The 72089-nt window shown below is 35.8% G+C and overlaps 1 pseudogene; it reads left to right on the top strand.

The window, feature by feature from the left end:
• Positions 1-41686: 41686 nt before the first annotated feature.
• Positions 41687-45022, top strand: LOC132301704 (putative wall-associated receptor kinase-like 16; annotated as a pseudogene).
• The last annotated feature ends 27067 nt before the right edge of the window (positions 45023-72089 follow it).

Raw genomic sequence — 72089 nt, 5'->3', positions numbered from 1 at the left:
GACTTGTTTGATCAGTTAAGGGGAGCCACATACTTCCCCAAGATTGATCTGCATTCTGGATATCATAAGTTAAGGGTTAGGGAGCAAGATGTTCCTAAGACCGCATTTCTTATAAGATATAAATCTTATGAGTTTCGTGTCATACCGTTTGGGACGACTAATGCACCCGCAGTGTTCATGGACCTGATGAACGGAGTCTTCAGGGCTTACTTGGATCAATTTTTCATTGTCTTCATAGATGACATTTTGATTTACTCAGGATCAGAGGATGATCATGTTAGACATCTTCGGATAGTCTTGTAGATGCTTCGTGAGCACCAACTGTATGCCAAATTCGAGAAGTGTGAATCTTGGCAGCGGGAATTGAAGTTTCTTGGTTACGCGGTGTCAGAAAAGGGGATAGCAGTAGATCCAGCCAAGGTTTCGGCCGTGGTTGAGCGGGGACAGCCTATTTCACCTACCGGGATTCGGAGTTTCCTCGGTTTGGTGGGATATTATCAGAGGTTCATCCAGGGGTTTCTCTAAGATAGCTGGACCACTCACGTACCTAACTAAAAAGGGTGTACCGTTCGTGTAGGATGAACACTATTAGTAAGCTTTTGATGAGCTGAAGACTAAGTTGACTTCTGCACCGGTTCTGGCTACTACATAGAGTGGGATAGAGTATCTAGTCTATACAGATGCTTCTTTGTAGGGACTTGGATGTGTTTTGATGCAGGAGGAGCGACCAATTTTATACAGATCCAAGAAGCTTAAGCCTCATGAGCTTAATTATCTAACACATGATTTTGAATTGGTAGCTGTGGTCTTTGCCTTGCGCATATGGAGGCATTATTTGTTGGGTGAGTTATTTAGATTATTCAGTGATCGTCAGAGGCCTCCAGGAGCTTTACAGCCACTACCGATACCGGAGTGGAGATAAGAGAGCCTTTCTATGGATTTTGTGGAAGGATTGCCAAATTCCTTCAAGGATCACAATTCCATTTTGGTTATCATGGACAGATTGACGAAATCAGCTCATATCTTGCCTTTTCGCACTGATTACACTTCGGAGCAGTTAATGAGTTGCGTGGTATTCCTTTGTTTATTATATCGGACTAGGATTTGAGCTTTGTGTTAGGGTTCTGGAAGAGTTTTCAGCAGGCTTTGGGAACAGAATTACACCATAGTACTGCTTATCATCCTCAGACTGATGGACAGACTGAGCGGGTGATTCAGATCATGGAGGACATGCCTCAGTCGTGTGTTCTTGATTTCAAGGGCTACTGGGAGGATTACTTACCGCTTGTAGAGTTACTTATAACGAGAGTTTCTAGAAGACTATTGGAATGGCACCATTTGTGGCTTTTTACGGCCGACCGTGTCGATCGTCTATTTGTTGGATGGAGGTTGGTGCGAGAAGATTCTTGGGTCTAGAGTTCATCAAGGATACTTCTGAGAAGATCACTCTTATTAGGGATCGCATGCGTACTGCCTAGAGTAGGTAACAGACTTATGCGGATCGTCGCACTCGTGCTTTGGGGTTTCAGGTTAGGGATCAAGTTATACTAAAAGTGTCTCCTATGAGGGTAGTAATGCGTTTTTGGAAGGAAGTGAAGTTATCTCCGTGATTTATCGGTCCATTCATGATTCCGGATCGAGTTGGAGTTGATGCTAATCGGTTGGCACTTTCAGATAATTTAGATCGTGTGCACAACGTGTTCCATGTTTCCATGTTGTGGAAATTCCTGCGAGATACAGATCGGTATCAGTATATCGATGTTGGGGAGATTGAGTTGCAGCCGGATGTAACTTATTTGGAGCTACTGTGTCGTATCGTCGATTGTCAGGATTAAATCTTTCATAATAAGGTTGTTCTTTTAGTTCTTGTCCAGTGGAGTCATCAAAATGAGGCTGAGTCTACCTGGGAACAAAGGGACGTCATTCGCTCGCAGTTTCCTGAATTTTTGGAAGAAAATAAGAGTGAATTCCGAGGACGGAATTCCTTTTGTTAGGGGGGAAGAATGTAATACCCCTAATTTTTAGAAGGATAGTTTTGGAATTTATTTAATTGCATTTTTAAGTTTAATTGATTTACTTTATTTAATTAGGGATTTACTTTAAGTTAATTGTTTTATTTTCTCTAATGGTTTTAACTTACTTCTTTGCTTATGATAATTTGACTTAATTTACTTCTTTGTTTATGTTACTTTGAATTTATGAAATTTAATATAAATGAGGAATTAATGTGGTGTAATTAAATTGTTTTAAGTTAAATTAAATTTAAATTGGTTTTCACGTGAATATAGTTTCACGGGGTTTATAGTTTGCATTGACAGCCGACAGTGTATAACCTAGGTTTGCTTATGGGCTGTATTATACATGGATTAGGGTTTAAAATTTAAGTTTATAAATAGGCTCATTACGGTGGTTTAGGGTTTAGAGAAACAATTAAACAAAAACGTAAGGAGGCATAGAGGGAACAGAGAAAGAAAGAGCAAACAGAGTTACCGGAGAACTTGTGAAGAACCGTCGGTGTAAGGCAAGTTCTATAACTAACTCTATCTCTTTGACCTGTGTTCTTTGCATCCCTAATACAGTCTCAGGATGAAATAAAGATTAAATTAAATTGCTTTACATGTAAATTGTTTCATAACAGTATGTTTTCCTGTATGTGTGTTTTGTTCGTTTTTAAACTGTTTGTGTTTAATTCTTATTTCAAATTGAATTTAATTAATGAATAATGAATTGAAATTACTTGGGAGCATCTTGGGTTTTAGTTTTAAACTGGAAAGAAAGTGGGTTTGAAAGATTAAACAAATTTGAACAGTATGTGTTCTTGTAGGGGTTTTAATCCACTTAGAAACGGTTTTGCGAAATTCTTGTTTCATATGGTTTTGAGTAATAAGTAATGAACTTAAACAACTTTAGAGCCCTTTGAGACTTAGTTTTAATCCATAGGAAACGTGGGTTGGAGGAACAAAGTTGCCGGAGTTGGAGAAGAAGTTGAACAGTATGTTTTCTTTTACGTACATGTTAAGCGTTTTTAAATTATTCTGTTTAATTCTTGTTTCCACTAAATGTGATTATTAATCAAGGAAGTTAATTAACTTTTGAACACCCAAGGACTTAATTTTAATCAGCAAGAAATCTGGTTTGGAGGATCAACACAGCCGGACACCGCCGGGATAGGAAAAACGACGCACAGGGGAAGGAGCCTGCTTTATTTCAAGTAGAGCAGGCTCAATTAAAAAGTGGAGCAGGCTCTACTTAGTAGTGGAGGCGGCTCCACTTTGTGTGGAGCCGGCTCCTTCAACGGGTTGATTTTTCGCCTTTTCAGTGATGGTTTTGGCTACGGGTTTCAGAATTTGGTGTTTTCAGATGCTATTAAGAGCTATGCAGGGATGTTTCAGTATCATCTAAGTCCTATTAGAAATTCTGAAGGTGTGATGATACATAATAAATTACAAAGAAATCGGTAGGTTTAAACCGTTACAGTTTCAGGTGAACTTGTGGACTGTTCTTGGAGGCAGAGGATTTTAAGTGTATAACCCTATGAGTTGCAATTTATCTGGGAATGGTAATATTGTTAAATCATCTTTTTGTAATTTAAGTTAAGTTTATTAGATTACAGAATGATTATATATATTCATAAGTGACAGTAAGACACTTTTAAGGAAGTTTACATGGTTGAAATTTTGTAGATGATTCAAGTTGATTAATTTTAAATTAGCAACTGAATTAGGAGTTTGATATGTAAATCATATATCAGTGGTATGGGGATTAAGCCTATTAACTAATATAAATTTAGTTAATACTTAATATGAAACCAGTTGATGTTACCAAGAATTTATTTATGTCAACTTGTAGGATGTTGTGGAATAATTACAAGTAAGCATGTATATACTATTGTTATTATTATTATGCTTATTGTGAGTTACAGGATGGTTATATTTCTTCTCTGTATTTAAAATTTTGTCAGAGAATCAGGTACTAGATGTATGGAACAAGCATGCTAATTAAACATTCTTGTTATGCTTATGATTGGATATGTTGATATTGATATGTTATGCTATCATATATATATTATCAATACTGGATGGATGGTTTGTATGCACCGGTATGGGACGGTATCATACTAGGGGGATTAGCTCAAAAAAAATGCTAAGTCCTACCTACTCTGGATTAAGGGATGGATTAACTACAAAAGTTAAGTCCTACCTGTCTTCTGTGTCAAATCAATAAATGATTGAGTGACACTTTGGTTTGGAATGGAATTTAAATATATTTTTATGATGCCACGATATGAGCCTGAGACTCAGAGTCGTTGGTTAGGGTGTATATGCATTGGGATGCATAGCTGGCTATGATGGTTGGATGTGTACCCTGTTAGGTCTAGGTAGTCATGCCCACCTCAGGTGCGTTTTCGCATGGTGCCTACTAGTCAGGTTGAGACAGGCCTGTAGTCCAGTGAGAGTCCTGTAGTGTGATTAGATATATATATTTATCTACGGACTATTAGATATTGTTGGATTAGTTAGGATGTACATGCGTATCGGGTCCCTGCTTGTGTAGTAGTAGTATAGAACTTGCATGTGGGCCTGACCCACTCATCATTTTTCAGGTATCGGACATTTCCAGTCTTGAGCTTGTTCGTGCTGAGCAGAGACGATCTTCCATTCTACCGACGATGCAGGAATTCTTTCCAAATATTAGATTTGGATTTTATTTTCAGTTTTTACTTTCATTTAGTTTGGGATTTTTATTAGGGGTCCACTAGAGATGGATTCCCGAGTTGTTAAACTGATGGAGTTTTGGATTATCAGATTCTAAGTATTTAATTATAAAGGATTTTACTTTTAGTTTCTTCCAGCTTAAACTTTATTTATTAAATTCATTTTATTATCTGTGTTCGATTAAATATTAATTGTTTGATATCCTTCGGATCTGTGCTCGGACTTGATCACCCGTGGCTCTAGAATCGAGGGGTATCACAGTTCCCATGCTCAAATAGTAACCACAGTTCGTAAAAAAAAAATATAGCAGAATGTTCAATTTGAAGAGAGCCTACACCAAAAACTTTTGGAGCAGGCTTAAAGTGTTTGGAGCCACCTCCAAATTACTTTGGAGCCACCTCCAAAAAGGGGGGAGCCGCCTCCAAACTTCTGGAGCCGGCTCTCTCCTTCTTTAAGCCCACTGTTCTGCTTCCTTCTTCGTTTCCGATGATCTGCTTTGACCCCGGCCACTTCCACTCCTTCTGTTTGTTTTTAAAACTCTTCCTAAGATTCCTAAGTATGTCCAGAATCATCCCACCCCTTACTTAAGTCAGGTTTTTTTTTTAAAAAAAAACCCTAGAACTTTTACCGATTAACCATGCTTAGGAAGAACAAACACTGTAACCAAACCATACTTGCATGCACTATAACTATAACAAAGTTAATTCACACATACAAAATAATTGATTTAACATATAATAAACATGTAAGGTTCAAATTTAGAAATCAATTTAGCAACCCTAGAGATTATCTAAGGATGCACAGAACACAGGCCAACGGGAAAGAGAGAGAACAAAACTTGCCTGTGATTTCAATTATGAAATCTCGGCGTCCTGTCCATTGTTCCGGTAACACGAACCACTGTAAAGCCTCCTAGTGCTCTGGAATAATCCACCAAAATCCCACCTTAGTCCCCTCTGTTCTTCTCTTTGCCAACCCTTACGGTGTTTTGTTCCTTCTACCCTCTGTTTTTACAGAATTAACTTCACGTTTTTGTGCTATGAGTTATAAGCGTAAACCCTAGGCTACAACATAATGGTTGTATTTATAGACTTAATACAAAAACCCTAATCCTTGTAATATTAGAGACAGAGCCTTACCCAAGTTGGCCCATAAAGCAACCAAGATTTATCCATGTTGGTTAAACACACTGTGTTCCTAGAGACCCTAGTAAACTAACGTAATAACCAAAACCTCATTTAACTTATTGATACTAAAATTAATAATTACCAAATTAATCCATTTAAACATACAAGCCAATTAAATAACAATTTATCAATTAATTCAATTAAAAATACAAGTAAAAATAATCTATTTAAATCAACCAATAAAATAAAAACAAACAATTAATTAGAATACAATCAAACAATTAATTAAAATAAACCACTACTCAAATAACCAATTTGACACATAAGCACCTAGCCACAAAATCAAATTAAAATTTCACACAAAAATAAAATTCAAATTCCAATTTTATGCTTTGGAAAACTAGGGGTATTACATTCTTCCCTCCTAATAAAAGGAATTCCGTCCTCAGAATTCATGAAACTCTGAATTAGTTTTGTTAAAATTCTTTCCCATTCCATTGTGGACGCTGCCATTATGCATGAGCTCCACTGATTTCCAAACCCTCCAAGAAAACGTATGAGTCCGATATCAAGGGAACATAAGAGTTATTCAACATGCAAGTTATATTTAGAAACTACTTACCCTTACCCAAATTGTTTAGACAGGGTAAAGATCCATATTCCTCCAAGTTCCATAGCATAAATGTGTAAAACTTCTATGTGACGGCCCAAGTTTTTCAACCTGGTGCGTTAGTGATGAACCGAAAGATGACCCGATAACGGATCTGAAATGTGGAAGCAAAAGATAAAACAACAGTCTCTAGAGACACATCGTGGCTCTAAGACACCATTATGACCCTCAACGAGTTCACGGAACCCAAAGGAATTAAATGGGGAAGCAACGTTTCAAATACGAACAAGATTGAACCTAGGGGCAAAATTGTCATTTCTAGCTTAAAAGTGGGTGCGACCGAGCACACCATTGGAAAGACAATAAAAAAATTAATGAATTTAGACTCAAGAATCACTTGATTCGGAGTTCGGATGAAGAAGATATGGCTTACGGAAGAAGAAGGGGCAAAATGGTCAAAAAGTGCAAACCCTAGATCATCTAACCGGTTACCAAGCCTTCCTAATTGGTTAAGAGACAAAAAAATTTGACCAAAACACTGCCCAAGCACATGTAACCGGTTACCAAACTTCTCGTAACCGTTTACATGTGAAGGAGGCAAAATGGGCAGCAAGAAATTCTGGCAGCAGGGGTTTTTCCGGAAAAAAAGGAAATTTGAGGACCTAGATGACATTTTCTGGAAAAACTCAAAGAAGAAACCCCCCTCAAAATCGAGTTTTCTACATGACTCTCTAGGAAAATTGAAAAATACACAATGTGAAATACCCAAAATGCCCCTCCATGAAAACTGGTCCAGAGGGTCCAAAAAGCTGCTAAATTTAAAAACTAAGAGCTGAACTTTGGATGCGATTTTCGATGCCAAGATGACATTTTCTAGAAAAACACGAAGAATAAACCCCCCCTAAAATCACATTTTCTAAGTGATCATGTGAAGAACAGAATTTATTTCCCAAAGAAAATTCCCAAAATACCCTTAGGTCAGAATATGCAACAAAAGTGTAAAATGAGTCCGTTAGAGGCTCATTTCACCAAAAAAGAAGCTTTGCCCGGAAACGACCATGCACGCAAATGTAACTTACCTAGTAAGATGTGCTATAGTGGTCCATGGCCCAAAAATATGGCCGATACAAAATATGACCCCCCAACGGCCAAAATGACAAAATGAAGTTTGGAATGAAAACTTGAACCTAAAATCATGAAATGATTTCGAAATGCCGTTTGGCCCTTGGCCACACTTCATGCATGTTAAATGAATGCTAATGGAAGAAGTTCATACACAATGCATGCTCCGGTGCAAAATAACTTACTAAAACGTATGGTTTTCCATATGTTCTCATTGAAGGCAAAAATGAACATCCTTGACATAAATGTAATTTCAAAAGGAGTTTAGCCATTGGCCTCATGTCATATACATAAAATGAGAATCAAAAAGTGTGCTAAGGCACACATTACAAGTCTAGAAGCAAATATACACATTTGACATATAAGGTTACAAATGGCTTTTCAAGCCAACCTTCACAAGAATTGAACCCTTCAAGTTCCCAAATCATCCAAGCATGTTGAGAATCTCTAACCTTAAATCCTGTACCTGAAATATGCCCCAGTATAGTAGGGGTGAGTAACATAAAGCTACTCGTAGGATATGAGCATGCATCGACCTACGTTTTATAAGTTTGTATGATTAATTATTGTGGTTCATTCCACCTAACGTCTATGTCAAATGTGAGACTCAAGGAGCATCCTAGCTACCTAAGATCATTTCTAGCATCAATCACCTCATTCATAAAATTTTAGCAACATAGGGTCATGCTAACACAAAGCAACAACATAGGAGCATGCTTACACAAGCAACAAACATAGATTCTTAAAGTCATCAATTTGAAATCTAAAGAACGAAAACGACATAAGTGATCATACCACCTAACGTCTATGTTCCAAATGAATCTATAGGATCATTCCTACTTTACATTTGAACAGCACAACATAAATATACTTGACAACATCAAAAGCTTATAATGATTCATTAAAATCATAAAACAAGAATGTACTTAACAACATTAAAAGCTCACAATGATTTATTAAAAATCATAAACATGAATGTACTTAACAACATTAAAATGATTTATATAAAATCATAAAACATGAATGTACTTAACAACATCAAAATCATCGATAAGCAAAACCACAAGTCACAATATAAACATGATTGCTAACTTGGAATTGAATGCGAAAATAAATAATGGAAGACTTGGACATCTAGACTTGGAATTCTGCCGAGATCAATGGTTATTCCGGGCACTAACCCGCAGGGAAAACCACCCTAAGTGCGCACTATCTTAATTGGGGAGAACTCATACTTCCCACACTAAAGCTAAACTTTAGCCATATCATAGTAACCATGTCCCAAGTGACTTCAAAATAAATAAGTTAACAACTTATATATATACGAAACCACATCCCATGCACAAGTAGTTCGTGACCACACAATACATGCTCTAAATCTACAACTACTATAGGATGACAAATGTCAAATCTTCAAAGCGCGATTCGTTACGTGCTATAATAAATCACATGTCGAATCTTCAGTGTGCGACTCGTTACACGCTATAATAAGATAATCCAATATTGAAACGTAATCTCATAAATTCATTACAAGTCTAAAATCATGCTTTAGATATACAATCAACGTCAAACACATGATTTAAATCCATAATGCAATAGAAACGGAATTTAATCAAGTAAACTAATTAATTCCTTTAAGTTGCAATTCTCAACCAAATGGCATCAAATTACACATGTTAAACAACATAGCATAGTCATTGCATATACCAATTCCAAAACTTGATTAGGCCAATTGAATAACAAAATGGAATTTAATTAAATCATGATAATCAAATCCCTAAATTTTAAAACAACATAAAATGGTCCCATATTAACATATACAAGTCCTAGTCATCTCAAATATCAAGTCAAAACTTAATTAAGCTAAAGGAACCATTAAATAGATTTTAATTAATCATTTTAATTAAAGTCTCTAGATTTTCATACTTATCTAAATGCTCTCAAATTTAAGTATGTTAAACAACATGCCTAGACTTAATTTAAAAGCATGTTATAAGTCAATTTCAAGCAAGGTACGGCCATGTGATTTAATCTTTCACAAAAGATAAATATTAAATAAAAAGTGCAATTCTTATTCAATTAATCCCAATTTAATATATGTCAACAAACATAATAAAACTAGATTTTTTAGCATGCCACAATTCAAATCAAAGTTATATATCATCATGAATTTTAAATCTTATACAAAGAAATAAAAATTAATAACTTTCAAGATTTGATATAAGGCATATATATAAGTTGTATAATCATGCTAAACACTCAATACAACACACACAAAAGCCTAAAACATTCCCTACCTCAATTTGAGATGAAAATCTCAAAAGCCATCAAAATGTAACAGCTCCGAATCCAACGAAACTACTAGGTTTTGTCAGGGACTACACCGTGCACATAACCCCCATGAAAGCCCCATCAAAATCACAACTTGACCTCAAAACCAAACTCAAAATTTGGCTAGAAATGGGTTCCAATAAGGGTGAAAGATAGAGCACGGCGAGGGGAACAACAAACGTTAAGGCCAAAGACTTTCCATCAAGGAAAAGTGAACCAAAAGAGGAGAGAGAAGATGGCAGCACCCCTTGGGCTGCCATGGGAGCTCCAGGTCGTGCTTGAAGAGGGGAGAAGATGAAAAATGAAATATCTCACCCCCCTTTTATAGAAATCTCAAAAAGTGCCTCGAACGGGCCCCGCTTGGTCCGAAAAAGTAAAATTTGAGCAAACGCACTCAAATGGAAAAACTTTGTGAATAAAAAAGATTCAAAATGAGAAAATATGAACAACGGAAAAAACGGTGTCAAAAACAGAGTCCCGAGCAGAAAGTTATGCCCAAAACAAGTTTGGCACAAACAGGGGCCAAAAACCCTGAAACTGGAGAAAAATGACCAGAAAGAAATTCTAAGAGTCCATGACTTGACGAAATATGAAAATGAATCCCGTACGAGCATCCAGGCTTAAAACAAGGCATTGAGCAATAACTTTCATTAATTGCACAATGGCCCCTCCAAAAAGTTAAAACTGCGAAACTGCCCCAGAATGAAAATATCTTTAGATACCCCTGAAATAAAATATCTTCAAAAGATATTTACGAAAAACACCCCAAGAAAGGGAAATGTTACCAAAGAACTTTGCACTTATGCCCCTATGGGCATCGGGAGCAATCAGAGTACTTTTTTGCGAAAGTAAAGATACGTATTTCGAGGAAACCACCCAAGATGAAGACACGTGAAGTCAAAAACTAAATCCGAGCACGAAAAGTGAAGTTTTGCCAAACAACTAACAAACGGGGAAAAGACAGAATAGGGAAAAAGATGAAACAAGGAAAAGGATGAAAGGCGCATAGTGTTCGAAAAGTGAAAATGCAGAATTGACTCGATCCTCAAAGGAAGTTGTCAATCCACGGAAAAGAGTCTCGGAAACCATTTCTGAGCACTCGAGATGACACTAAGCGACAAGAAACCAAACTCAGAAGGGAAAAGACAACGGAAAAAATTTATCCGAAAAATCCGGGTTATTACATTCTATGCATCGCATCCTAACGTTTTAAACACACAACTCGATAGGCGACTGCCTAAATGGATGCACAACCTCTATGAAAGTCAATGTCATATATAAAAACTGACCTTCCTCAATAACGCACCTTTCAACAGTTTTTGTGCTATGAGTTATGAGCGTAAACCCTAGGCTACAGCATAATGGTTGTATTTATAGACTTAATACAAAAACCCTAATCCTTGTAATATTAGAGACAGAGCCCTACCCAAGTTGGCCCATAAAGCAACCAAGATTTATCCATGTTGGTTAAACACACTGTCTTCCTAGAGGCCCTAGTAAACTAACGTAATAACCAAAACCTCATTTAACTTATTGATACTAAAATTAATAATTACCAAATTAATCCATTTAAACATACATGCCAATTAAATAACAATTTATCAATTAATTCAAGTAAAAATACAAGTAAAAACAATCTATTTAAATTAACCAATAAAATAAAAACAAATAATTAATTAGATTATAATCAAACAATTAATTAAAATAAACCACTACTCAAATAACCAATTTGACACATAAGCACCAAGCCACAAAATCAAATTAAAATTTCACACAAAAATAAAATTCAAATTCCAATTTTATCCTTTGGAAAACTAGGAGTATTACACTCTTTTCCCCTAACAAAAGGAATTCCGTCCTCGGAATTCATGAAACTGTGAATTAGTTTTGTTAAAATTCTTTCCTATTTCGTTGTGGACGTTGCCGCTATACAGGAGCTCTACTGATTTCCAAACCCTCCAAAAAAACATATGAGTCCGATATCAAGGCAACATAAGAGTTATTCAACACGCAAGTTGTATTTAGAAACTACTTACCCTTACCCAAATTGTTTAGACAGGGTAAAGATCCATATTCCTCCAAGTTCCATAGCATAAATGTGTAAAACTTCTATGTATCACATCCTAACGTTTTAAACACACAACTTGATAGGCGACCGCCTAAATGGAGGCACAACTTCTATGAAAGTCAATGTCATATATAAAAACTGACCTTCCTCAATAACGCACCTTTCTTGCGATATAGAAGACATCCCCAAATCAACTATTTTCCACTCCCATTTTGATTTAGGCAGTGGCAAAAATCTCCAATGATCTTCGGTTAACCATTGTCCACCTTTCAAACAAGTGTTACTCGTATAGACAATTATATACATGTCTCTTCCCAAACTTGATCCCTAGAACTGACAGTTGATGTCTTGATATTCCTAATAACCATCCGAATGCATTGAGAAGAAGTGTCGATTATGAAATCGCATTCATTCTGACAGCACTAACAAAACTACAAATCGCCTGTCAGTACCTTAAGCTCTAACTGAGTAAAGTACTCCTCCACAAAGATCAACCCCAATAAGTGCAGTTGAATTCCTTATTTCCTATGATAATAGCCCTTGTCGCTGTTATACAAACGAAACTGCCACTGTGAACTCAACAATGAATCGCAAGATATGAATACCCGATCGGTTGTTGAGAGCATCCACCTCCCTATTCCTTTCCCCCAGACAGAACTTAATACAAAATGTGAATCACCATATTGAGGCATCTAAGTCGTCCTGTAATCCCCTCTATTCATACAAACTGATGACCCACCAGTTCGCAATAAACCAGAATTTAACTGATTTAATAAAGAAACGAACCAACATCCCAACCAAATCCTGACCCTTTGTAAAAGTTAGCAACCCCTCATCCAAATCCGTGAAAAAGGTCTATCATTTGAACATAGAAAATGTCTACAAGGGTCTCGTAATCTCGAATGGTCCATCTCGATCATATTAGAAATTGTATCCAAATCACCACGTCCCTCTGCTTGCCGATCCTTCAAACAACTACTTCATACTATGAAGCATTTTATGTTGCACCGGGATGAATAAAGAACTATGAGATGTGAATCTCAGTCCCTATATCTTTCTTCCATTTGTTTGTAGAAAGTATCAACTAGTCTGCTGCCACCAGCTTCCGTCTGCACCATTGCTTACATCGAAACATTGTTAAAAGCTAACCCTGTAACTGTATCTAGGCATCACCAGTTAGTGATAAACTTACCAATAATAAAATTAACCGGTAATTCCATTCATTGAAGGTCAACTTATTCTAACTTTTCCACACACACTGTGCACCACTTCCTAATATAGGTGTTCGGTCTCACCTTCCTGTCCTTAACACACCCTACTTCTCTATTATAGGTAATTGTCAAGTTAACTCCTTGTCTCATTTCAATTGATATGAAACTATTCCCATCCTCCATATAGTCATCATTGTCAAAGCAACAGCTAATTGTTGCGAAACATAACCCTTAAAAAAAATTTCCACATTGTATACAGTGTAGAAACTTTGGTTCCTCCTTCAAGTGCACACCAGCCATTCCTCCAAATGACACCTTCATAAATAGTATCTTAATCACGAATAGACTAATAAAGCTTGCATCATTCCACTATCCTCCTTCGGCATCATTTTAATAAGTACCTACCAGCACAAAATCCTCCATCCGAACCATAATGGCATTACAGTGATCTTTACTTACCACATCCTCATGAATCCCCAAGGCATTAACAATCACCATTATTATAGCGTTGTAAAAATGAATTCCTACCTAGTATATAGCATATCAAACTATTCCTTTTAGATTATTTGCCTCGTGTTGATAGTTTAACTATCCCATCCTAAATAGCATACCATATTGATGCATATCCAGGTCCAATATATTGGCTAGAAGTTTGTATTTCTACCCAATCCTATGACCATATATTCACAAATCCTAGCGTACATAGCGCTATTACCCATGTCATTAAAATAATAGTTGGTTGATCACATACTTGTGTCCCCAACCCATCCATACTCCCAATCTGGACTAATTAACAAAAATGAAACACGTAATAACAAAAACGAAACACATAACAATCAAAGATGAAATACGTAAATACACACAATACACAAAACAACCAAAATATAATTCTATTGAAGACATCCTCCATTCCAGAGAAGAAACATCCCTTTAACTCAAGTTGCCAAATTATTTCACAAAAGTTCATTCATAGTTTCGTTGGTAATTGTCCAACCTTGAAACCTATCCATTAACCATAGCGTAACAGCACCATCATTTGCCTAAGCAAATATCCAAAGTCTTAATCATCATACTCCTTATATGTGGAATGCAAACCATCTAACGTGGCTTACAACGCAACGTAGAATGTCACAACCAAATCCTCATACTCTTCGGAGTATGATATAAAATCACATCTTTGTTCTGGTAAGAACTCCATCCTATTCCCAAACTCCTAAAGAGTACTTCTCACATAACTCCCGGAGAAATGATACGAAACTTTAACTATATGTAGATTGGTTCACACCAACTCCATTAGTACCATTCACTATACTGCTGGTGATTGAGAGCACACTTGTGCAATCCTTCATCCTGAAACTTCAATATCCCTTTTCTTGGATACGCTAATATCTCCTCCCTTAGGATCATTTTAAGAATCCTACTCCTCACTTGTCTCCTTTTTTAGAACAACTGAAATTGTGTTGGCCCCGACATGCGGCAACCTAACACCTACACCTGATCCGTTCTTGGTGTATACTTTCTAAGTAATGCCAACCTTGGAACAAAACCTCCGATCCTAAGTTCTGCTTCTGGCAAAGAACTCGACAACCTATTCCGTTACTCCTCTACTCCGTTGGGTCCATATCACTTTCGTCGTGCACCCCATCTTCCTCCTAGCGTCAACCATTCTGTATCTACAGAATTCAATTGACATTAACTCCTCCTAACGAACCGTACATAGAGTACAACGATTCCTAATATGGCTCTAAGTTTTTAAGAGACGCAACGCGAAAGTCTTATAACGAAAACACTCCTAAGGACACTAGAACCTGGAGTGCTCTGATACCAACTGTGATACCCCCGGATTTCCAGATGCGGGTTGGCTAGGCCCACGCCCGATTACCTGGGGATATCAAACCAATTAGCAATAAATGAACACAGAATATAATTAAGATAAATAGGAATAAAATAAAAACTGCTGGAAAGAAACTAGAATGATAATCCAAAACTGAAAACCTCATAATAAAATTTAATAAATAAAGAATTATTCTGATACATCCAACTTCTCCAAATCTAATACAACTCGGGAATCCATCGGGTGGACCCATAATAAAACCAACAACGAGAAATGAACCACCGAAAAGGAAATCCAACGCTAACCATACAGGAACCACCTACGTCATCGATAGAGTGAGTAGTCGTCTCTGCTCAGCATAAACAAGCTCTAAGACCTGATACCGTCTGTTACCTGAAAAATAATAGTGGGTCAGGCCCACGAATAAGTTCTATCCTAACTACAATTCAAACAGAGATCCGATACGCAGATACATCCTAGATGTCTCAATCATATCTATATAGTCCGTAAATAGATATATACATATAACCACACTACAGGACTCTCACTAGGCTATGCTGAGGGTCTCAACCTGAATAGAAGGCAACATGCAAAAACGCACCTGAGTGGGCATGACTACCTAAGCCTAACAGGGTATACCTCAACCAGCATAGCTAGCTACGCATCCTACTGCATATACGCTCCCTAACCGTCGACTATGAGACTCAAGCTCAGACCCCGGTACCATAGTTTATATATATAAATTCCATCCAAACCAAGGTAGTGCCGCTCAACAGTTCGTTGCCATGACACAACATAAAATTAGGATTTAGGTGTTTTAACTAAATCCCTATCCATTTTACTAACAGAAAATATAAACAACCATCCGTTATGTCGTTCAAATGTTTTAGTTGATAGGACATGCATCCATGTAGAAGTTAACTGTTTTAGTTAATCCATTCCGTATGTATGAAGGGGTAGGACTTAGCTTTCTGATCTAATCCATCCCTAATATGTCACCGTCCCATACCGGTACATATAATGCAAATGATCCACAAATGATGCAACATTTTATACAGTACATCAAACACATCCATATAATCCAAATAGACGATAAACAGAATCTAAACAGTTCATCATCTATAAACCAAAATCCATCCACGTAACTGACAAGACAAAGTTTAATAGTTCACCAAGTTAATTATCCAGCATCCATCCAAGTAATTGACATAAAATATATATAATTAATTCTTCAATTAATTCTAGGCCAACACCCAATTAGATTGACATAACCTAACTACTAGTTCAGCAATCTAAGTCCAAACCGTAATCCCAATTATTGCAGTGTAGTGCTTAATATTTCAGCAATTAAAATCCCAAACGTAATTCCACGTATCGCAGTACAGAATCAATATTTCCAACAATTGACATCCAAGGTATGCATAGATCAAAGATGATATATAATGACCCTAGTATGAAACCAAAAATAAGATTTATGAATATATATATAATCCGTTAAATTGCTAAAATTAAATTAGGCAATTAAACTCCTTCCATCCGTTAACAGCCGACATTGTTGTATACTTTGCTACTGCTAAATCCAAGAGTGCAAGACATTAATTTATTTAATGAGGCTCTAGTATAGCCTAATATGATGTTTAAAGTCCATGCTTCAATCCGTAAAATTTTTAAAACAAGATTTAGCAATTTAGTCTTTCCTATCCGTTAGCATCTTAGAAAGTTCAATACTTTTATACTGTTTGTTCCATTAATTTAGAGGTCAACTTTAATCAATTTAAGATCTTAATAACACCCAAAATCAACTTCCTAATTCCTCTGTGAAATCCCAAAACCATTAGAACAGTTCCCATGCTCAAACAATAACCACAGTTCGTAAAAAAAAATAGCAGAATGTTCAATTTGAAGAGAGCCTGCTCCAAAAACTTTTGGAGTAGGCTGAAAGTGTTTGGAGCCACCTCCAAAAAGGGGGGAGCTGCCTCCAAACTTCTGGAGCCGGCTCTCTCTTCCTTTGAGCCCACTATTCCGCTTTTTTCTTCGTTTCCAATGATCTGCTTCGACCCCGGCCACTTCCACTCCTTCTGTTTGTTTTTAAAACTCTTCCTAAGAGTCCTAAGTATGTCTAGAATCATCCCACCCCTTACTTAAGTTAGTGTTTTTTATAAAAAAAAATCTAGAACTTTTACCGATTAACCATGCTTAGGAAGAACCAACACTGTAACCAAACCATACTTTCATGTATTATAACAAAATTAATTCACGCATACAAAATAATTGATTTAACATATAATAAGCATGTAAGGTTCAATTTAAAAATCAATTTAGAAACCCTAGAGATTATCTAAGGATGCACAGAACATAGGCCAACGGGAGAGAGAGATAACAAAACTTGCCTGTGATTTCAATTATGAAATCTCGGCGTCGTGTCCACTATTCCGGCAACACGAACCACTGTAAAGCCTCCTAGTGCTCTGGAATAATCCACCAAAATCCCACCTTGGTCCCCTCTGTTCTTCTCTTTGCCAACCCTTACGGTGTTTTGTTCCTTCTACCCTCTATTTTTACAGAATTAACTTCACGTTTTTGTGCTATGAGTTATGAGCGTAAACCCTAGGCTACAGCATAATGGTTATATTTATAGACTTAATACAAAAACCCTAATCCTTGTAATATTAGAGATAGAGCCCTAACCAAGTTGGCCCATAAAGCAACCAAGATTTATCCATGTTGGTTAAACACACTGTCTTCCTAGAGACCCTAGTAAACTAACGTAATAACCCAAACCTCATTTAACTTATTGATACTAAAATTAATAATTACCAAATTAATCCATTTAAACATACAAGCCAATTAAATTAAGATCCATATGAAATCGATCGCTCCTCCTGCATCAAAACACATCCAAGACCGTGCAATGAAACATCCGTGTAAACCAGATACTCTATCCCGCTCTGTGGGGTAGACAAAACCGGTGCAGAAGTCAACTTTGACTTCAGCTCCCAGAAGCTCTCTGACGATGTTCATCCCACACGAACCGTACACCCATTTTAGTCAAATGGATGAGTGGTCTTGCTATCTTTGGGAATCCCTAGATGAACCTCCTGTAATTTCCTGCTAGACTGAGGAAACTCCGAACCTCGATGGGTGAAGTAGTCTGTCCCCACTCAACCACGGCTGAAACCTTGGCTGGATCTACTGCTATCCCCCTTTCAGACACTACGTGACCCAAAAACTTCACTTCCCACTGCCAAAATTCACACTTCTCGAACTTTGCAAATAACTGGTGTTCACGAAGTGTCTGCAAGACTAGCCGAAAATGTCTAGCATGATCGTCCTCTGACTTTGAATAAATCAAAATGTCATCTATAAAGACAATGACAAACTGATCTAAATAAAACCTGAACACTTTGTTCATTAAGTCTATGAAAACTGCTGGTGCGTTCGTCAACCCGAACGGCATTACACGAAACTCATAAGATCTGTATCTAGTGAGGAACACTGTCCTCGGAACATCTTGCTCCCTAACCCGAAGTTGATGATATCCAGAACGTAGATCAATCTTAGAAGAGTAGGTAACTCCCTTCAATTGATCAAAAAGATCATCAATCCTTGGCAAAGGTTACTTGTTACGAATAGTAACCTTGTTCAACTCCCTGTAATCTATACACAGGCAGAGTAAACCATCCTTCGTCTTCACAAACAATACTGGTGCTCCCTAGGGTGAAGTACTCCTACGAATAAAACCCTGGTGGAGTAATTGTTGAATCTGATCCCTCAGCCCTCACATCTCTACTAGTGCCATCCAGTACAGTGCTCTAGAAATAGGCATAGTGCCTGGAGCTAAGTCACTCACGAAGTCAATTTCTCGCCTAAGTGGAAATCCTGGAATCTCCTGAAAAACATCTGGAAAATCCTGTACAATTGGTATGCGTTCCAATAACACAGTAACCTCCTCCTCTGTTTCATCCTTCACATGTAACAAGTAAGTGCTAACTACCCCATTAGAACGTGGCATAGCTGCGACGTACATGTCCTGACCAGGTATGGTAAAAACCATAGACCTATAATAATAATTAACTTGGGCATGGTAGTGCGATAACCAACCCATCCTAAGTAACACAAGATAAGTGTGTATATCCAGGACCGATAGATTGGCTAGAAATCTGAGTCTACCCATATCTAGTGTCTCAGGCCCATCACTCTCATGTAGTATGGCAATACCGCCAATCAGTGCAGAAATACCCTGTGATTGATCACACACTTATGTCACCAACTAAACTATAAACCAAAATGTATGAATACTCCGTAGAGCAAAATACAACATACATATAAACAAATATTTGTTTGATTGTCCAAAACCAATCACTCTACTGTGATAATCCTTTATCATCGCAACAAACACATAAAATAATAAAAAAATAGTTTAATAAACCATTTATGGAAGAAAACTCAAAATACATTAAACCATAAACCGTTAAAAGAATAATAGTAAAATATTCTTTAACATACTACTAGTGTATGTGACTAAATCTGTATCACACTTTACTAATACCTCCACTACTACCAGTAATTTAAATTACTCCTAAAAGAGCCATCCTTCTTGTGATTCGGTACCCTCCTGCTTGGACGGCTCAGTATATCCTTGTTTAGGACACTGCCTAAAAGTGTGACCAATCTCCCAACAAGTATAGCAAGTACCCCTAAAAGTACCAAACGGTCTCCTCTGCTGGTTTGCCTCTGACTGATCCCATCCTGCTTGTGGTCCCCCATTACGCTGTCTTTGAGTGAACCTAGGACATTGTCTGGCTGTATACCCATAATCTCCCCAGGCAAAACAATGTCCTTTAAACACATTCTGCACCACTGGTCCCGCTTCTAGTGTTTGCTGAACGTGTAGCTGATTCTGAAGTGCAGTTGTTATGCCCGCTACTATAGCTTGAACAACGGTGTAAACTAACTGAGGAGTATACTCTGCTTGAGTCAGTTGTACGTCCTCCTGCTCGATATGAAACTGACCACCTTCCTCCTGCTCCTCCTCCTGAAACTTAGGCAGTTGATGCCCTTTCTCCATTTGTTGGCGCTGTAGGAGATCTTGCTTCCTACGTGCCACTTCCCTTCGTTGCCTACAGTTCCATCTGGTTCTAGTGTTAACCATTCTGTTAACACAGAAGACAAACATCAGTACGATTTTAAACGGACCGTAATAGAATACAATGAATCCTAAACTTAAGCTCTAAACAATAGAGAAAATGCTATGCGGAAGTCTTAATACAAAACATCCTAGAGACACTTGAACCTGGAGTGCTCTGATACCAATTGTGATACCCCTCGGATCCGAGACACGGGTTGATCAGGCCCAGGCCCAAACTCAAGGGATATCAAACAATTAATATGTTAAAATGAACACGGAATACAAAGTGATTAAAGAAATAATATAATGAGCTGAAAGAAACTAAAATATAAAATCCTTTAATATTAAATATACTTAAATCCCAATAATCCAAAACCTCCATAAGTTAAACAACTCGGGAATCCATCTCTAGTGGACCCCTAATAAAAATCCCAAACTAAATAAAAGTAAAACTGAAGATATAATCCAAATCCATTATCTGGAAGGAAGTCCTACATCGTCGGTAGAATGGAAGATCGTCTCTGCTCAGCACGAACAAGCTCAAGCCTGGAACTGACATATACCTGAAAAATAGGAGTGGGTCAGGCCTACGAACAAGTTCTAACCTATTACAATTCACGCAGAGACTCGATACGCATATACACTCTAACCAACTCAACAATAACTATATAAGTTATGTATATATATATATCCACACTAGGGACTCTCACTGGACTATGATATAGGTCTCAACCTGAGTAGAAGGCAACATGCAAAACGCACCTGAGTGGGCATGACTACCTAAGCCTAACAGGGTACACCACAACCAGCATAGCCAGCTACGCGTCCTACTGCATATATGTTCCCTAACCGTCGACTCTGAGACTCAAGCTCATGTTATGGTACCATAAAAATATATTTAAAATCCGTTTATAACCATCCATAATAAATCTAGTAAGTCGTTTAGCTTATTCAACTGCACGGACTTAACATAGATAACAAGTAATCTCGCTAAGCATTCAGCTTGTGCAGCTTCTTTGACTTAGCATAAATATAAGTAGGAATTAATTATAACCCATTCCCTTATTCCAATTCAGGTTGGATTTAGTATTTTGTAACTAAACCATTCCTGGTATGTCACCGTCCCATACCGGTGCATATAATCCATCCGTCCAGAAGTTGATAACACAGATCACGAATGTAAATACCAACAAATTTCACAATAAGCAGAGTCAAAAAATTAAATTGAGCATGCTTACTTTACCCCATTACGCAGTTATCCAAGAATTTCTAATACAGTCAACATATGTATAATTAATTCATTCATTATAAGCATACATTCATTCTATAATCTAACATGGTTACTCCACTAACTGATAACTCTTATCATGAGATATATCAATCAATCCCATATTGAACAAACAACAAATAGATAAGCTATCATGCTTATATTAATTACCAATGCAGAATTCTCCAACACCTGAGATTACACAAAATCCGTTTCCCCGTTCCTTATTCCATGACAGGTATAATATTAATTATATTAATTATCATGCTTGTCTACTATTTATCAGTACAAAATTAAACAAATTCCCATTCACAGAGAATAATTAACTCGAGGTTTAGAAACATTAAAATCCTCCACATTTGAAATAACAACAGTTTTATCCATTATTAACTATTGTTCAAGTTATGAACATCTATGGTTCATTATGCATCAAAACCACTCTCTAAAGTTCAATGAGGCTTAGAACATCTCTAAACACTCCAATACAGCTTCCAACAGAATCTGAAAACATGAAAATCCAAGCCCCGTAGCCAAAACCGTCGCAGAAAAATGAAAAACTGAAGAAAGCTTGAAGGAGCCGCCTCCAACCAAGTTGGAGTCGCCTCCAAACAAGATGAAGCCGGCTCCAACCTATTTGTAGCCACCTCCAAATCCTTTTAGAGCCAGCTCCATGATTCCATGGAGCCGCCTCTTCCCCTTCTCCTCCTTTCTGCTTGATTTCTTCCCTTGTGTCCACTCCGGCGACATTCAGTTTGTCTGTCCTCAATTCCTAAGGCTTCTAGGTCTCTAAACTGAGTTCTAGTATGTTCAATAAACAATTTAAATCTTTATACAAACCCAGTTATTCTTCGGAACACAACTTACACAACAAAACTTAAAACAAAGTAATTGTTTATTCCTGAATACTCACTGATTAAAGCATTCAACCCTATGATCCAGTTTAATTCCACTATATTCCCATGTGTTCCAGATTAATTAAAACCTTATATACATCAATTTACATGCATTCAATTTTAAAGGTTAAACAAGAAACCTCAAAACAAGTAGTACTTAATCATACAACTAGATCAGTTTTAAAACGTAAGAAACATGAAGACGCAGATTAATTTTTAATCATTATTATCTTCCTGGAGTTGTATTAGACATGCAAAGAACACAAGTCTAAGGAATAGAGATATGATTAGAACTTGCCTTTGAGATTCCAGTTCAAAATCCCAACATCGTTTTCCTAAGCAGTCCGGTGAACTACTGTAATTCTCCTCTGTTCCTTCTCTACTTCCACTATCGTGACTAGGGTTCTAAAACCCTAGGCAGAATCTCATTACGTGTTTATAGGTTTACACAAAACCCTAGTTTAATCCAAACCCTACACTAAATCCTTAGTCGGCCCATAGAAAACCCTATTTAAAACTGCGTCAGCTATATACATGACTTCTACAAACAAAACCTAATTTAATAAATAACACATTTAACTTAATTAAATTAATATAACCGGGCAATTAAAATAATTAATCAAATAACAGTCAGCTAAAACAAATAACCAATTTAAAATATACAATTAAATAAAATAATTAATCAAATAATCAATTAAAGCCAAACAAAAGTCAATTAAAACAACAATTAAATTAATTAAATTAACACATAAACACTTCATTAATATAACCATGCAATTACAATAATTAATCAAATAATAATCAGCTAAAACAAATAACCAATTTAAAATATACAATTAAATAAAACAATTAATCAAATAATCAATTAAAGCTAAACAAAAGTCAAGTAAAACAACAATTAAATTAACTAAATCAACACATAAACACTTCAACAACTAAAAATGTAATTTAAACCATAAAGTAAATACCAGGACTATCCTTTTAAAATTAGGGGTATTACATTAACCATAGCGTAACAGCATCATCGTTTGCCTAAGTAAATATCCAAAGTCTTAATCATCATACTCCTTATATGCGGAATGCAAACCATCTAACATGGCTTACAATGCAACGTAGAATGTCACAACCAAATCCTCATACTCTTCGGAGTGTGATATAAAATCACGTCTTTGTTCTGGTAAGAACTCCATCCGATTCCCAAACTCCTAAATAGTACTTCTCACATAACTCCCGGAGAGATGATACGAAACTTTAACCATATGTAAATTGGTACACACAACCTCCATTAGTACCATTCACTATACTGCTGGTGAATGAAAGCACACTTGTACAATCCTTCATCCTCAAACTTCAATATCTCTTTTCTTGGATACGCTGATATCTCCTCCCTTAGGATCCTTTTCAGAATACTACTCCTCACTTGTTTCCTTTTTGAGAACAACTGAAATTGTGTTGGCCTTGACATGTGGCAACCTAACACCTACACCTGATCCGTTCTTGGCGTATACTTTCTAAGTAATGCCAACCTTGGAACTAAACCTCTGATCCTAAGTTTTGCTTCTGGCAAAGAACTCAACAACCTATTCCGTTACTCCTTTACTCCGTTGGGTCCGTATCGCTTTCGTCGTGGACCCCATCCTCCTCCTAGTGTCAACCATTCTATATCTACAGAATTTAATTGACATCAACTCCTCCAAACGAACCGTACATAGAGTACAACGAATCCTAATATGGCTCTAAGTTTTTAAAAGACGCAACGCGGAAGTCTTATAACGAAAACACTCCTAAGGACACTAGAACCTGGAGTACTCTGATACCAACTATGATACCCCCGAATTTCCGGATGCGGGTTGGCCAGGCCCATGCCCGATTACCCGGGGATATCAAACCAATTAGCAATAAATGAACACAGTATATAATTAAGATAAACAGGAATAAAATAAAAACTGCTGGAAAGAAACTAAAATGATAATCCAAAACTGAAAAGCTCAGAATAAAATTTAATAAATAAAGAATTATTCTGATATATCCAACTTCTCCAAATCTAATACAACTCGGGAATCTATCTGGTGGACCCCTAATAAAACCAACACCGAGAAATGAACCACCGGAAAGGAAATCCAATGCTAAACTATACAGGAACCACCTACGTCATCGGTAGAGTGAGTAGTCGTCTTTGCTCAGCACGAACAAACTCTAAGACTTGATATCGTCTGTTACCTAAAAACTAATAGTGGGTCAGGCCCACGAACAAGTTCTATCCTAACTACAATCCAAACAGAGACCAAATACGCAGATACATCCTAGATGTCTCAATCATATCTATATAGTCCGTAAATAGATATATACATATAACCACACTATAGGACTCTCACTAGGCTATGCTGAGGGTCTCAACCTGAATAAAAGGCAACATGTAAAAACGCACTTGAGTGGGATGACTAGCAAAGCCTAATAAGGTATACCTCAACCAGCATAGCTAGTTACGCATCCTACTGCATATACGCTCCCTAACCATCGACTATGAGACTCAAGCTCAGACCCCGGTATCATAGTTTATATATATAAATTCCATCCAAACCAATGTAGTGCCGCTCAACAGTTCGTTGCCATGACATAACATAAAATTAGGATTTATGTGTTTTAACTAAATCCCTATCCATTTTACTAACAGAAAATATAAACAACCATCCGTTATGTCGTTCAACTATTTTAGTTGATAGGACATGCATCCATGTAGGAGTTAACTATTTTAGTTAATCCATTCCGTATGTATGAAGGGGTAGGACTTAGCTTTTTGATCTAATCCATCCCTGATATGTCACCGTCCCATACCGGTACATATAATGCAAATGATCCACAAATGATGCAACATTTTATACAGTACATCAAATACATCCTTATAATCCAAATAGAGGATAAACAGAATCTAAACAGTTCATCATCTATAGACCAAAATCCATCCACGTAACTAACAAGACAAAGTTTAATAGTTCACCAAGTTAATTATCCAACATCCATCTAAGTAATTGACATAAAATATATATAATTAATTCTTTTAATTAATTCTAGGCCAACACCCAATTAGATTGACAGAACCTAAGTACTAGTTCAGCAATGTAAGTCCAAACCCTAATCCCAATAATTGCAGTGTAGTGCTTAATATTTCAACAATTAAAATCCCAAGCTTAATTCCACGTATCGCAGTACAGAATCAATATTTCCAACAATTAACATCCAAGGTATGCATAGATCAAACATGATATATAATGACCCTAGCATGCAACCAAAAATAAGATTTATGAATATATATATAATCCGTTAAATTGCTAAAATTAAATTAGGCAATTAAACTCCTTCCATCCGTTAACAGCCGACACTGCTGTATACTTTGCTCCTGTTAAGTCCAAGACTGCAAGACATTAATTTATTTAATGTGGCTCTAGTATAGCCTAATATGATGTTTAAAGTCCATGCTTCAATCCGTAAAATTTTTAAAACAAGATTTAGCAATTTAGTCCTTCCTATCCGTTAACATCTTAGAAAGTTCAATACTTTTATACTGTTTGTTCCATTAATTTAGAGGTCAACTTTAATCAATTTAAGATCTTAATAACACCCAAAATTAACTTCCTAATTCCTCTGTGAAATCCCAGAACCATTCGAACAGTTCCCATGCTCAAACAATAACCACAGTTCATAAAAAAAATAGTAGAATGTTCAATTTGAAGAGAGGCTCAAAGTGTTTGGAGCCGCCTCCAAATTACTTTGGAGCCACCTCCAAAAAGGGGGGAGCCACCTCTAAACTTCTGGAACCGGCTCTCTCCTCTTTTGAGCCCACTGTTCCGCTTCCTTCTTCGTTTCCGATGATCTGCTTCGACCCCAGCCACTTCCACTCCTTCTGTTCATTTTTAAAACTCTTCCTAAGAGTCCTAAGTATGTGCAGAATCATCCCTCCCCTTACTTAAGTCAGTTTTTTTAATAAAAAAAAAACCCTAGAACTTTTACCGATTAACCATGCTTAGGAAGAACAAACACTGTAACCAAACCATACTTGCATGAACTATAACAGAGTTAATTCACGCATACAAAATAATTGATTTAACATACAATAAGCATGTAAGGTTCAATTTAAAAATCAATTTAGAAACCCTCAAGATTATCTAAAGATGCATAGAACACAGGCCAACGGGAGAGAGAGAGAACAAAACTTGCTTGTGATTTCAATTATGAAATCTCAGCATCGTGTCCACTATTCCGGCAACACGAACCATTGTAAAGCCTCCTAGTGCTCTGGAATAATCCACCAAAATCCCACCTTGGTCCCCTCTGTTCTTTTCTTTGCCAACCCTTTCGGTGTTTTGTTCCTTCTACCCTTTGTTTTTACAGAATTAACTTCATGTTTTTGTGCTATGAGTTATGAGCGTAAACCCTAGGATACAGCATAATGGTTGTATTTATAGACTTAATACAAAAACCCTAATCCTTGTAATATTAGAGACAGAGCCCTACCCATGTTGGCCCAAAAAGCAACCAAGATTTATCCATGTTGGTTAAACACACTGTCTTCCTAAAGACCCTAGTAAACTAACGTAATAACCAAAACCTCATTTAATTTATTGATACTAAAATTAATAATTACCAAATTAATCCATTTAAGCATACAAGCCAATTAAATAACAATTTATCAATTAATTCAATTAAAAATACAAGTAAAAACAATCTATTTAATATCAACCAATAAAATAAAAACAAACAATTAATTAGAATAAAATCAAACAATTAATTAAAATAAACCACTACTCAAATAACCAATTTGACACATAAGCACCTAGCCACAAAATTAAATTAAAATTTCACACAAAAATAAAATTCAAATTCCAATTTTATCCTTTGGAAAACTAAGGGTATTACAATACTTATTTGTGTTTTTGCCTATTTCAGGTCAATAAAGCTCAAATAGGCTAATAAGAGCCATTTAGCTCAATTTTGGAGCTAAGGAGCAAAGTTGGAAAGAAGCTAGAAAATTGCACCAGAGGAGCTTCGATCGATCGAAAGGAATCCCGATCGATCGAAGATGTTTACAATCGATCGAAATGAGGCAGTGCCATCTCAGCGACGTGGATAAGGCCAAAGAAGATATTTTCGAGACACATCAGCTTCGAACAATCGAAGCTAAGTGTTTGATCGATCGAAAATCTTCGATCGATCTAACTGACTGCTGGCAGTGTGCTGTCTAATTCCCGAGTGCATCGATCTCTGCCTAACTTGTGTAGTTTCAAATTTCCTCCAATCATAAGCTATATTTCTGACTTGGTGCCTACTCCAAGAGCTTTGTATTTAAAGGGAATTGAACTATTTTGTAAAAATATCATATCTTTAGTCTTCAATTTTATTTTATTGTAATTTTTATTTATTCTCTCTAGAAAAGTTAGAGATTAGGGTTAGGAGAAAAGAGAAGAGTGGAGGCACCAAGAATACATCTCTAGATCTACACACACTCTTTCTCTAGAATTCGAAGAAGAAGATTAGGAAAAAGATGGAGCTATGTTTAGGGATTACCCTTGAGGGTTCCAAGATCACACCCACCTCCTCCATGATTGGCTAGAAGCCTCCTTGGGGCTTGAATGAGCCCCCCAACTTTGTAATCTAAACCTCTATCTTTTTTATACTTTTTAGGAAATAATATCTTGTGATTAGTGCTATAGCCTTGTGAATAAAATGAATCTTGGTATATTTCTATGATTTCTATTATTTAATTCTTCCTGTTAATTCTCTAGTTTATTTACATGTCTATGTGTGATTAAATTGGGAATCATGTCTTACATAATTCATATGGTTTAATTCTTCCTATTAATTCTCTTTTTGATTACATGTTGTCTTATGTGTTATTATTTGGGAATTGATTTCTACACTAGTTTCTCTATGTTGATTGCATGTTTATGTGTGATTAATTAAGGATCTAGTGATGGCTATGCATGGTATTCATTGAATGGGTTTGTCAATTAATTTAATGGATTATTCTTCTGCTTAATGGGTTGTTCTATAATTTAATTCATACTTATAGGTAGGTAGACAATCTTTACTTGATTTGATATTCCATGGCTTATTATTGCAAATTCTATGATTCTCTAGATTGATTTGTGCTACAATTGTGACTAGTTTAATGGGTCATGCTTAAAATTGATGGGTTGTTCTACACTTAGTTTATTTGTTGGTTAGGTAGACAATACATACATGAATTTGATGGTCCATGCTTAATATTGCAATTGGTAGTCGCATTTTGTTCTCAAGAATGTTTTCCCCAAATTAGTTGAAAGTGTGTGGTTTGGTGAATGAGCTTGGTGGCGATTCCAATGCACCCCAAGACCTCACTTCTCATCTCTTAAATCTCTAACTCAACTTAGTTTATTTTAATTGTATTTTAATTAATTGAATTTTAGTGTAATCAAACAATCAATCCCTCCTTTGTAATCTTGTGATCCATTAGAGTCGAAGTTAAATTCCAACACGTATAATCCCTTTGGACGATCCCTACTCACTCTTGTTACGTTAGTGGTAGTGGTTTTTATAAATTTAAACTTGACCTAAAAGGCTTTTCTTGAACTACACATTCACTACATTATTTTGGCGTATACAAGCGGCCTCGTTATGCCCCTCCATGAATCTTGTATTACAGAAAAACACTAATATAGATCAATTGGAATATTATCCATTTTTTGTTGAGCTGCAGCAATAAAATCCCCAAAACTCTTTATCGAAAACTGTATATGAATAAACAATTGACACCATTTTACCATCACACCAAGGATGAAGATAAATGTTGATATCAGTTCCATTTCCAATAACATACTTATAGTTGCTCTTCATGAAGTTCCCCAAAATGCAACTATACTCTTCCATATAGAAGAATCTGAAACCTTAGGATGTATTCCTTAGGTAACATGAACAATATTTATACCCAACCACCCAAATCCTGTGTTTGGACAGTAAAAAATCCGAAGCTAATACATAGTTTTCACGTAAATCAATATCCAAAACTCTTCTCACCCTGAAACCACCTTCTTCTTTAGGACAAGCAAGCTTCTTCCATTTTAAATTTCTCGTATCTTCATAATATCTTTATCATGCCCCCAAATGAAGTTCCTCATTGTCTTTCATATGCCTATAATCATCTATAAAATTCCCTTCCACATCCTGAATGATAGTGATATTGGCTCGAGCCGTATGCTCTTTAATTTTCTGATGAAAAAAACCTTGTGCACCTATCTTGGTCTTTCATCCATGTAATTCTTGTCTTCTGAGACAGAAAAATTGCTTCATTAGAGCTAGGACATTCAAATTTTTCGCTAATATCCTACTCCTCAATGAAAACATCATTCACAGGATTCTCAGCTAAACTCAATTGCACTTGCTTAGTAGACTTCCTAATACCAATAACCTCCTCAAAAACAAACCCAAACTTCTCAACATTCTATGTTTTGACAACCCTTTTAACCAATCTAAAGTTGTACAGTAGCTTCTGGATTGGATTCCCATGACTATTAGTCTTCCACACATCAGAGATAATGTTGTTGACCACTGCCTATTTATTCCACACCAACAAAAATCTGAAAGGCTTTGGACCTTCACCAATGTGTAAAGGCATTTTCACTTGAAGTCTCGTATGATCTGAAATTAATGTTGTGGAGTAAGAATAATATGTGAACTTGGAAATACATTATCCCAATCCTGGTTCATAAGACCTCTATCTAGCATTGCATAAATTCTTCTCTGACTAAACCTTTTATTACCCCATGTACATTATCCATTATCCACTTAAACAAAGGTAATAAATAGTGTGGCTAAAATCATATAGCAATCTGAAAGGATGCCTCAGCTGTCCCTTCTTCCTACCTTAATATGTATTGTCAACAATATAAATATTTCAGGCTGATATTGGCAATCCAGCCATGTTGTCATCTCAGCTGTTCAGTACTCCCTCTTTATATGATGAATCAAGTGCGCATCATTTGGGAGGTGATGAGGTAATCATTTATTCGTACTTCTCCACTAAATTTTTTCATTGTTCTCATTATAGTAACGCAGATAACAGTTTACTAAAATTATTTGGATTGCATTTGTTGTCATTCTAGTTAATTGCAGACAACTGGGCAAGTGACTGTCACGCCAACATCTCGAATAGCAATGATGTCGGGGATGAATCATTCAGCATCGACTCTTTGAATATTAATAAGAAACTTGTCATGTAATTGACTTTTCATTGATTGTGTGTATCCTTGTAACCTTTTGGACTTCTTGTACAAAGTTGATGGCCTACTTCGGCTAACCTTCTTACCTTCAGGTCTCATGTTGTGTCCTTGTAACATTTTCCATATGTTAAGTATCACCATGTTTTGTAAATTGACTATTCGAACATTACAAAATGTATGTCTTATTTTGGGTTTAGCTATGTTTTGTAAGCAAGAAAGACATAGGAGGATCACTGTCAAATTGGATAGAGTGTTTGGTCACAAATATCAATGTAACCCAAGGTACTTAAAGCATAAAAAATGTACCAATAAAACACTGAGACCAATAATGGACTCTTGGCTTAGGTGTTGGCAAATGTTGACCCTTTGTCCTGGGTTCCAGTCTCAGTACCATGGAGTGGCATGTTGGCAAAAGAGGTATTCTAAAATACCTCCATTTTCTTCTTCTTCTTCTTTTTTATTTTTATTTTATACAAAACATTACAAGGTAAGACAAAAATAAGGTAATAGAAACTAACATTCCAACATTGTTTTACCTACATGGATCAAAGAGATGAATCATTGATGTCGGCAATTGTAACTTGATAATAACAAATGGTTGTACAAAAATTCACCCCAATTTTAACACTCACCTTTTCACAAGTTTCACTATGTTACTTGAAGGATAAAAAATGTACCAATCAAACACTGAGACGACTCTTGGTATCCCTGGCTGGCAATATATAAAAAGAGGTATTCTAAAATACCTCAGTTTTTCTTGATTTGTTTTTGGTAAATGAAAGGCTACATATAACTCATATCAAGTAAAAAAACTAAAGCAAAATTATCTAATTAAAATTTAGATATAATATTTATATTGATATAAAATTAAGAGTATATATTTAGGATATGAGACCAACAAGGCAACTACTTAATTCTACCAAAATCGTACGAACATGTACAAATGTATTTTTGCATTACAACCCAATAAGTACGTAATTTTGTCAATATAATTCGTATTAAATATTCCATAAGAATCGTGCCAAGGTGTACATACATCACATGCGAACACGTACGTACATTATACCACAAGAAAATCAAAGTGAATGATCATTTGAATGTGTTTCAAGAACACAACAAAGAGGCAAGCCTAACCATGATTGATTTTGTTTTCAAGACCGTGGATGAAAGGAACGAAATCATCTCTTTCATTTCTTTTCAAGTCATTCTTTTGGAGGATGATTTCATTGTTGTAAGTGGGACATTAAATGAGAAAAGTGAAAAGAGAATCAATAAGGATGTTTCATATCCGGTTTTTGATTCTTTTGATTAGTGAGTTGACCCAATGTCTTACTAGAGACGTTAAACACTAGTATTCGTAGAGTTTCAAAACTCTATTCCTCCCTTATTTCTTTTTATTTTTATTTTTCGTTCTTGTGTACATTCTTCCATCTAATTTTCAATTTTTATTCTTGTTACCATCATCGGGGTTTAGCATAGGAATTTTTGCGCTTTCATCTCAAAATTAGGCATTCAGTGCTAGTTTGATTGATCACAAGTATTCCTTCGATCAATCGAACCTCTCTGTAGTCAAATCTCTGCAGAAATCAATTCTCTGTGTATCGTGCGAACTTTCTTCCAGATCGATCGAATTATTTCTCGATCGATCTAGTTATCCCTTCGATCGATCTCAGTTCTATACTTAGAAATTTTTTGAATCTCTAAATATTTCAGATCTCTGTGTATCGTTCGAAGTTGTCTGCGGGTTTACACATCTTGGATCGATCGAGTTTCAATCGATCATCCTTAGATCAATCACAGCTTTACCCCTTTGACTTTTTGACTTTTTTCACTTTCTATTTTTATTTTATTTTATATTTCATTTTCTTTTACTTTAGTCATTTTCTTTTATTTTATTTAGTTACTTTTCTCTTTTAAAAAAAAAAAATTTAATTAAAAAAAAAGAGAGAGTTTTTATTTTTTATTTTTCATTATTTTGTTCTTACATCATTTTTTAGTTTTTATTTTTTAATTCTTGCATTGTTCATATTCTTTCATTATATTTTACCTTCTTTATTTTTCTTTTTGTATTTTATTCATGCATCTTAATATTTGTTTTTCTTGCATTTTGTCTATACATACTTTCATAAAATGAAAAATATAAAAATTTGTTTCACCGTTGTGCTCTTATGTGTAATCATGCTACTTTTATGCTTTAGCTAGGGCTTGATCTCATATCTCTCTTTCATCTTATGTTATATTGACTTAGAATGCATGATTTGATTATTCTTATCCCATTTGATATTTGATGTGAGTTTGCTAGTGTGGTTATTTAAATAGGTTGTTGATTCCAAATTTGGGGGAGACCCTGTTCATATTAGATCATTGCCAGGCTTCATGTTTTCGCCACCATGGTATACTCTTTCCATCTTTTCCATTGTTCTCATTGCACATTGAGGACAATGTGCGGTTTAAGTTTGGGGGTAAGGTGTCTTTATTGCATTCTACTTAAAGTTGAGCTTCAATTGCATGATTAAGATTGGAGATCCATGTTAGCTATGATTTTAAACTTTTGAGGACTATATTGCTTAAAATTTAAAAATTGCTTGACTTGAGAGTCCAATACTCATTGTACGCCTTGTGGATGCCATTTAGGAGTAAATTTTTTGAAAGATTGATATCATACTTGCACTTGTGGTCCACATCATCCTGATTTTGTGATTGTTTTGAGATTCACTCTAAGATTCTACACTAGCATAGGCGCACATTAGCATGCATTTGTGGGGTACATGCTTTGTTGATTATTGATTTGGTTATATCCCAATTGAGTTAGTAGTGCATTGAAAGTTTTCATTCTTGATAAAGGTGGATAACAAACCCTTTTCATTGAGTAGCCAGGATTCTAGCCTCATCAAGCACTGAATTTCTCGCGCCGAAAGATGGAGGGCCCAAACTCTAGGTTAATAACTTGACCTAAAAAAAAAAAAAATGAAGTTTGTAAATGCAAATAAAAAAAGTGAGGACTTCTCCCAAAAGGTGAGAAGTGGGAAATGATTAGATGGAGGTTATTTTGATTTGTAGCATAGTCGATTTGAGCTTGTAAGTCCTTAGGGGTGTTTAAACACTTAATGCCCTAAAGCCGTCTGGTTTGGGAGTCATTGACCTAACGCTCGACCATATGAATTGCTAAAAAGCTTAATAGATCAACACATTGTACCATGCTTCCATATTTGATCCTCTAGGATTATAAAAAAAATAAAAAATAAAAATAATAATAATAATAATAATTTTGAGTGAAAAGAATAAGCGTACTTAGTTAAATAAAGCTTTAATAAAAGGTCTATTCTTTGTCTTGACGATCGGTACTAGATTTGTATGCTAGTTTAATGGTAAGGATGTGATCATTTCTTTAGTTGGCTTAGATATCAACATATTTGATGCCGGTCCACTCAAAAAGGATTCTAGAGTTGTTTTGATTTGCATGATCATTTTTTTGATGTGTGGAGGACCATACTTGCTTGCTCGATGTTGAAATTTTAGGAGATTGCTTAGAAATGATTGAAAAATTGCATACTTGAGGTAGTTTTCTCCCAAAGCTTGTTTGCAATATTGGTGCCTCTTTTGTGAGAATGAGCTTAATGTTTGTGGGTATCATTTCTGGAAACCCTCACGAGACTTCACTCGTCCACTAGGGGTAACCTAGGGGTTTAAAAGGCTTGTTGCATGTGCTAAATGTAATCGTGTTCCCTATAAAAGTGGTATTATCTATTTATTGCTTTCTAGTTCATAGTAGTATAGTTGTTCATTTCATTCCTTTACTTCGTAGTTCATTGCTAGGGATTAGCAATATTTAAGTTTGGGGGTGTGATGAGCGCTGAAAAGTGCACTTTTAAACCCCTTAAGCTTGAGTGTCTAGGACCTTTACTATCTTATTTTTAAGTTTTAGACTAATTTCATGTTTTTGTCTATTTTAGGTCAATAATGTTAAAACGAGCTAAAAAATGGCTTCTAAAGGTCATTTTGGAGTCAAACTAAGTCTTGGTGAGAATCTGGAGCAAAAAGGAGGCTGATTTGGAGCAAAAAGGAGGCTAATGCTAAAAATTGCCAAGTGAGATAGATTGCAAAAAAGTGAGATCGATCGAAGAAAAGTGAGATCGATCGAAGAAAAGTTGGATCGATCAAACTGTTCGCGAAAGTTATTAAAAAGTAGATCTGAATCTCATTTCGAACCAACTCGAGCTGTGCTTGAAAGAGAAGATTCTAGGGCCGAGTTCTCACATTTTTGGGCTCTCAAAGCCTTGTCTATAAGAGAGATTCAACCATTTTTTGTAGAGAGATGCAATTTATTTCATTGTAATTTCTATATTTTCGTTAGTTTCTCTCTTTAGAAAGTTAGAGATTAGGGTTAGAAGAAAAAAGGGAAGTGGAGGCACATCTCAAGGACACATCTCTAGATCCACATACTCTTTATCTCTAGAGCTTCAAAGAAGAAGATAAAGAAGAAGATGGAGCCATGTTTGGAGCTTGCCCTTGAGGGTTTCATGACCACATCCACCTCCTCCATGATTGGCTAGATCTACACTTAGGGCTTCGATGAGCCTTAAGTTTTGTGTAATCTAAACCCTTGTATTTCTATTTTTAGGGATTTATATATATATTGTTGTGATTAGTGGTTAGCCTTGTGATTGTTGATTCAATTCTTCCTAGTGATTCTCTATTTTAATTACATGTTGTCTTATGTGTGATTATTTGGGAATTGAACTCTACACTAGAATCTCTATGTTGGTTGCATGTCTATGTGTGATTAATTAAGGATTTGGTGATGGCTAAGCATGGGTTTTCATTGAATGGATTTGTAAACTAATTTGATGGATTATACTTACACTTGATGGGTTGTTTTACAATTTAATTCATACTTTTAGGTAGGTAAACAATTTATGCTTGATTTGATACTCCACACTTATTATTGCAAATTTCATGATTCTCTAGATTGATGTGTGCTCTCATTAGACCCATTTGTTAATTAATTGGTGGATTATGCCTTGGTCTTGGTGGGTTGTTCTAAACTTAGTTTACTTGTTGGTTAGGTAGACAATTCACTCTTGCATTAGATAGTTCACTCTTTTACATGCAAATTCTGTTTATGTTTGTGGCCACATCTTGATTGTAACAATGTATTCCCCGTTAATGGAAAGTAAGTGGTTAATTACATGAGCTTAGTAGTGATTCCAACACCCTAAGACCTCTCTTCATATCTCTTAAATCCCTATCTCTCACTAGTTTATTTTAATTGCATTTTAGTTTCCTTGCATCTTAGTTTAATCAATCAATCTCTCCTTTGCAATCTTGTGATCCACTAGAGTCAAAGTAAAATTCCAACACGTATAATCTCTGTGGACGATCCCTACTCACTATACTCCATTAGTTGTAGCAGTGGTTTTATAAATGTAAATTTGACTAAAAAAGCTTCCAAAACCACATTCATATTTTGACCTTGCGAAGCGACCTCTCGCATTAAAAAGTCTATTTTCTAAACACATAGGAAGGGGCTCGTCAAGCATATTTTATTTAGAAAATCAATCTGATTTTTTTGATTTATTTTTGAGAGCACACACATAAACACAAGAGTGATTTAGTAGTGTTGTTCTCTATCTCATCGGAATTGGAGCATAATTAAAGATTCAGAAATTCCATAAAGCAGAATTCATTTGTTCTTCGTTGAATTCAGATCTTGAAGAAAATGGGTGAAACGATCACACGTTGAAGGGGTCAAAGCATTCGTGGAGTGTTGTTTTATCTACTGGCAACTTTTCTACAGATATCAAGTGTAAGCCTGAGGTCGAGAGTTGTTAGACGGGGGAATTGCAAAGTTAGGGATTGTTAGCAATTAGTTTTTGGTAGAACGATAGGGTGTGAGCCTGAGTCGAAGTTTGGTGTACTTTGTTTTAAACATAGTGGATCATTTATCTCTGGACTGCACAGTCCAACGAGGTTTTTCCCACAACAATTGGTCTATTTTACCAATTGGGGTTTCCTTACTAAAAATCCTGATGACATCTCTCAAACTCTATTTACTTTACTTGCACTTTATTTTTGCTTTGTGATTTGATTTTAGTTTTATTTTGGTAAAATTAAAATAAGTAAAAATTGGATAAATAAGCAAGTTAAAATCTATTCACCATCTATCTAGGTTATTTATTCATATTATATTTCACAACCATTTCGCTGCGCACAAACTCATGAACAATTATATATATATACACGTATATAAATTTAGCACCTGCACTGTTCAATTTCAGCGCCAATTTGAATTTTCAATTTGAATGTCCTGCCATTCTTCTTTCTTCTTTTAATTTGGACTGATCTTAAAATACCAAGAAATTGGTTATTTGAAGATATTAATAAAGATAATTAAAATAGTGGAACCCACTGTTACCACTATTCAAGCTTCTGGGAATAATCTCTATATAAACAATATAGAGAAACCTCAGTTACAACGATCAAAGTCTGCTAAACTTGTTCGTGAGTCAACCGGTTGGGATAAACTTCTCCCTTCCAGGTCATCAAATTGGATCCATGAATAATGATTTTCATAAAAAACATAATCTCTAGTCATGAATCAAACCAAGTTCTGGTACCATTGTTGGGAAAATTGAAGTTTTAAAACTTTCTTTTATGGTTTTCAAACATGGATCTTGATTCATGATATAAAGGCAAGGGTTTATTTATTTATTTATTATTTTTTTAATGCAAAAATAAGATGATGAATCATTCATTAGTAGTTTGAAAACTTACATCAAAGGTTTGAGTAAACCTTAAAATTTTCCTCTAAAGTGAATGTTCTCACTTATTGTAGATCCCGTAAGTTGATCATTTCTCCTATGATCTCCTCCTTCTTGGTAATAATCTTGCATTTAGGAATCACCCATAAACCTCCATGAACGACCTTGGAGACAAAGCTCGTGGGAGCGTCCTTTAGATGAGAACACTAACTCTAAAAATCTAAATAGAGAAAATATTTTTTTGTCTTCCAAAATCATGCACAAAGGCGTAACCTAAAATATACATGGACCCATGCATGTATATATAGGCAAAATAAAAATAAAAAACTGAAGACAATATATTTCTCAATCTCTAAAATTCACGTGACATCTCAAATGTAATGGGCCTCCAATATCAAGTTGGGTTATGGGTGAGAATCCCTTGGGCTTACTATTTTCTTGGTTACTATGAATTAATAATTGGCCCAGTTCATTATACCATGGACCTAATTCAATTAATTCATAAATCAATTTCTACTTCACTAAAAGAAATTAATTGGACTCCAATTAAATAGTACATAACCTTTAAGTTAATGTTTCATTTTGACTCCTCTATGCATAATTATTTATTGGATAATAAAGCCATCTATCCGACTACATAATTAATATATTTATTTTGATACCTTTTATTATTTCCGGTTGATCACAATAAAAATTTGTTTGACAAAAATAATAATTTAGTAAATTAATACATAGAAAACATTTTGTGTAAAATACACGAAGGCCTTCGAATTTACTTTGTGATGAACCATAATCAATACAAAATAAATATAAGTAACAATGATGCAAATATTGAGAATTTAACCATCTAACTATTAATTACATAATTACCCAAAGTGCTGGTCTTTGGATTCTGATGTTTCCGCCGAACAAATCAAAGTAATTACTAATTAATAAAAGAATCTATACTTCTCTCATACTTGAGAGCAAGTGCAGCGGGCTGGCGAAAGCAGCAAGTAGATGGCCTAAAGGCCGCATAGCGGCCTAGCTAAAATAGGCGGGGTCCACTAGCGATCGCGGGTTGGCATGCGGTATTTAGCGAGCCGGCCCGCAATCGCTGTTTTATTTTTTTTGTTTTTTCCTAATGCAAAACGGTGTAGTTTTGCATTAGCCCTTTTTTTGTTTTTTCCTCCAACAGTAGTGCACAGTGGCTAATTTTTTTTTTTTTTTAAAAACCTAAAAATAGCTTATTTAGAGCTATTTTTTTTGGAAAAAAAAAAAAAATTCATTAAATAAAAAATATAATGTTTAGGCACTGTTTGTCCAAAAATAAATTTATTTGGGCCGAAAATAAATTAAAAAATCTTTCTCTTTTGTTTTATTCCCCTTAAAATTTGGTTTTTTATGTTTTATTTTTTTTGCTTTAAATTTTAAATGTGTATTTGGCCGTTAAGGCACTGGTTGACTGACACAAACAGTGCCTTAATGGATATAATTTTTAAAAAAAGTTTAAAATTCAAATTTTTTTAACTTTATTCAAAAAAAAATTTCAATTAAAAATTTTAAAATATTTATAAATACCCCAACTCTCATCATTCATTACATCTAACACATTTCTATTATCTACTATTCAACTAACTTTTTCTTCTATTTTCTCAATCTTAGCTATTGTTTTCAAATTTATTTCGACTTTTATTTTCTCAATCTTAGCTATTATAATATCCATTGTAGTTTTTTTTTAATAATTTGCAAAAATATTGTTTGATTAAAAAATATTGTCGTTGAGAAAATATAGCCGTTACAAATATATATAATCATTAGGAATATTGCGATTAAAAATATAGCCGTTAGGAAATTTTTTTTAAAAAATAATAATTTTATATATATATATTTTTGGAGAGCGAAAATTCGGAGAGTCTGATGGAGTGCATGTTTCTGAAGAGCAGAAGCTGCTGACGTGACTCTTGGAATTGCTAACGTGGCTCTCGGAAAAACTGAAGTGGCATTTTTGGAGAGTCAAAATCCGGAGAGACTGGTGCAAACGGCCTAAGGATCAAATGTCATGACAATGATAGAGAACAATTACATACGACGACTCTCACAATATATCTCATCGTATCATGGATTTGGTTTAAGTCTTAGTTAATTAAATGTCCATCCATAATTACCGACTTTGAACTATTTATAACTACTATTTATAACCTTGTATTAATTGCCATCACATATATATAAATATATTTTGTAATCAAGTGGACACAATTAATTCCATAATAAATCGAAAAATAATACATTGTATTCACCAATTGTATAATGCATACATAATGATAATCAGATAAGGAACAATGATTTCTACAGTCCAAGCAATAATTTGCTATGATAGGGCACATAAATCCCAACACTCGTAACACTCACCCTTATAAGGAGTTACGTTATCCGTCATCAACTCTAAAATAACATTCTAATATGCCACAACTTCTTTTTCAAAACTTCAGCCTCTTTCAGTAAGTCTTTTGGCTTCCAAAATGAATTAGAAACCCAATTGAACTAGTTCTAAATAACTTGAATCTGGTCACTTATGTCAGAATGCTATTTGCACACTAAATTAATATTCCAGTTACAAATTTTATTTTATTATATTTTTTGTTATGGCAATAGTTAGAGGGGTTAAGAAGTTAGAGGGGAAGACAATGATGTAAATTAGAGAGGAAGAGGATGATGGGTTTGGAAATCGAACGCTACCACTTTGCAACTAAACTAAGGACCCTTATCACCGAGACAAGCCGCACCCCCTTCTGGTCACAAAATTCAACATCCTTCACTTTTGCATTGCCGTGCACGGGATAAAATTTAAATTCCGGAGTCAACAAGACGTGATGAAAGGGGTATTATGGTAGTTGGAAGCCGCCCTTTTACTGATGGATGGAATATGAATATATATATATATTTATTTATTTACTATCAGTTGAAGAAAGTATACTTCCAAGTTCCAACTACGATGGGTTTGGAAATCGAACACTAACACCGCACCTCCTTGTAGTCACAAAATTCAACATCCTTCACTTTTGCATTGCCGCCGTGCACGGCATAAAATTTAAATTCCGGAGACAGCAAGACGTGATGAAAGGGGGTATTATGGTAATTGGAAGCTTCCCTTTTACATGGAATATATATATATATAAATATACTTCCAAGTTCCAACTACCATAATATATATATTTATATATACTTTCTTCAAGTGGTAATGTGACATTAAATAGAATAATAGTAGAAGAGAAATGCTTATGGTAGTTTCAATTGTACGTGAAGGAATTTCGCCCACCAATAAAAAGGTCCAACGCGGCATTCAACAATAGAATATATGTCAAAGATCACCAAAACCACCAATGAAATTTTAGAGGGAATGCTTCTTGGGTTAGGGTCCACTAATTTTTAATGATTTTAGTCAAATTTGTTGGTTATAGCTTATAAGAGACAATAAATTTTTATTTTATTTATTTATTTTTGCAAAAAACACACCCACAGCTTTCCTCACACACGCTTTTTCTTACATTCAGGTTCCAACCTCTCTCTCACTGGGCTACATGACCTTTGCTTAATTATACAAGAAATTTTTTTTTCTTTCGGGTACGTAAAAATTTATTAAGAAAAAAGATATGCACAATTTGATGTACCTTTTTTTTTTAACAAAATTTTAAATTATGAAGCCACCAAATTTTACACAAGTTTAAACTGCTTGTCCATTAGATTCATCATCATACAGCTGAACTTTTTTTATTTTTGGGTAGCATCATACACCTGATCTTCAGTATGTATATATATATATATATATATATTGTAGAAATGCATGAATTAATTTCAGAAGACTTGAATAAAAAAAGAAAAAAATTTTAAAAAATTAATCATGGAAGCAAAAAGTGTTAATAAAAGGCAAGGAAGAGCTAATTTTTGTTGGAGAATATGAAAATTTAAGTGTATGTTTGGTTTAATCATCTGAAAATAATTTAGAAGAATTCTAATAAAAAAAAACATATTTTAAGAAAAAAAATAATAATTTCCCTAAAAATAAAAATAAAAATAAAAACGTATTCTCATCCAATTGGACCAAACAAGTCCAAGTGACCAAGGTTCTAAGAAATTCACATGGTTCAAAGAGAGAATCTTGTGAGGACTTTGTGGGATTATAGATATGACGCCTTTTAACTTTATGACTATTATTCCGGTACGTATGTGCGTGTGTTTTTCCTTTTCCGCGGTATGTGTGGTCTTCATTGAAATTACCTAAATGCTAGACACTTTTTAAGGTTCAATAATTAGTACATATAAATACACCAAACATGGTAGACTAGAGGAGCGAGTATTACTAACCTCCACTTAAAGAGATAGATGCAATGAAGTTTCCTAAAATGCTACTACTATTGTTGGTCGTGGTGGTGGAGTTGGCGGGAAATGTAGCTACTCCCACCACAAGTGCTCTTGCCAAACCCGATTGCTCGCACAACTGTGGCCACCTTACCATTCCATACCCATTCGGCACACGCCAGGGTTGTAGCCTAAACGAGTCATTCTTGATCACATGTAATGACTCATCGAAACCATTTCTAGCCAGTAACAATTTACCTGTCCTTAACATATCACTTTACGGCGAGTTGCGAGTCTCTACCTGGGCAGGGGCATATGCTTGTTACAACGAATCCGGTAGATTAGTTGACTCCTTCAATTCGTGGTTCCTCTCCGATTTCTCAATCTCCTATACCAAAAATAAGGTCACCGCGGTAGGTTGTGACACTTATGCTTACGCACAAGATTCATTGGGTTGAACGTTTGTAATTGGTTGCATGTCACTGTGTGACAATATTACTGACGTGGTTGATGGTTCGTGTTCCGGCATAGGTTGTTGTCAAACATCGATTCCTAAAGGAGTGAGAAATTTTATGTTGACGGTGATCAGGAGCTATTACAACCATGCAGATGTTTCGGAATTCAATCCCTGTGGGGTTGCCTTTCTTGCGGAAGAGGGCAGTTATGTATTCTCCTCGCATGATCTTTTATGGTTGAACAAGAGCATAGTCGGAGAGGTGTTTCCGGTTGTTCTTGATTGGGCTGTTGGCTCTGAGACATGTGAAGAAGCCAGAAAGAATTTGAGCACATATGCGTGCGGGAATAACAGCATATGCTATGACTCTGATAATGGTCCGGGATATCACTGCAACTGTTCTCAAGGTTACGAGGGAAACCCCTACCTTCCAATTGGTTGCCAAGGTACACATGTGCATACTTTTAGACACTCCATATGTTTATTATCACAACAAAATTTAAGAGTTGTCTCATTTTTCATATATATATATATATATATCTTCTTTTTTTTTTTACGTCCATTAAGGTATTCTTGTTTTTTACTTAATTATTTTTTAATTGTTCACAGATATTAATGAGTGCTTGAATGATAAACTCCATAATTGCACAAACAAATGCATCAACACAGCCGGGAGTTTTAATTGTTCTTGCCCAAAGGGCTTCCACGGGGATGGAGTAAGGGGAAGCCAAGGTTGCATTTTAGATGAAAATGTTGAAGTTCATTCCTCAATATCGCAAATTACTCTGGGTAAGTATGCAGTTGAAATTTTACAAACTTGAAAATCATTTTTTGTTTTTGAAAAATGAAAATATTTTTATGATGTATCTTTTATTTTTCTATATGCAAATTTTCACAAATTTAGATTAAATCAAAAGGATGATATTTAGGTCCTTACTGTGGACCAAAACAAATAAACACATCCTCATTAATTATAAAATAAAAAAGTCAAAGAATAATACTAGTGAGGACATACAACATACTCACTGCTAATTTGGACCAATAATAAATGGACACGTCCTATTTTAATTACCAAATCATATATGGTAATCAAATCACTATCTCTGATTTGGTAAGTAAATATCTACTTACAATATTTGATTTGATAATTAAAGATTACATGTTAATTTATTATTGGTCAACATCGAGTACGTTGAGGACCTCAGTATTGCCCTTAAACATATATTTTTACATCTTTAATTTGATAAATAAAGACTATATATATGTCCATTTAATATTATCGTTGAGGATGGAGTACATCCTTACCGGTGAGGCCTCAAGAATTGACCAAATCAAAATTTCAACAATGCTTTTATATTTTATATGATTTGTTTTTTAAAAAATATTTTAAGTTACACTTTATCAACCTTCCTTAACCCAAATATGGACTAATTACATAATAACACATTGCTTTGCAATACAATTTTTTTTTTTTTTTTTTTTTTTAATTCCTCTATAAAATACAATAAATTGAAATGGGAAACATGCTTGGTGAATTTTATTTTTGAATTCATTTAATTGTAGGCCTTGGCATAACAATTTTGGCATTAGTTGTGGGATGTTTTCTATTGTATTGGGGAATCAAGAAAAGAAAACTCATCCAACTTAGAGAAAAGTTTTTTCAGCAAAATGGTGGTTTGATGCTACGAAACCAACTCTCAAAACTTGATGGTTCAGTTGAGGCAATCAAAATACTTAGCATAGAAGAGCTGAAGGAGGCAACTAACAACTTTGATGAAAGTGGGATCATTGGTCGAGGAGGGTTTGGTATAGTATACAAAGGATTTTTATTGCAAAACAAAATAATTGCTATTAAAAAGTCCTCAAAAGTTGATCAAAGCCAAGTTGACCAATTTGTTAACGAGTTGATTGTGCTCTCTCAAATCAACCATAGAAATGTGGTAAAACTATTCGGTTGTTGTTTAGAGACGGAAGTCCCCTTGTTGGTTTATGAATTTATCACCAATGGGACTCTGTACCACCATTTGCATGATGTAAGTCATGCGTACTCATTTTCGTGGGAAGTGCGTCTAAAGGTAGCCAGAGAAACTGCAGGAGCGCTTGCCTATTTGCACTCTGCAACTTCCATACCAATCATTCATAGAGATGTTAAGTCTACCAACATACTCTTAGACGATAATTTTACTGCTAAAGTCTCTGACTTTGGAGCTTCAAGATTAGTTCCATTGAATAAGACACAGTTGACCACAATGGTTCAAGGAACGTTTGGCTACTTAGACCCTGAATATTTCCATACAAGCCACTTGTCTGAGAAAAGCGATACTTATAGCTTTGGAGTGGTCCTTGCAGAGCTACTTACTGGCAGAAAGGCACTTTCTTTTGATAGGCCGGAGAATGAGAGACACTTAGCCATATATTTTCTTTCTTCACTGAAAGAGAATCGTTTATCCTTAATTCTAGATGATCAAATTGTGAATAAGGGTAATGTAGATCAAATGCATGAAGTTGCAAATATTACAGAGAGTTGCCTAAGATTGAAGGGAGATGAACGACCTACAATGAAAAAAGTGGCAATGGAACTAAAGGGGCTAACTAGAGTGGAGAAGCATCTTCGGACTAGCATTGAAGTGACTACAGAAGAGAACGACCTCTTACCTGGTGATTCATTAAACTTTGATAGGGTCGAAGATGGATATGATTAGTCTCAATGACCACAAATTTATCAACTTTTTGGTTGTCTTAATGTAGGTCCACTTTACTTTGGTAGAGTGTTCGTAGACATCCATTGCACCACGTCAGCATTGTAACTGTTGTAATGAATAATTTCTCTACCATTAGAGGCTAATGATGGCTTGTTAGTGTCCTGCACCAATTTGAGTATGCTTTAGGCAGTGTGTGGTTTAAATGTTAAATAGTCTCTTAACACAGAAAGAACATTATGAGAATAAGATTTTGGTTGTATCACTATTGTTCTTTCTCTTTCCTTTCTTTATCTAATTGTAATTGCTCAAATTTGAATTTGTGACTTAATGCATTTGAAATTGAAACTCAATAAATTTAAACTTTTCTTAGTTGATTATTTAATGAGGTTGAACAAACTTCTTAGCAAATTGAGCTCAAATTGTTTAAAGCATTTTTTCCCTGAACAAAAAAATCCGAACTAAGTGCAATGTATATGTTGAAGCCATGGTTCGCCGTAACGGTCGATACGCGACAAATCAGTTGGTTCATAATCCTTTTTCAGGGGTTTGATACTGTTACACACCTTCATGAACCGATCGATTCGACTTATTTACACCGATATTCACTCGAATCTGCTACACCACGACTGCAAATCATGACTGAAGCAACTAAAGAAAATTATTATTTACTAGAGATTAAATCATTGTCTACATGCATGTCATAACAAGTATCAACTCATCATTTGTTTAGTAAAATAAAGTTGCATATTTATAATAATAGAATGAGCCATTAAGTTAGATCCAAAAATTTCAATAGAGGCATTTTTTTTGTAATGGGAATTTTCATTATTTTAATAAGGGCGTATTTTGGATTTTACAAAATATATAAATGTATAACAGAAATAAAAGAAAATTGAGTGGGTTCTTTTTAGGTATGTCCCTGCATTCAAGGGTCCATTGTCACCTTAATTTGTCACCACTTGTCCTTTTTTCGTACAGTTTTGTTCAAAATACCGGATGTCACAATTAGCACTTTATGGGATTCAGCATCTTTGGGGTCCTAACTTGCATGACCTTGTGCACGTCTTCCATTTTCGATTGGAAATTGGCTCTAGATCATCTGTGATGACTTATTTTAAGTTTTTAACTCGTGTAGATATAGTCTACTTTGCACATTTTCTTTTCCATGTTCACAATTTTACTCAAAACATTTATAATTGTTAAAGGGTGTATACACAAATGACACAAACTTATTTCCCCAAGTGATATACAACGCCACATAACTACTTATTGGCATCATTATTCAAATCAATTACTCTTTCATTACACACACAAAAATATAAAAAATAAAAAATTTGTTGATGTACATTGCTTAACTTGAAAAAATAATAGAACTCTGTGTCACATCCAAAGAGTCGGTGCAAAATCACCTTTAGTTGAACAGTGTCCGTTTCACTCCATTTGGGAATAAGTGGAGGAGAATTGGCCACGTCGCTTAAAAAATTGGGTTGAATAATTTAACAGCTCTTATTTCAGTTGTATTTCATGGGTATAAAAACTTTAACTATTATATAATAAATACAGTATAAGTTATAATAATACAATATATTGTATGGAATTATCAATTTAACCTTTACTTCATTTAGCCATTTACTTCATTTTAAATGAACAATAAGGGAAAACAAATAAGAAGGGAAGGGAAGGTACGTGCGGCTACGTCTGAGGCTTGGGTCTTAGGGTTTTCGTGGTTGGTCTGAAATTAAGGTTGTCTGATTTCAATTGTAGTCTACTTCATTTTGAACGAAGAATAAGGGAAGATGAAGAATAAATGAAGGTCTGTGATGTTGCGTCTGAGGCTTGGGTTTGAGGGTTTTCGTGGTTGGGCTTTGTTGGGTTCATTAAATTTGTTGGTGGAAATCGAAGAAGTTGGGTCATTGTATTTTTTAAAGTTTGAAAATCACACGGTTAGTGGGATGGATACCATAGTTGTTGTCTTTCAAATTCTGGCTTGTAGGGTTCATTAAATTTGTTGGTAGAAATCGAAGAAGTTGGGTGACTGTATTTTTTAGGGTTTGAAATGGGTAGGATGAAGAGTATAGCTCATAAGAAAGGAAAATAGAAAAAGAAAATTGTACCTGTTCAAAAGAAGAAAACCATCCTTGATCCTTCTCCTATTCGAAAATGTAGTCGTGAGGTGGGTGAGAGTTCTAAAATGGTATTTGACAATGATTCTACCCCGAGGCAAACACTACGATATCTACGAAGAGCAAAGAAAGTATGTTGTAATGACCCGGCCATTTTCTTTCCTTTTTTTCTTTTCTCAGATTTTTAATGATATTTTTTTTTTCCGTTGATCTTTTCTTTTCTAAGTTCGGTTCTCGTCACTTAGTATCGTCTCGAGTGCTTGGGAATGGTTTTCGAGACTCTTTCCTTTGGATTGAAAACTTCCTTAAAGTACCGCGTTATTTTCATATTTTCACTTTTTGGACACTATTCACTTTTTGTCTTTTTTCCCGTCTGTCACTTTGTTGACATAACCTCACTTTTTGTGTTCTGAGTTGGTTTTTTACTTCACGTACCGTCATTCTAAGTGGTTTCCACAAAATACGTATCTTTACTTTTGTAGAAAGGTACTTTAGTTGCTCCTGGTGTCCATAAGGACATGGATGCATAGTTCTTCAGAAATATTTTCTTTTCTTAGGATGTTTTTCATAAATATCTTTTGAAGATATTTTATTTTAGGGGTTTTTAAGAAGATATTTTTGGAATATATTTTCATTTTGTGTCATTAGTGCGGTTATCACTTTTTGTAGGGCCATTGTGTAATTAATGAAAGTTATTGCAAAGATGCCTCGTTTTGAGCCTGAATCCTCGTATGAGATTCATTTTCACTTTTCATCGAGTCGCATACTCTTAAAATTTCCTTCTGGTCGTTTTCCCCAGTTTCAGGGTTTCTAGCCCCAATTGTCGCCGAACTTGTTTGGGGCATATCTTTCTGCTCGGGACTCAATTTTTGACATCGTTTCTTCTGTTATTCATCTTTTCTCATTTTGGTTCTTTTTTATTCATGAAGTTTTGCCGTTTGAGCATGTCTATGTAAATTTCACTTTTCTGGACCCGGCAAGACTTGTGCGGGACACTTTTAGGGTTTTTCTATAAATAGAGGATGAAATAAGAAAAAGTTAACCTTTCTTCTTCTTCCTCCCTCTCTTGGCCGGCAGCCATGGTAGCCAAGGAGCTGCCACCCTTCTTCTTCTTTTTTCGGCCTCTTCCCTCGCGGTAAATGCTGTAGGGCCTTAGCGTTTATTATAGGCCTTGGTGAGATCCTTTTTTCCCCCTTATTAGAATCCATTTTCGACCATTTTTGAGTTCGGGTTGAATTCAAGTTTGGATTTTGGTGGTACCTCCTTGGTGTTTAATGTTCACCTTGTTGTCCCGACATAACCTACGAGTATCGTCGGATTCGGAGCACTTTTCTCTCGGTGGGTTGAGGTAGGGGATGTTATAGGCTTATATTTTTATTGTCTTGCATGCTATTGATGCGTATACAACTTGTATGCATCCTTTAATTCAAGTTCTTGATTTTAATTTAATTATTTTCTATGTTTAAGATTTAATTCTCATGATGGTATACAACTTAAAATTAAATTGTGGCATGCTAGTAAATTAGACTTTAGTATGTTTGTTAACATATATTAAATTGGGATTATTTGAATAAGAATTGTAACTTTTACTTAATAATTTCCTTTTGTGAAAGCTTAATTCTCGCGGTCGTACCTTGCATGGAATTGACTTGTGATATGCTATGAAATTAATTATTGGCATGTTCTTTAACATACTTTGATTTGAGAGCATTTGGATGAGTTTGAAAATTTAGAAATTTTAATTAAAATCATTAATTAAAATCTATTTAATGGTTCCATTGGCCTAATTAAGATTTTAAATGAATATATGTAATGACCATGCTATATTGTTTAACATATATTAATTGGGAATCTTTTAATTGAGATTTGAAACCTAGTGAAATTAATTAGTTATTTAATTAATTCTCGTTTCTATTGCATTACTGATTTAATCATGTATTTGACATTGGTAGTATGTTTAAATCATGATTTTAGACTTGTAATGGATTCATGAGTTTCTGTTTTCAATATTAAATTATATTGTTATAGCATGTAACGAATCGCACACTGAAGATTCGATATGTAATGTTGTTATAGCGCGTAACGAATCGCACTCTGAAGATTCGACATTTGTCATCCTATAGTAGTTGTGGATTTAGAGCATATGTTGTGTGGTTTCAACATACTTATGCATGGAAGGTAGTTTCGTGCAATAATTAAATTACGTATAAGTTGTGAACTTATTTATTTATTTTGGAGTCACTTGGGACATTGTTAGGTTGAGATGGCTAAGGTTTGGCTCTAATATGGGGACAAGAGTCCTCTAAGTCATTTGTGCGCACGGGGTGGTATTCCTAGCGGGTTAGTGTCCGGAATAACCATTTAGGTCTTGGTTTACTCCGAGATTTGATGTCTAAGTCTTCCACTATTTAATTTCGCATTCAATTCCAAGTTAACAATCATGTTTAATTGTGACTTGTGGTTTTGGTTATTGGCGATTTAATATTGTTAAGTACATTTATGCATTATGATTTTTAATGGATCATCGTAGGTTTTAATGTTGTTAAGTACATTCAGGCATTATGGTTTTTAATGAATCATTGCAAACTTTTGGCGGTTTGGCGCACACCGACCCAAAGTTTATACACTAAAAGATAGTGGTGTAAAGCTATAATGAATGTGGCCAAGATTTACATTTAGAAATTGCCACTACTACCTTTCACTAAAAATATAGTTAGGGCAAGTAGGGATCGTCCAAAAGGATTGGTGGGTCGTACACGGTTGAGGAATCAAGATTAGGGTTAGTAGGTCGAGTGATCAAAAGATTGGTTGGTGGTTAAATTACATTAAGATGTAATTTAAACTAAAGTAGGCAATTAAATGTAATGGAGAGAAAATAAGAGAGAAATCTTGGGATTTAGAGATCACCACTAAGCATAACTTTTCTACACCCTTAATGAATGATTAATGAGGGAAAAAACATGTATTGCAACAAAGTGTGTGTGTGTGGTTGTTTCAACAAGCATGTATGACAAATTAAGCATATATTGTCTAAGCAACATAGTAGATAGCACAACATATCAAATTAAGCCATTAATCCTTTCTTTAAGCTCACAATCCAAACACCTCACAAGGTTAAAGATATATGCTACTTGCTTTTATAAGTATAGAACATCAAACAATAAGCATGGATTGTCCTCCCATTTAACATTTAAACTACAACTACACTACAATTAAGCTAATGACATGAAATTAAACTAATTACACTAAGGGAGAGGTACAATCCATCAAGAAATGAGTATGAACCATCAAATAAACCACAAGAACATTCCATTAAGTACTATGTCTTGACAATCTCTAGATCTATAGCATTAATACACATAGACATACATCAATAACACAAGAAATAGAGACAAACAATGAACATCTATTCTAGTATACATAGACATATGGATAGAATAAAATGATCAATTGGAAGCATTAAACCATATAAATCATTGAATAAAGAAGATTTATGTATATAAAAGTGTCAAAACATGTATCACAATACAAATCCCCTCAAAAATACATAAATCAAGATGTAGCAAGCATGGGCTAACTCTAGCCCCAAAAGGATGTCTAGCCACTCATGGATGGTGTCCTCCAACCCTCAAGGGCTAACTCCATGGTGGAGATTGCTATCTTCTTGGTTGATGGAAGAACTCCAAGCTTGTGTCTCTAGCCTCCTCCTCTCCTTTCTTCTTTGCTAAGATATGAAAGTTGTGCCTATCAAGTCTATCCAAAGTCTCTAGTCTCCAAAAGTATCTCTCAAAAAGTGGCTCATATTCCTTATATAGGTAGGTCAAATATCACCCCAAATGAGCTGGGCTCGTACACCAAATATTCCTCCAATGATTAGATATGAGATAACTTTTAATGAGCTGGAATTTGGATTTCTCAGGATTTGGGAAGTTCAATCGATCGAACTTGTGGTGAGATCGATCGAACATGGCTGAGATCTATCGAATTAAAGCTGGATCGATCCTCTATGGCGGCGCCTTTTTGGATAAAAACAAATCTGAGATATTTTGAAGATATTTTTGGGAAAAGGAAAAAAGTGGTTGGTAGGGTGGTACAGCTGGATAAGATCTAGCACGTGGATAAGGACAAGAAAGTTCAATTGATCAGAGAATCAAGTTGGATCGATCGAACTTTGAGATCTTTGAATAGGGATAAACATGGCTCAGATCCATCTTGAAGTGCTGAGATCGATGAAAGTTGGATTAATCGAACTTTTCTTGAGATCGATCGAAGTTGCTGAAATTCCATCATTTGCTTCCTTTTGCTATACTTTGCTCCTTTCTTTGATTCATCACAGAATTGCTTCATTTTTGCACTTATTTGGCTGAGTTAGCTTATTTTAAGGATAAGTACCTAAAAATGGAGATAACAAGAAATCAATACAAAGCGGGAAAATAAGATAGATAAAGGTTCTAGAATACCTAAGCTTAAGGGGTTTAAATATGCACTTTTCAGTGCTCATCAACTTTGATGTTGTTAAGTACATCCATGTTAAAATGTTCAAATATAGCTTAGGAATGATCCTATAGATTCATTTGGAACATAGACGTTAGGTGGCATGACCCACTTTTGTCGTTTTCGTATTTTAGATTTCAAGTTGATAGCTTTGAGAATCTATATCTTGTTGATTTGAATAGCATGCTTCTATGTTGTTGAAATTGCATGAATGATGTGCTTTACGCTAGAAATGTTCTAAGGTAGCTTAGGATGCTCCCTGAGTCTCACCTTTGATATAGACATTAGGTGGCATACCCTTTTGAATTGTTTTACATTAATGTGATAATCTTGTGAAACGTTAGGTCTTTGCATGCTCATCTCCTACAAGTAGCTTTATGTTACTCACCTCAGAGTTACCAGGGACATTTTTCAGGTACAGGATTCAAGATTTGGGGATTTGCATTTACCTTGGTTGATTTGCAGATTTGAAGTTCCTTTAAATGTATTCTTGTTCACATGCAAGTGTTAGCATGTTTAAGTTTTGTTATAAAGTTGTAATACATAGTTAGGTTCAATATGCCATTTTTGCCTTATGACATGTAAAGTGTACTTAGATACACTATTTGGAACCTATTTGATATGTATGATTTGAGGCCAAAGGCGACAAACCTTAAAGTTCAAGTGTATGCATTTAAATTCCAAGTTTTGCCTTTGAAATGTAATTTTTCTAACTTTAGAGGTTTGGCAAGTGATTTGGAGTAAATGTTATGTAATTAGGCCATGGGCCATTGTAACACATTTCAATATGTAAAGTACATTTGTTGGCATGCTTGTACAGCTTTAAATCTTGTTTTTGTACCAAATTCATGTTGGGGTTTGAGGCTTGGGTGAAGCCTCAACATTTCTTGTGTATAGCAGAACTTTTTGCACTTTCTCAGGTCATTTCGGCCTACCGAAATATTTTTTTGGTCGGCCGATGGCTTTTAGATTTCAATTGCACAGTAAATCTCACTTTCCAATAGCCAAATGTATTGTTTGGGTTCATTTCGGTCAACCGATTCGTTATTTCGGCCTACCAAAGTGACTTTTCCTCACAATTCAGTTTTTAGTCAATTCTCATTTCGGTCTACCTAAATAGCTTTTACACAAATGTTTTTCAACTTTGTTTCTCTGACTTCAAATGGTCATAACTTCTTCATTTCTAATCCAAATTGGGTGATTCTTGAGCCTAAAATCAAGGATTTTGAGTCAGCTTTCCAATGGTACCAATGACATTCTCAAATTAAATCACAGTGAAAGTTATTCATGTTTTAGTGAGATAGTGTTAGTTTTTGCTTAAACCGAGAATAGGTGTTTTGTGGGATTCTTGGCCAAAGTTCTTAGAACCTCTTGGAATATTGTGAAATAATTAGATTAGGTTGTATTCACCTTATTTGACTTGCTTGGAGTCAAATTTCTCTTTTTATTCTTTAATTAACCATTTTGCCCTTGATTGACGAATTTTGCCCGTTTTGACTCTCATTTCCTCTTTCATTCTCTTTGAGTTCCGTGACTTCATGGAATGTCACATTGGTGTCTTAGAGATGATTTATATATTTAAAGACTTTGGTTTTATCTTTCGCTTTCGCATTTCGGATCCGTTATCGGGTCAACTTTTGGTTCATCACTAACGCACCGAGTTACAAAACTTGGGCCGTCACAAGTGGTATCAGAGCTCCTAGGTTTAAATACCTTGGACGACGGGTTTTGGGTACATTTCATGCTTTTATTGATTTGCTTTGATATACTCACATGCTTTTGATAACATATTTATGTGCTTATGTACTATATGTGATACGTCGTTTGTTAGTATGATTTTATTCTTTTATAAGGAGCATAACATATGATGTATGCTAGATTAGATTTGTATATGCATAACTGTGTTACATATTTGGCATGACACGGAATTGGTCATTAAAGCACGAGTTGGGGCTGATCGTGATTGTAGTCACAGTTTCGTGGTAGTGTAGGTTGTTGTCGACCTGGCATTGGTTTTGAGGTAGGTGGTAAGACACCTTTTGTTTAGGCTCTCATAAGGTGAGTCATTTGGCATTGTCGTAGTGCTGGATTTGTTAGTTTTGAGCCATGATGAGGTTATGGACCTCTTAGGATCCTTAGTCGAGATGATTCCTCTAGGATTGCAATTTTCGTGGGCGAGTACATTTGTCGGCAGGTGCAAGGCACTGTCATGCTACTGTACTGGCTAGCTACAAGTGCAGTTTGGATGGAATTAATGTTGGTTTTGTCTTGATAGGCATAGTCTTTTTGATTGATGATGATGATGGTTGTTTTGGGGATCAGTCGTAGTAATTGATTTGGTTGTTGTTGGTATGGCTATGGTTGCCATTTTCTTTGAGTTCTCCTTACGTAATGACGCTTGGGATCAAGTTGATGGATTAATGTTTTGGGTAGAGAAAACATTGCACTGTTAGTGCCACTTGTAGTGTCACCTCTAGATTCGGAGATGGATTGTTAGAGTCTTACCATTGTGGTAAGGGCTCACATTTATTTTGAGATAGGTTATTGTCGCATTGGTTTTTGGAGTCAGTTTATGGCTAGGACTGGTCTTTCCTTTTACCTAGACACTCTAGGACACGATGTCCATAAGGTTCATTGTTGCATCATTTTTATCTTTTGCAGTTTCGTTTACTACCATGTTAGTAGTATGATTTATGATACTGTGATGCATGAGTAGGTGGAAGTGTATCCACATTTGCTTTCTTGTTGTGTGGCATTAGCATGCCTTCTTTATATACTTAGAGATGCCATGTTGTTACTGTACTTTAGTAACATGATTTTTTCTTATGTGGAGACGTGCTGTATGTATCCTTAATTTTTATCTATATGAGTAGATGTATTTACTTAGTAGTTGCATTCCTTGTTTTGTCCATGACTTCCATGTTTAGTTTTCCCTTTTTGCTCCCTTTTCGTATTTGTCGTGTTGACATTTGTGGGAGAATAGGGTTTCTACTCTTTTCTTGGTTCGAGTAAGGGATTTCACAAGGAGTGAGTCTCTTCTCTTCGTTGCGTTGTGCACAGTTTTGGGGTTAGCTGGTCCGTGAGGATCACTATTGTTGTCTTGAGTCCTTGGTGAGAATTTAGTTGATTTTGGTCGACTTACTTCCATGTAGGGGGTGAAGTCTTTGACTTTATTGTCTTTTGTTTCAGAGACAGAGTCGTGGTGTTGTCCTTCTTAGGACTGAAGGTTCCCTTTCCTTCGTGTCTTTCCTTAGGGAGTTTTTGCGGTGGTTGTTAATGGAGTTGTGGTGCTCAGAGTGAGTTAATTGGTGTGAGATCATTTTACGGGGACTTGTGTCCATTTGGTTGAGGATTTGGTTAACTCATTGTGTGAGTTTGACGCTGTTAAGGGATGTTTTTTGGTGACTTATTTCAGTTTTGGCGACCTAGACGTGGTTGACTCTTAGGAGAAGTTTTAGAGGATCGCTATTGGATATGGCTTGTTTGTGGAGTTTTCTCGTCCTAGTTATGATTAAGTATAGTTTTAAGGAATCGTAGTTCCAGTGGTTGTTTATGGATCGATGGAAATTAAGGAATTTTGATTTAACTTGGTGTTGTCAAGTACGGTTTTCAAAGACTCATTTGGTGATTTTAATTGTCGAGATTTTGATATGTGTGTCACGTGGTGGACCTGTATTTCGAGGATTTAGTTTTCCATGATAGGGATGAGGATCCGATGTTTGATTATGGTGTAGTCTTGCAGTTGATCTGTTTTAGGGAGATATGAATGACTTTTAATGAAATGTCTTGTTGTGAGGTTTGTTTTGATTTTTGGAGGTGTTGATCTGCGTATTAGGCTTTGGATTCTTGATTGATGTTGTTAATAAGAGTATTTTGAGACATTAGAGTTGTTGGTTTTATTGTATTGAAGATTTGAGGCCTTAAGCATAATAGTACTTATGACATTGTTGTCAGAGTTTGGAATTGGCCGGAATGGTCTGGAACGTCTTTGGACCATATCCCAACTCTCACAGATGTCTGGTTCCCATATTGCTTTTGGCCATGATTGTTTTGCGACATTGATGTCATTTATATCGAGAGGTTCATGGGTAGACCTAGTGGGGGGCAGGTTATGAATTAGTGCATTATACTATCATGCTACCGTACAAAGTTATGTGTTGTGGGCGAGTGCTAGTTGCCGTCGATGCTACCTTACTGACGAGTAAGTGTGGGCGGCCGCTGGGCACTGTCCTTGCTACCACACATTTGAGTACATCGTGGGCGGGTTCTAGTCGCTATTCGTACTGCCATATCGTCTTATTCGGTACCCTGATTTGATACGTGGTTATTTTGGAGTTCTTTTGGTGGTTGTTTTTGGTTCCTTATAATGGTTCATCAAGAGGGATGCTTTTAATTGTTGTTTTCCATTCCTTTATCTGACCTTAGGCTCTGTATCTGAGTTCTGACTTGTTGTGTGGTCATGTGGTCACTTTTCTTTTGAGAGGTTGTCCTGTCGTGAGCACGTGGGTGCGAACGACAGTGGCTTTTACGTTATCCTTCAATTTTGGGATTGCTTTTGTAGCATGTTGTGTGGGATACTCAGAGGTGCACTCCGTAGTTACCCTGGTTTCACCTTTTGTTTTGTTGGGGCTGGATTTCGGGGATGAAATCCTTTTAATGTGGGAAGGTTGTAATGACCTGGTCATTTTCTTTCCTTTCTTTTTTTCTCAGATTTTTTCGAATATTTTTTTTCCGTTGATCTTTTCTTTTCTAAGTTTGATTCTCGTTACTTAGTGTCGTCTCGAGTGCTCAGGAATGGTTTCTGAGACTCTTTCCTTTGGATTGACAACTTCCTTAAAGGACAACGTTATTTTCATATTTTCACTTTTTGTACACTATTCACTTTTTGTCTTTTTCACTTTTGTCACTTTGTTGGCATAACCTCACTTTTTGTGTTCGGAGTTGGTTTTTGACTTCACGTACCTCCTTTCTAAACGGTTTCCACGAAATATGTATCTTTACTTTTGTAGAAAGGTACTCTGGTTGCTCATGGTGTCCGTAAGGGCATGGATGCATAGTTCATCAAAAACATTTTCTTTTCTTGGGGTGTTTTTCATAAATATCTTTTGGAGATTTATTTCAGGGGTTTTTAAGAAAATATTTTTGGAAGATATTTTCATTCTGGTCATTAGTGTGATTATCACTTTTTGTAGAGGCCATTGTGCAATTAATGAAAGTTATTGCAAAGATGCCTTGTTTTAAGCCTGGATCCTCGTACGGGATTCATTTTCACTTTTCGTCAAGTCACGTGCTCTTAGAATTTCCTTTTGGTCGTTTTTCCCCAGTTTTAGGGTTTCTGCCCCGGTTGCGCCGAACTTGTTCAGGGCATATTTTTCTGGTCGGGACTCGGTTTTTGATGCCATTTCTTTTATTATTCATCTTTTCTCATATTGGTTCTTTTTCGTTCACGGATTTTTGCCATTTGAGTGTGTCTACGCAAATTTCACTTTTCTGGACCCGACGAGACCAGTTCGGAACACTTTTAGGGTTTTTTTTTTTATAAATAGGGGGTGAAATAAGAAAAAGTTAACTTTACTTCTTCTTCCTCCCACTCTTGGCCGGTAGCTTTGCCAGCCAATGAGCTGCCACCTTTCTTTTTCTTTTTCCGGCCTCTTCCCTCGCGGTAAATGCCGTAGGGCCTTGAGCGTTTATTGTAGGCCTTGGTGAGATCTTTCTTTCCCCCTTATTAGAATTCATTTTCGACTATTTTTGAATTCGAGTTTGAATTCAAGTTTGGATTTTGGTGGTAATTCCTTGGTGTTTAATGTTCACCTTGTTGTCCCCGACATACTCTAGGAATATTGTCGGATTTAGAGCACTTTTCTTTCGGTGGGTTGAGGTAGGGGATGTTATAGGTTTATATTTTTGTTGTCTTGCATTCTATTGATGCTTATACAACTTGTATGCATACTTTAGTTCAAGTTCTAGAATTTAATTTAATTATTTTCTATGTTTAAGATTTAATTCTCATGATGGTATACAACTTAGAATTAAATTGTGGCATGCTAGTAAATAAGACTTTGGTATGTTTGTTAACATATATTAAATTGGGATTATTTGAATAAGAATTGTAACTTTTATTTAATAATTTCTTTTTGTGAAAGCTTAATTCTCATGGTCGTACCTTGCATGGAATTGACTTGTGATATGTTATTAAATTAATTATTGGCATGTTCTTTAACATACTTTAATTTAAGAGCATTTGGATGAGTTTGAAAAATTAGAGATTTTAATTAAAAGAATTAATTAAAATCTATTTAATGGTTCCACTGGCCTAATTAAGATTTTGAATGAATATATGTAATGACCATGCTATGTTGTTTAACATATATTAATTGGGAATCATTTAATTGAGATTTGAAACCTAGTGAAATTAGTTAGTTTTTAATTAATTCATGTTTCTATTGCATTACTGATTTAATCATGTGTTTGACATTTGTAGTATATTTAAATTATGATTTTAGACTTGTAATGGATTCATAAGTTTATGTTTTCAATGTTGAATTATATTGTTATAGCGTGTGACGAATTGCACACTGAAGATTCGACATGTGATGTTGTTATAGCGTGTAATGAATTGCACTCTAAAGATTCGACATTTGTCATCTTATAGTAGTTGTGGATTTAGAGCATGTGTTGTGTGGTTTCAATCTACTTGTGCATGGAAGGTAGTTTCGTGCTGTAATTAAATTACGCATAAGTTGTGAACTTATTTATTTATTTTGGAGTCACTTGGGACATTGTTATGTTGAGAGGGCTAGGGTTTGGCTCTAGTCTGGGGCCAAGAGTCCTCTAAGTCATTTGTGCGCACAGGGTGGTATTCCCAGCGGATTAGTGCCCGGAATAACCGTTTAGGTCTTGGTTTACTTCGAGATTTGATGTCCAAGTCTTCCACTATCTGATTTCGCGTTCAATTCTAAGTTGACAATCATGTTTAATTGTGACTTGTGGTTTTGGTTATTGGCAATTTAATGTTGTTAAGTACATTTATGCATTATGATTTTTAATGGATCTTCGCAGGTTTTAATGTTGTTAAGTACATTCAGGCATTATGGTTTTTAGTGAATCATTGCAAACTTTGATGTTGTTAAGTACATCTATGTTAAAATGTTTAAATGTAGCTTAGGAATGATCCTATAGATTCATTTGGAACATAGACGTTAGGTGGCATGACCCATTTTTTGTCGTTTTCGTATTTTAGATTTCGAGTTGATGGCTTTAAGAATCTATATCTTGTTGTTTTGTACATAATGCTCCTATATTGTTGAAATTGCATGAATGATGTGTTTTATGCTAGAAATGTTCTAAGGTAGCTTAGGATGTTCCCTGAGCCTCACCATTGATATAGACATTAGGTGGCATACCCTTTTGAATTGTTTTACATTAATGTGATAATCATGTAAAACTTTAGGTCTTTGCATGCTCATCTCCTACAAGTAGCTTTATGTTACTCACCCCAAAGTTAGCGGGGACATTTTTCATGTACAGGATTCAAGATTTGGGGATTTGCATTTGCCTTGGGTGATTTGCAGATTTGAAGTTCCTTTAAATGTATTCTTGCTCACATGTAAGTGTTAGCATGTTTAAGTTTTGTTATAAAGTTGTAATATATAGTTAGGTTCAATATGCCGTTTTTTCCTTATGACATGTAAAGTGTACTTAGATACACTATTTGGAACCTATTTGATATGTATGATTTGAAGCCAAAGGTCACAAACCTTAAAGTTCAAGTGTATGCATTTAAATTCCAAGTTTTGCCTTTAAAATGTAATTTTTATAACTTTGGAGGTTTGGCAAGTGATTTGGAGTAAATGTTATGTAATGAGGTCATGGGCCATTGTAACACATTTCAATATGTAAAGTACATTTGTTGGCATGCTTGTACAACTTTAAATCTTGTTTTTGGACCAAATTCATGTTGGGGTTTGAGGCTTGGGTGAAGCCTTAACATTTTTTGTGCAAAGCAGGACTTTTTGCACTTTCTTGGGTCATTTCAGCTTACCGAAATGTTGTTTCGGTCGACCAATGGCTTTTGGATTTCAATTGCGCAGTAAATCTCACTTTCCAGTAGCCAAATGTACTGTTTGGGTTCATTTCGGTCGACCGATTCTTTATTTCGGCCTACCGAATTGACTTTTCCTCATAATTCAGTTTTTAGTCAATTTTGGGTTCATTTTGGTCTACCAAAATGGCCATTTCGGTATACCTAAATAGCTTTCACACAAATGCTTTTCAGCTTTGTTTCTCTGACTTCAAATGGTCATCTCTTCTTCATTTCTAATCCAAATTGGGTGATTCTTGAGCCTAAACTCAAGGATTTTGAGTCATATCTTCAATGGTACCAATACCACTCTCAAATTCAAATTATAGTGAGAGTGATTCATGTTTTAGTGAGATAGTGTCAGTTTTTGCTTAAACCGGGAATGGGCGTTTTGTAGGATTCTTGGCTAAAGTTCTTAGAACCTCTTGAAATGTTGTGAAATGATTCTATTAGGTTGTATTCACCTCATTTGACTTGCTTGGAATCAAATTTCTCTTTTTATTCGTTAATTGACCATTTTGCCCTTGATTGACGAATTTTGCCCGTTTTGACTCTCATTTCCTCTTTCGTTCTCTTTGTGTTTCGTGACTTCATGTAATGTCACATTGGTGTCTTAGAGATGATTTATATCTCTAAAGACTTTGGTTTTATCTTTTGCTTCCGCATTTCGGATTTGTTATCGGGTCAACTTTCGGTTCATCACTAACTCACCGTATTGGAAAACTTGGGCCGTCACATATCTCGCATCATCCTAGTGGAGTGTTCCTTTTGTTCTAGTATTGTTAAGCCACCATTGTTGACTTGTTACCTAGACTTGAGAGCTGATCACTTCCAAGCCTCTTCCCTTTGGCTTTTGGTCTTGCACCTTGAAGACAAAAGCTTCCTCACATACTTGTCTACCACACATTTATTTGGTTTCACATATTGTTTCCATTTCTTTGAGGTTTCTAGTGATGTAATTCTCTAGTGAGGTAGGGGTTGTTTTATGTTTATAGTCTAAGTGTTTATTGTGTTCTTTAAAGTTAATATACTTTGTATGCATGTTATATAAATTCTAAGGTTGCATATAGATGAGTATTGTATATATCTAACATAGGGTTTTATATTGTTCAAGACTTGTATTTGATTTATCTCTTGTGTAGTTGTTGTTTCGTTTAGTGGAGAATTAAATTGTAGTATTATTTTGTTCCTGCCAATATTTTTGTTGTGAAATTTATACTAAGTTGTTGTTTAAATTAGGGATTTGAAGTTTACTATGTTAATATGAATGGATTTCCTAAGTTGACAATCTTGTAGTACAATAGTTGTATTCACAGTGTAGACTTGACATTGTAAATGCCATTGCAGTTTTGAAGACTTAGAGTATGAATTGTGTAATTGCATATCTAAGATTTACAATACTAGCATGATTAAATCCTTTATGTGAATGACATAATATTAGTATAAATGTGTAAACATAAAAACATGATTGAATGACTTTTGAGTAGTCTACATTGTTTTAGTATTGTGAAATTATTGATATATTCTCCATATGTGTGAATCATGGTGTGTGTGTGTGTGTGCCACTTTGGCCTTAGGTGCATGGTGGTCATCATTTTGTTTATAGGGTTACAAGTTGTGTGTGCACAGCATGCTGATGAGCGCTGAATATTATGTATTCGAGTCCCTAAATATATGTATGTTAAGGTCTGAAATGATACTTCTATCCATTGTTAGACTAATTTATGCTTAATGTGTGTTTATAGATACTTTCTCAGAAAAACGGTTAAAACCAAGACTTTATGATGAAAAGACTGATATCGAAGCTTATAGAGTCGTTGCCAGTCATTCAAAGCAAACTGAGAGCTTAAATGGTGAAGTTTGGAAGAATTCAATAACTAAAACTCGAGCTCAAGTCCTGAGGCTCAAGCCTTACAAGAAAAAGAAGAAAAATCAACAAGGCATTGAAGCTCGAGCCTTGTACCTTCAGAGCTCAAACCCTATTCAATAGTGCTCGAGCCTAACCTTAGGGTGCTCAAGCCTTGGCCCTCAAGCTCAAGCATAAGGCATTGGAATTTGAATAGTTGAGTACCTAAAGCTTGAGCTTGGTACCTAGAGCTAGAGCCTTGAGTACCTAAAGCTTGAGCTTGGTACCTAGAGCTCGAGCCCTATGAAGCTTGGATCGAGTAATGTTAAAAGAAGAGAATCCTAAAACATTCTAAGTGTTGAAGGAAAAGTCACTTCAGAAAATAGTTGAAGAAATTTGACGTTGTAATGACCCGGATTTTTCGGATAAATTTTTTCCGTTGTCTTTTCCCTTCTGAGTTTGGTTTCTTGTCGATTTGTGTCGTTTCGTGTGCTCTGGAGTGATTTTTGAGACTTTTTTTCTGTGGATTGACAACTTCCCTTGAGGACCGAGTCAGTTCCGCACTTTTCGTTTTTCGACACTGTGCACTTTTTGTCTTTTTTCCTATGTCGTCTTTTCCTTGTTTGGCACTTTGTTTGCATAACCACACTTCTTGTGTTCGGAGTTGGTTTCTGACTTCACATATCTTCATTCTCAGTGGTTTCCATGAGATACGTATCTTTACTTTCGTGAAAATGTACTTTGGTTGCTCCCAGTGCCCATAGGGGCATAAGTGCAAAGTTCTTTGGAAACTTTTTCTCTTCTTGGGGTGTTTTTCATAAATATCTTTTGAAGATATTTTATTTCAGGGGTATCTAAGAAAATATCTTTTGGAAGATATTTTCATTCTGGGGCAGTTTCGCAATTTTCACTTTTTGGAGGGGCCATTGTGCAATTAATGAAAGTTATTGCTCAATGCTTTGTTTTGAGCCTGGATCCTCGTATGGGATTCATTTTCACATTTCATCGAGCCATGTACTCTTAGAATTTCTTCCTCGACGATGTTTTCCAGTTTCAGGGTTTCTGGCCCCGGTTTGCGCCAAACTTGTTTTGGGTATAACTCTCTGCTCGGGACTCAGTTTTTGACGTCGTTTCTTCCGTTGTTCATATTTTCTCATTTGAAATCTTTTTTGTTCACAGAGTTTTGTAGTTTGAGCACGTATGCTCAAATTTCACTTTTCCGGACGTGGCGGGGCCCGTACTTTTTGAGTTTTTCTATAAATAGGAGGTCTTAGAAATAAAATCAGATTTTTCTCTCTCTCTCCCCTCTCATGGCCGGTCCAAGCTCCATCCATGGCTTCCATCTTCTCTTTCCTCTTTTGGACTTCTTCCCTTCGTTAAAAAGTGGTGATGCCTTTGTGTTTATTGTTCCCCTCGGCGAGGCCTTCGATTTAAACCGATTGAAATCTCGTTTTGGCCATTTCTTAAGTTCGGGTTGGAAGTCAAGTTGTGTTTTTGATGGGGCTTCCTTTGGATTCATGTTCGTGGTGTTGTCCCCGACAAAACCTAAGAGTTTCGTCGGATTCGGAGCCGATTTATTTTGGCGGGGATTTGAGATTTCATCTCAAATGGAGGTAGGGAATGTTTTAGGCTTTTGTGTGTGTTGTATTGAGTGTTTAACATGATTATACATGTGCCTTGTATCAAATCTAGAAAGTTAGTAATTTTTATTTCTTTATATAAGATTTAAAATTCATGAAGATATATAACTTTGATTTGAATTATGGCATGGTAGAAACTCTTGGTTTAATATGTTGGTTAACATATATTAATTTGGGATTAATTTAAATAAGAATTTCTTTTTTTAATTAATAATTATCTTTTGTGAAAGATTTAAGTTCATGACCATACCTTGCATGGAATTGAGTTGTGTTATGCTTCTAAATTAAGTTTTGGCATGTTTGTTAACATACTTTAATTTGAGAGCATTTGGTTAAGTTTGGAAATCTAGAGACTTTAATTAAGGGAATTAATTAAAATCTATTGTGGTGGTTTCATAGGCTTAATTAAGCTTGTGTGTGAATATATGTAATGACCATGATATGTCTATTAACATATATTAAATTGGGGCCAATTGGAAATGATTTGAAATCTAGAGAGTTTAATTATTTCGATGTAATGAAATTCTATCTTGTGTATCCATGGATCTAATCATGTTTTAGAAGTTGTTTCTATTTTAAGAGCATGGATTTAGACTTGTGATGTATTCACTAGATTGTGTTATATGCATTAAAGAGCATTGTTGTTAAGTTTATATTCAAGATTGTATGTTTCTAATATGAATATATTATTGGCTTGTAATTTCGTAGCATTATGGATATGAAATGCTTATTATGCACAATTGAGAGTTATATTGCTAACTTGCTACTATGTAGTAGTAATATATATAAGTTATGAACTTATTTGGCTTATTTTGGAATGTTGGAACATTGTTGAGTTGAGATGGCTAGGGTTTGGCTTTAGTACAGGGACATGAGTCCTCTAAGTTATTGAGATAGTGTGCACTTAGGGTGGTCTTCCCTGCGGGTTAGTGCCCAGAATAACTATTGAGATCTCGGCAGAATTCTGAGCGTGATGTCCAAGTCTTCCACTATTTGTTTTCGCATTCAATTCCAAGTTGACAATCATGTTTACCTTGTTAACTTGTGGTTTTGGCTATTGGCGATTTTGATGTTGTTAAGTACATCCATACTAAATTGCTATATTTAGTTGATTTCACACTTTTAGATTTCTAGTTGATAACTTTGAGAATCTATGTCTTGATGTGTGGTATTAGATATTCTAATTATGCTAAATTGTTATATTTAGTTAATGTTGCATTTTAGACTTCAAGTTGATAACCTTGAGAATCTATATGTTATTGCTTTATGTAAGCATGCACCTATGTTGTTGCTTTGTGTAAGCATACTCCTATGTTGTTGCTTTGTGTAAGCATGACCCTATGCTGTTAAAATTACATGAATGAGGTGATTGATGCTAGAAATGATCTTAGGTAGCTAGGATGCTCCTTGAGTCTCACCTTTGACATAGACGTTAGGTGGAATGAACCACAATAATTAAATCATGCAAACTTGTAAAACGTAAGCCGATGCATGCTCATTTCCTACGAGTAGCTTTATGTTACTCACCCCTACGATACTGGGGCATATTTTAGGTACAAAAATCAAAGTTGGGGTCTTCATTATGCTTGGATGGTTTGTGGACTTGGAGACTTCCATTTTTGGTGAAGGTTGGCTTGGAATGCCAATTGTAGTCTTATATGTCAACATGTGTACATTCGATTCCATATATGTAATGTGTACATGAGTACACTCTTTACAATGTATTTGACATGTATGAGATGAGGCCGGAGGCCAATGACATGTAAATTGTATCCTATGTAAATTTTGACTTCATGGAATATTAAGAAAGTATTGAAAAATATCGAGTTTTTGCTTCACCATGTTTGCATTAGGTGTGGGAATTCTATTTTGATTCTTCCAGATGGTCTCATTAATCATGTATGAAGTATGGCCAAGGGCCAAATGGTATTTTGAAACCATTTCATAGTTTTGGATTCCAAGTTTTCATTCCAAATTACATTTTTGGCATTTTGGCCGTTGGGGGATCATATTTTGTATCGGCCATATTTTTGGGCCATGGACCATTATAGTATATCTTACTAGGTAAGTTACATTTGCGTGCATGGTCATTTTCGGGAAAAGCTTATTCTTTGGTGAAATGAGCCTCCTACGGACTCATTTTACACTTTTGTTGCATATTCTGACCTAAGGGTATTTTGGAAATTTTCTTTAGGAAATAAATTATGCTCTTCACATGGTCACTTAGAAAATGTGATTTTAAGGGGGTTTTCTTCTTTGTGTTTTTCCAGAAAATGCCATCTTGGCATCGAAAATCGCATCCAAAGTTCAGCTCTCAGTTTTTAAATTTAGCAGCTTTTTGGACCCTCTGGACCAGTTTTCTTAGGAGGGAAGTTTGGGTATTTTAAATTGCGTATTTTTTGATTTTTATCGAAAGTCACATAGAAAACTCGATTTTGAAGGGGGTTTCTTCTTTGAGTTTTTCCAGAAAATGTCATCGAGACCCTCAAATTTCCATTTTTTCTAGAAAAACCCCTGCTGCCAGGTTTTTGGGTTGCACTTTACTGCCCTCTTCACATGTAAACAGTTACGAGGGCTTTCGTAACCGGTTACATGTGCATGGGCAGTGTTTTTGGTGAGATTTTTGGCTTCCTAACCGGTTAGGAAGGTCTCATAACCGGTTAGATGTTCTTGGTTGCCCCCTTTTTGACCGTTTTGCCCCTTCTTCTTACGTATGCCATATCTTCTTCACCCAGACTCCGAATCAAGCGATTTTTGAGTCTAAGTTCATTGATTTTTCATTGTCTTTCCAATAGTGTACTCAGTGGCACCTACTTTTAAGCTGGAAATGATGATTTTGCCCCTCGGTTCAATCTTGTTCGTTTTTGAAACGTTGCTTTCCCTATTTGATTCCTTTGGGTTCCGTGACCTCGTTGAGGGTCATAATGGTGTCTTAGTGTCATGTTGTATCTCTGGAGACCATTGTTTATCTTTTGCTTCTGCATTTCGGATCCGTTATCGGGTCACCTTTCGGTTCATCACTGACGCACCGAGTTAAAAAAACTTAGGCCGTCACAAGTGGTATCAGAGCTCCTAGGTTCGAAAACCTTTGGACGACGGGTTTTGGGTGCGTATCATGCTTTTGTTGCCATGCTCTATCTGTTTATATGCTTTATGATAACATGTTTATGTGTTTACATGCTACATGTTGTATGCCGTTTATTTAACATTGTTTTATTCTAATGCAAAGAGCATGACCTATGACGTATGCTAGATTAGAATTATATATGCATAATTGTGTTGCATACTTGGCATGACACGGGTTTGGTCATTGAGGTACGAGTTGAGGTTAATGGTGATTGTAGTCACAGTTTCGTGGTAGTATAGGTTGTTGTCGACCTAGTATTGGTTTTGAGGTAAGTAGATGGTCACCTTTTGTTTAGGCTCTTGTGAGATGAGTCATTTGGCATTACCATAGTGGTGGATTTGTTGGTTTTGAGCCATGATGAGGTTATGGACCTCTTAGGATCCTTCGTTGATCAGGATGATTCCTCTGGAACTTGCGTTTTTTTTTATGGGCGGGTACGTTTGTGGGCGGGTGCATGACATTGTTATGCTACCGTACTAGCGAGCTACAAGTACAGTTCGGATGGAATCAACGTTGGTTTTGTTTTGATAGGCGTTGTCCTTTTGATTAATGATGATGATGGTTGTTTTGGAGATCAGTCATAGTGATTGATTTGGTTGTTGTTGGTATGGTTGTAGTTGCCATTTTCCTTGAGGAGTTCTTACGTTATGATGCTTTTGGGATCAAGTCGATTGATTGATGTTACGGGTAGTGAGAGCACTGCACTGTTGTGTCACTTGTAGTGTCACCTCTAGATTCTGAGATGGATTGTTAGAGTCTTACCGTTGTGGTAAGGGCTCACGTTTGCTTTGAGATAGGTTGTTATCGCATTGGTTTTGGAGACAGTTTATGACTAGGAATTGTCCTTTCCTTTCTTAAACACTCTAGGACACGATGTCCATAGGGTTCATTGTTGCATTATGTTGTCATATGCAATTTCGTTTACTACCATGTTAGTAGTTTTATTTATAATGTTGTGATGCATGAGTAGGTGGAAGTGTATCCACATTTGCCTTCTTGTTGTGTGGCATTAGCATGCCTTCTTTATATGCTTAGAAATGCCATGTTGTTATTGCGCTTTAGTGACATACTTTTGTGCTTACGTGGTGACGTGTTGCATGTACCTGTGATTTTTATCTACATGAGTAGATTTTCTTTCTAGTAGTTGCATTCCTTGTCATATGCATGACTTCCAGGTTTGGTTTTTCCATTCGTTTCCCTTGGTCGCATGTAGTGTGTATGTGGGTTTCCACAAGGGTTTTGTGTTGGTTCGTGTAAGGGACTTCACAAGGAGTGAGTCTCTTTTCTCCGTTGTGTTGTGCGTTGTTGGGGTTGGCTGGTCCGTGAGGATCACCATTGTTTTTTTTTGAGTCTTTGGTGAAGATTTGATAGATTTTGGTCAACTTGCTTCCATGCAGGGGGTGAAGTCTTTGACCTTGTTGTCTTTCATTTCAGAGATGGAGTCATGGTGTTGTCATTTTTAGGACTGGTGGTTCCCTTTCTTTTGTGTCTTCCCTTGGGGAGTTTCTGCCGTGGTTGTTGACGGTTGTGGTGCTCAAAGTGAGTTGATTGGTGTGAGATCATTTTATGGGGACGTGTGTCCATATCATTGAGGAATTGTTTAATTGTGAGGTGAGCTCAATATTCTTTTGAGAATGTCTTTTGGAGACTTGTTTCTGTTTTGGAGACCTGGATGTGGTTAGCTTTTAGGAAAAGTTTTGGAGGATTGTTGTTAGATATGGCTTGTTGTGGAGTTTCTCGTCCTAGTTATGACTAGGCATAGTTTTGAGGAATCGTAGTTCTGATGATTGGTTGTGGATCAAAGATTGAGGAATTTTGATTTAACTTGGTGTTTCCAAGTACAGTTTTGAGAGACTCATTTGTGACCTTGGTTGTTGGTATTTTGATGTGTGTGCCACTTGGTGGACTTGTATTTTGAGGATTTAGTTATCCGTGATAGGGATGTGAATCTGATGTTTGATCATGGTGATTGGTCTTGTAGTTGATCAGTTTCAGGGAGAAATGTAGGCTTTCGATGAAATGCCTTATGGTAAGGTTCGTTTGGATCTCTGGAAGTTTTGATTTGCTTCTCAGGTTGCTCTGGATTCTCGATTGATGTTGTTGGTAGGAGCATTTTGAGACATTGGAGTTGTTGGTTTTGTTGTGTTGAGGATTTTGGGCCTTAAGCATAATGGTGCCTATGACATTGTTGTCAAAGTTTGGGATTGGCCGAGATGGTCCGGAACGTCTTTGGATCATATTCTAACTCTCACAGATGCCTGGTTCCCATATTGCTTTTGACCGTGATCATTTTGTGACATTGATGTCATTTGTATTGAGAGGTTTCATAGGTAGACCTAGTGGGGGGCAGGTTATGAATTAGTGCCTTATACTGTCATTCTACCGTACAAGGTTGTATGTTATGGGCGAGTACTAGTTACCATCGATGCTACCTTACTGACGAGTAAGTGTGGGCGGGCACTAGGTACCGTCATTGCTACCACACATTTGAGTATGCCGTGGGCGGGTTTTGGTCGCTATTCGTACTGCCGTGTCATCTTTGTTCAATACCTTGATTCGATATGTGGTTTCTTGGAGTCCTTTTGGTGGTTATTTTGATCGGTTTGATGGTTCATCAGGAGGAATGCTTTTGGTTGCTGTTTTCCGTTCTTTTGTCTGACCTTGGGTTCTCTGTGTGAGTTCAGACTTGTCGTGTGGCCATGTGGTCACTTTTCCTTTGAGAGGTTGTCTTGTCATGAGCACGTGGGTGCAAATGACACTGGCTTGTGTGTTCCTTTCAGCTTCGAGGTCGCTGGTATGGCATGTTGTGTGGGATACTCAGAGATGTACTCTATAGTTATCTTGGTTTCGCTTTCTGTTTCATTGGGCTGGATTTCGGGGATGAAATCCCTTTAAGGTGGGAAGGTTGTAATGACCCGGATTTTTCGGATAAATTTTTTCCGTTGTCTTTTCCCTTTTGAGTTTGGTTTCTTGTCGATTTATGTCGTCTCGTGTGCTCTGGAGTGATTTTCGAGACTCTTTTCTGTGGATTGACAACTTCCCTTGAGGACCGAGTCAGTTCCGCACTTTTCGTTTTTCGACACTATGCAATTTTTGTCTTTTTCCCTATTTTGTCTTTTCCTCATTCGGCACTTTGTTTACGTAACCACACTTCTTGTGTTCGGAGTTGGTTTCTGACTTCACGTACCTTCATTCTCAGTGGTTTCCATGAGATACGTATCTTTACTTTCGTGAGAAAGTACTCTGGTAGCTCCCGGTGCCCATAGGGGCATAAGTGCAAAGTTCTTTGGAAACTTTTTCTCTTCTTGGGGTGTTTTTCATAAATATCTTTTGAAGATATTTTATTTTAGGGTTATCTAAGAAAAAATATTTTGGAAGATATTTTCATTCTGGGGCAGTTTCGCAGTTTTCACTTTTTAAAGGGGCCATTGTGCAATTAATGAAAGTTATTGCTCAATGCCTTGTTTTGAGCCTAGATCCTCGTATAGGATTCATTTTCACATTTCATTGAGCCATGGACTCTTAGAATTTCCTTCTAGACGATGTTTTCCGTTTCAGGGTTTTTGGCCCCGGTTTGCGCCAAACTTGTTTTGGGCATAACTCTCTGCTCGGGACTCAGTTTTAAATGCCGTTTCTTCTGTTATTCATATTTTCTCATTTAAAATCTTTTTCATTCATAGAGTTTTGATGTTTGAGCACGTTTGCTTGAATTTCACTTTTCTAGACCCGGCGAGGCCCGCACTTTTTGAGTTTTTCTATAAATAGGAGGTCTTAGAAAGAAAAATCAGATTTTTCTCTCTGTCTCTTCTCTCTCATAGCCGGTCCAAGCTCCATCCATGGCTACCATCTTCTCTCTCCTCTTTTGGACTTCTTCCCTTCATTTAAAAGTGGTGATACCTTTGTGTTTATTGTTCCCCTCGGCGAGGCCTTCGATTCCAACCGATTGGAATCTCGTTTTGGCCATTTCTTGAGTTCAGGTTTGAAGTTAAGTTGTGTTTTTGATGGGGCTTCCTTGGGATTCATGTTCGTGGTGTTGTCCCCGACAAAACCTAGGAGTTTCGTCGGATTCGGAGCTGATTTATTTTGGTGGGGATTTGAGATTTCATCTCAAATGGAGGTAGGGAATGTTTTAGGCTTTTGTGTGTGTTGTATTGAGTGTTTAGCATGATTATACAACTTATATATGTGCCTTGTATCAAATCTAGAAAGTTAGTAATTTTTATTTCTTTGTATAAGATTTAAAATTCATGATGATATATAACTTTGATTTGAATTGTGGCATGGTAGAAACTCTTGTTTTAATATGTTGGTTAACATATATTAATTTGGGATTAATTAAATAAGAATTGCTCTTTTTAATTAATAATTATCTTTTAGGAAAGATTTAAGTTCATGGCTATACCTTGCATGGAATTGAGTTGTGTTATGCTTCTAAATTAAGTTTTGGCATGTTTGTTAACATACTTTAATTTGAGTGCATTTGGTTGAGTTTAGAAATCTAGAGACTTTAATTAAGGGATTTAATTAAAATCTATTGTGGTGGTTTCATGGGCCTAATTAAGCTTGTGTGTGAATATATGTAATAACCATAATATGTCTATTAACATATATTAAATTGGGGCCAATTGGAAATGATTTGAAATCTAGAGAGTTTAATTATTTTGATGTACTTAAATTCTATCTTGTGTATCCATGGAGCTAATCATGTTTTAGAAGTTTTTTCTATTTTAAGAGTATGGATTTAGACTTGTGATGTATTCACTAGATTGTGTTATATGCATTGAAGAGCATTGTTGTTAAGTTTATATTCATGAGAGTATGTTTCTATTATGAATATATTATTGGCTTGTGATTTCGTAGTATTATGGATATGAAATGCTTATTATGCACAATTGAGAGTTATATTGCTAACTTGTTACTATGTAGTACTAATATATATAAGTTATGAACTTATTTGGCTTATTTTGGAATCTTGGAACATTGTTGAGTTGAGATGGCTAGGGTTTGGCTCTAGTACGGGGACGTGAGTCCTCTAAGTCATTAAGATAGTGCGCACTTAGGGTGGTCTTCCCTACGGGTTAGTGCTCGGAATAACCATTGAGGTCTCAGCAGAATTCCGAGCGTGATGTCCAAGTCTTCCACTATTTGTTTTCGCATTCAATTCCAAGTTGACAATCATGTTTACCTTGTTAACATGTGGTTTTGGCTACTGGCGATTTTGATGTTGTTAAGTACATCCATACTAAATTGCTATATTTAGTTGATTTCACACTTTTAGATTTCTAGTTGATAACCTAGAGAATCTATGTCTTGATGTGTGGTATTAGATATTCTAATTATGCTAAATTGTTATATTTAGTTGATGTTGCATTTTAGATTTCAAGTTGATAACCTTAAGAATGTATATGTTGTTGCTTTATGTAAACATGCGCCTATGTTGTTGTTTTGTGTAACCATGCTCCTATCCTGTTGCTTTATGTAAGCATGACCCTATGTTGTTAAAATTACATGAATGAGGTGATTGATGCTAGAAATGATCTTAGGTAGCTAGGATGCTCCTTGAGTCTCACCTTTGACATAGACGTTAGGTGGAATGAACCACAATAATTAAATCATGCAAACTTGTAAAACGTAGGTCGATGCATGCTCATTTCCTACGCGTAGCTTTATATTAGTCACCCTTACGATACTGGGGCAGATTTCAGGTACAAAAATCAAAGTTGAGGTCTTCATTATGCTTGGATGGTTTGTGGACTTGGAGACTTCCATTTTTGGTGAAGGTTGGCTTGGAATGCCAATTGTAGTCTTATATGTCAACATGTGTACATTTGATTTCATATATGTAATGTGTACATAAGTACAATCTTTACAATGTATTTGACATGTATGAGATGAGGCCGGAGGCCAATGACATGTAAATTGTATCCTATGTAAATTTTGACTTCATGGAATATTAAGAAAGTATT

This window comes from Cornus florida, unplaced genomic scaffold, assembly GCF_030987335.1.
Source record: "Cornus florida cultivar Cherokee Brave unplaced genomic scaffold, ASM3098733v1 CherokeeBrave_3.0.0_Hap2_Chr03, whole genome shotgun sequence".
Taxonomy (NCBI): Eukaryota; Viridiplantae; Streptophyta; class Magnoliopsida; order Cornales; family Cornaceae; genus Cornus; species Cornus florida.
This window is presented reverse-complemented; position numbering and strand designations above follow the sequence as displayed.